The sequence below is a fragment of the Lithobates pipiens genome, unplaced genomic scaffold (assembly GCF_037356315.1).
Source record: "Lithobates pipiens isolate NorthernLeopardFrog02 unplaced genomic scaffold, aLitPip1_a1.2 Scaffold_19, whole genome shotgun sequence".
Taxonomy (NCBI): domain Eukaryota; kingdom Metazoa; phylum Chordata; class Amphibia; order Anura; family Ranidae; genus Lithobates; species Lithobates pipiens.
The window spans coordinates 520101349-520172184 of NW_027507764.1; the positions used below are offsets into that span (position 1 = coordinate 520101349).

General features: G+C 47.4%; 26 pseudogenes; all 26 read right to left on the reverse strand.

The window, feature by feature from the left end:
* Nucleotides 1–16351: 16351 nt before the first annotated feature.
* LOC143999317 (5S ribosomal RNA) lies at nt 16352–16470 on the reverse strand (annotated as a pseudogene).
* Nucleotides 16471–16570: 100 nt separating this feature from the next.
* Nucleotides 16571–16689, reverse strand: LOC143998967 (5S ribosomal RNA; annotated as a pseudogene).
* Nucleotides 16690–17010: 321 nt separating this feature from the next.
* Nucleotides 17011–17129, reverse strand: LOC143998839 (5S ribosomal RNA; annotated as a pseudogene).
* A 951-nt stretch (nt 17130–18080) lies between these two features.
* Nucleotides 18081–18199, reverse strand: LOC143999459 (5S ribosomal RNA; annotated as a pseudogene).
* A 99-nt stretch (nt 18200–18298) lies between these two features.
* On the reverse strand, nt 18299–18417 carry LOC144000005 (5S ribosomal RNA; annotated as a pseudogene).
* A 378-nt stretch (nt 18418–18795) lies between these two features.
* Nucleotides 18796–18914, reverse strand: LOC143999115 (5S ribosomal RNA; annotated as a pseudogene).
* A 103-nt stretch (nt 18915–19017) lies between these two features.
* Nucleotides 19018–19136, reverse strand: LOC143999272 (5S ribosomal RNA; annotated as a pseudogene).
* Nucleotides 19137–19932: 796 nt separating this feature from the next.
* Nucleotides 19933–20051, reverse strand: LOC143999954 (5S ribosomal RNA; annotated as a pseudogene).
* Nucleotides 20052–32902: 12851 nt separating this feature from the next.
* Nucleotides 32903–33021, reverse strand: LOC143999093 (5S ribosomal RNA; annotated as a pseudogene).
* A 14992-nt stretch (nt 33022–48013) lies between these two features.
* On the reverse strand, nt 48014–48132 carry LOC143999416 (5S ribosomal RNA; annotated as a pseudogene).
* Nucleotides 48133–48232: 100 nt separating this feature from the next.
* On the reverse strand, nt 48233–48351 carry LOC143999319 (5S ribosomal RNA; annotated as a pseudogene).
* A 100-nt stretch (nt 48352–48451) lies between these two features.
* Nucleotides 48452–48570, reverse strand: LOC143998968 (5S ribosomal RNA; annotated as a pseudogene).
* Nucleotides 48571–48890: 320 nt separating this feature from the next.
* On the reverse strand, nt 48891–49009 carry LOC143998840 (5S ribosomal RNA; annotated as a pseudogene).
* Nucleotides 49010–49108: 99 nt separating this feature from the next.
* LOC143999515 (5S ribosomal RNA) lies at nt 49109–49227 on the reverse strand (annotated as a pseudogene).
* Nucleotides 49228–50179: 952 nt separating this feature from the next.
* Nucleotides 50180–50298, reverse strand: LOC144000073 (5S ribosomal RNA; annotated as a pseudogene).
* A 160-nt stretch (nt 50299–50458) lies between these two features.
* On the reverse strand, nt 50459–50577 carry LOC143999540 (5S ribosomal RNA; annotated as a pseudogene).
* A 99-nt stretch (nt 50578–50676) lies between these two features.
* LOC143998824 (5S ribosomal RNA) lies at nt 50677–50795 on the reverse strand (annotated as a pseudogene).
* Nucleotides 50796–50898: 103 nt separating this feature from the next.
* Nucleotides 50899–51017, reverse strand: LOC143998696 (5S ribosomal RNA; annotated as a pseudogene).
* A 701-nt stretch (nt 51018–51718) lies between these two features.
* Nucleotides 51719–51837, reverse strand: LOC143999955 (5S ribosomal RNA; annotated as a pseudogene).
* A 5902-nt stretch (nt 51838–57739) lies between these two features.
* LOC143999399 (5S ribosomal RNA) lies at nt 57740–57858 on the reverse strand (annotated as a pseudogene).
* Nucleotides 57859–59027: 1169 nt separating this feature from the next.
* On the reverse strand, nt 59028–59146 carry LOC143998623 (5S ribosomal RNA; annotated as a pseudogene).
* Nucleotides 59147–59568: 422 nt separating this feature from the next.
* LOC143998774 (5S ribosomal RNA) lies at nt 59569–59687 on the reverse strand (annotated as a pseudogene).
* A 1192-nt stretch (nt 59688–60879) lies between these two features.
* LOC143999488 (5S ribosomal RNA) lies at nt 60880–60998 on the reverse strand (annotated as a pseudogene).
* A 372-nt stretch (nt 60999–61370) lies between these two features.
* On the reverse strand, nt 61371–61489 carry LOC143998724 (5S ribosomal RNA; annotated as a pseudogene).
* Nucleotides 61490–61729: 240 nt separating this feature from the next.
* Nucleotides 61730–61848, reverse strand: LOC143999165 (5S ribosomal RNA; annotated as a pseudogene).
* Nucleotides 61849–62541: 693 nt separating this feature from the next.
* LOC143999088 (5S ribosomal RNA) lies at nt 62542–62660 on the reverse strand (annotated as a pseudogene).
* Between the last annotated feature and the right edge of the window lie 8176 nt (nt 62661–70836).

Here is a 70836-nt window from a genome sequence, read left to right on the forward strand (position 1 = left end):
TGGTCGCCTTGAGAAACAAGCGAAAAAAAAAAGGTCAAAGCCAACAACATAAAAAATAGGATTTTTATATACAGCTTACCTGTAAAATTATTTTCTTGAGAGTACATCACGGGACACAGGAGCTTCATTACATAGTGGGTTATATAGGCACATCTGGTGATTGGACACTGGTTAACCCCCAATTAAGGAGAATTCCTCCCCTATATAACCCCTCCCATATGGGAGGCACCTCAGTTTTGTAGCAAAGCAATAGGAAACCACGTAAAACCCAAGAGGGGTGGGAGCTCTGTGTCCCGTGATGTACTCTCAAGAAAAGGATTTTACAGGTAAGCTGTATATAAAAATCCTATTTTCTTGATCATACATCAGGGGACACAGGAGCTTCATTACATAGTGGGATGACCCAAAGCAATGCTCAGATTGAGGGGAGGGAGACACAGATCATAATATATAGACCGCCAAGGACCGGAGGACCTAAACTGCAGCCTGCAGTACACTGCGCCCAAAGGCGATATCCTCTTGCCCTCTGACATCCACCTGATATAATCTGGTGAATGTGTGGACTGATGACCAAGTTGCAGCCTTACAGATCTGAGCCAGGGAGGCCTGGTGATGCACTTCCCAAGAAGCACTTACAGCCCTAGTTGAGTGCGCTTTCACTTGAAAAGGAGGGATCTTCCCTTTAACACTATAGGCCTGAGAAATAATCTGTCTAATCCACCTTGAGAGAGTGAATTTTGATGCCACCTGACCCTTCCTAGGGCCTTCCGGCAAAATAAATAAGCAATCAGTTTTCCTTATCTGAGCAGTTGCCTGAAGATAGATACCGATTGCCCTTACCACATCCAAAGTGTGCAAAGATTCTTCTTCTGCGGACTGTGGGTCCGGAAAAAAGGATGGTAGGCTTACATCTTGATTCAAATGGAATCCTGAAACCACCTTAGGCAGAAAGGAACTGTTGGGACGCATTACCACCAGGTCCTTATGAATAATTAGATACGGTTCTTTACTGGAGAGAGCTGCTAGTTCTGACACTCTTCTAGCCGTGGATATGGCTACCAAGAAAACCAATTTTTTAGTCAAAAGAACTAACGAAGCCTGATGCAAAGGTTCAAAAGGTTGCCCCTGCAAAGCTAAGAGAACCAAATTCAGATCCCATGGACATACCGGAGGTTTGACTGGCGGCCTTATCCGCATAGCCCCCTGGATGAAAGCCCGCACCAGGGAATGCGATGCAAGTGGTTTCTGAAAAAACACTGACAAGGCCGAAATATGCACCTTGATAGTGCTTACGGCCAAATTAATTTATAGGCCTGACTGGAGGAAGGCCAAGATCCTGCTAATGACATACTTTCTAGGATGACATTCCCTGAGTTCACAACAGGAAACATATGCCCTCCAGATTTTGTAGTAAATAAGCCTGGAGGCTGGCTTTCTGGCATTGACCAGAGTAGAAAGGACTGGCCCCGAAAGCCCACGGTCTCTCAGAATGTGGGTCTCAGCAGCCAAACCGTCAAATTCAGACTGTGTAAAGCAGGATGGTAAATTGGACCCTGTGAGAGCAGATCTGGCCGGAGAGGGAGGATCCACGGCCTGCCTACTGCCAACTTCATGATCTCTGCATACCACGGTCGCCTGGGCCAAGCCAGGGCTACCAAAAGAAGCGACTTTGTTTCCCTCTTGACTCTTCCCAGGAACCGCGACAGAAGCGGGCACGGGGGGAAGGCATGAATCAAATTGTACTGATCCCAGGGAACTGTCAGAGTATCCGACCCCTGAGCGAGTGTATCTCTTGTCCTTGACACAAATTTGTCCAGTTTTCTGTTGAACCTGGACGCAAACAGATCTACGTCTGGAGTACCCCACCTGCGACATATGTTCCAAAGCACGTCGGGGTGCAGAGCCCATTCTCCTGGGCACAACTGCTGGCAGCACAGAAAATCTGCTTGCCAATTTTACACTCCTGGAATGAAGACTGCAGAAAGGCATGAAACATGCCTTTCTGCCCAGACAAGTATGCGATTCACCTCTTTTTGCGCAACCAGACTCCTGGTACTGCCCTGGTGATTGATATTGGCCACTGCTGTGGCATTGTCGGACTGAACCCGAACAGGGAGACCCCGTAGTCTGAAAGACCAGTTTATGAGAGCCATATAAACTGCCCGGATCTCCAAGACATTTATGGGCAATAGCTTCTCGATCGCAGACCATTTCCACTGCGAGCATGTCTCCTCCAACACTGCTCCCCAGCCTGTCAGGCTGCCATTTGTCATAATAATCTTCCATGGAAGAGGAAGAAAAGTTTTGCCTTTCAGCAAATTCTCGGTTTGTAACCACCAGACGAGGCTCTTGCGTGTCCCTGGGGATAGACGCATAGGAAGATCCAAGGACTGGGGCTTCCTGTTCCAAGCGGCAAGGATGCATCTTTGCAGTTGGGCGAATGGAACGGTTTCGAAGGAGGCGACCATTTTCCCTAAAGCCGCGTACACACGACCAGACTTATGTCCGACAGACTTTCGAAGGAGTTCTGACGGAGTTCCGGCAGAGTTCTGACTGACTTTCCGAATGAGCGGACTTGGCCACACACAATCACACCAAACTCCGATGGATTCGAACGTGATGACGTACGACTCGACTCGAATAAGGAAGTTCATAGCCAGTAGCCAATAGCTGCACTAGCGTCGGTTTTAGTCCGTCGAAATAGCATACACACTAGCGAATTTCTCGGTAGGAACTGGGTCCGGCAGAGTTCTGTCGGAAGAATTTGAAGCATGTTCCATTTCTAAAGTCTGTCAGACTTTTGCGAATCAAAAGTCCGTTGCAGCCCACACACGATGGAATAGTCTGCCGGAATCATTCCGTCAGACTTTGGATGTTGAAAAGTCCGGTCGTGTGTACGGGGCATAACAGTCTCATGCACAACCGAATGGGGGAAGATCTTCTGCCCAGAATTAGGCGCACCAGATCCCCAATGGCCAAGGCTTTTGGCCTTGGTAGAAACACCTTGCCCTGAGCAGTGTCGATAACCATACCCAGGTATTCCAACCTGGTAGCAGGCTGTAGGGACGACTTTTCTAGGTTTATAATCCAACCTAGGCGTTCCAGGTGTTCTAGCGTTCTGGTAACACGGTGGTTCAGGAGCGCTACTGTTTTCTCTATGAGAAGCAAATAGTCTAGATAAGCCATGACGGATATACCCTGAGCTCTTAGGTTTGCCAAGAGAGGGTCCAGAATCTTTGTGAAGACTCGAGGGGCCGTAGCTAGCCCGAACGGCAAGGCCACAAATTGAAAATGGCGCCGCTCTACCGCGAACCTTAGATACTTTTGGTGTGCGGGAAAAATTGGCACATGGAGATATGCATCCTTGATGTCTATTGATGCCATAAACTCTCCCCCTTGCAGGGAGGAGACCACAGTGCAAATTGACTGTATTCGGAAGGACCGGATGCGTAAAAACTGGTTCAGATCCTTCAGATCCAGGATAGATCTGACACTTCCATTTGGCTTTGGAACGGTGAAGAGATTCGAGTAAAACCCTGAACCCTGTTCTTTTGGGTCCACTTCTACTATCACCCTCTGGGATAGTAGTGATCTAAGGCCAGAAATAGCGGTCTTTGCTTTACTGGGTCCCTGGGGATCCTTGACCTTAGAAAGCGAGAAGGTGGAATCTCCTGAAACTCCAGCTTGTAGCCCAGAGATACCGAAGAGACCACCCACTCGTCCCGGATCTCTTCCTGCCAGGCTTCTGCAAACTGCAGGAGCCTTCCCCCCACTTGGCCGAGCGGGGGCGTCCCTTCACAAGGAAGCTTTCGGGCTCTGCTTGGCAGGCTTTCGCCCCCAGGATTTCTTCTGCCCCTGGGCCCGGCCTTGAGCCTTTCTTGGAGAGGGGGGTTGAGAAGGCCGTCGCCACTGCTTAGAGCTTGATGCTCTGGGAGAAAGAGAACGCCTAAATGATGGACGTTTGCTCCTTTTGACTGGAAGGAGAGTAGATTTACCCCCTGAAATTTTTTGGACGAATTTGTCTAATTCTTCTCCAAACAAACATTCCCCTTTAAACGGGAACCCAATCAAATGCTTCTTGCATGATAGCTCAGCTGCCCAATTCTTTAGCCATAGGGCCCTTCGCATGTGTACCAACAGGAGAGACAAACGAGATGCTTGTTGGACAGAATCCAAAATCGCATCAATCATGAAACACAGAATTTGAGGTATTTCTGCATAATTCTCCACTTCCTCACTGGGAAGGAGGCCAAGCATCTGCTTAACCTGTTCGTTGAGGAACTGACACAACCCCACAGCTGCGACTGTAGGTTGCACTACAGCGCCAGTCATGGAAAAGGAGGCTTTTTTTTTTATTATTGAAAAACAAACTTTATTGAAAGGAGCAGAAAACAGGGTAAAAAGCAGACATAGCAAACATGCCATCGGTACAGAGGGTAACATAGGCCAACATGGCCAAGGCAGTATTGCCTATATGAGTACAGTAGATTATCTGTGCTGTAGAAAAATAAACACTCATCATTGGCAAAGTCATTATAGAGCCATTGTGTATCAGCCGGGGTAGGGGGAGCAAGCAGAGAAAAAAAAAAAGAGAAAATTAATACAAAAGTAACTGAAAAGGGGGGGGGGGAGGAGGAGGAGAGGAAAATAATAAGAGGAGGCCCAATGGGTGGAAGATACACAGAAAGGGAGAGGCAGAGGGGGGAGGGGGGTAAGGGAGCAATATAGCAGCAAATCAGGTACATGTCTCCCCATCTTCCAACCATCTACCCCAGATCTGCTCATATTTAAGTGGACATCCTCTATGTGCATAAATCAATTTCTTATATGGAAGGGTATCGTTTGTTAGGTTGCTCGTCTCCTGTAAGTAACCCCTGGTAGCCTAGGCTAGGATTGAAGAGCGGAGGTCCCTTTCACCGGTGGACAAAACATTACACATACTTGCTATTGTACGTGAATAATGAATGTGCCTATTGAAGCACACACAACAATTTTATTTAGTTTGAACAGAAGGACAGCCCTGTGGTTTAACCAATCAGGTAATTCATACATACATCGACATTTTTCTTAAACTCATGACATTATCTAAGTCAAAGGTGAAATACAGTCTTCTGATAGTTATTTCGTCATTTCAACATCTGCTGACTGACCATATTCTTGCGTAACCAGTCCTATCTTAGCTTTGTACCTCTTACCGCAGACAGATGCATCCTAATATGTCAACATCTTGCATCTTAATTCTGAACTTAGTGAAATGCACGCCTAAGCATATTATCTTAGACCTTTAACCTAGTACCGTATATCTTTTGGCAACCTTAATAAGTATTCCCTTATAATCCTTCCTTTGATCATTCTGTGATTTACATAATGATCATTCCTTTTCTAATTTAATAGCACAGGCTTCATACTCCGAACCCTTGTGCTCTTGGTTTCTATACCATACCGTTGGATCCTTAACAATGGAAGTGAGTTTCAGATCCTTCGGAGCGACCGTGTTTCCCTTTTTACATAAACATTTGATTATCTTATAACAGGCATATAAAAATAGAATGAAGAGAATCACAGTGACAATTGTCATGGCAGCATTTCGGAGCCAAGATATTAATCCCCCAAAACTAAAACTGCTCGAGAAGGGATCCCAGTTTTTTCCTATGTTCCTTGCCTCTTTCTGTAGTTTATTTACCTCTTCCCTGTGTTGGGCAATAACGTCATAGTAGTCTGGGACTTCGATGCTGGTATTATGAATCCAGGTACAGCACTCATAATCCTCAGTAGTCTCACAGAGGCCAGTAAGGGCTGCACTCATACTTTCTATAGCCAACTCATGTAGTTCTAGTTGCTTCCTAATTGCCCTAGTTTCTAGATTTAGTTTGGTTATGTCATCAGAATTTTCCTCCAGAATCTCATCAATTATGCCAGTGTAATTATTTAATCTTTTCATTAGGTCAATTCCCCACCCTGTCCAGGAAGGGAACCATGCCCAGGCCATATCTTTTCCTAAAAACAATTCTCGTTTATTACGGTGTCTAAGGGGATATCTAGGATGCATGCTGGCTTCAAGGAGGTGACTTCCCTTGTTATCCCCTAATACCCCCATAATAGGAACCAGGGCTGCAAGGTAACACCACCCCTGGGGTTTGGTTGGGATCCAGGGGTGACAGAGTTTGCCGCAGCATATATATATGGTATTTCCTAGAGCTAGGGGTCGTTTATGGAACACGTTCCTAAGAGTATCAGAAAGGCCAGAGAGCACCAGAATTGACATTAATTGGTGTATTGTAGTCTTGGTACTGGAGCTAAGAAAGTCTAAAAAGGTGGCATTTAGGGTGGGATCTGAAGTATGGAAGAAAGAAGGACTGTTAAATGATGTCATTGAAATGTTAAGTTTTGCTTGTTTGCAAACCTCGGCTCCATCTGTGGTGTTTCCCAGTCGGAAACACCAGTCTGGGAAGTGGCTTCTACCTATAATTTGGAAAGTGAGGGTTTTATTTGGACGGGTCCTAGTAACATTCGTTAGGACGATAGGGGGTGTTCCATTAAGGAGGGGGGTAAAATTCAAGGGGACTGCCATGAGAGGGATTCTAGCTGTACTGGGATGTAGCTTGCTGCAAATCCAGCATTTCTCAAAACCAGATTTTTGAGCATAGCTATATTTGAATTTTAGTAGTAACATCTTGTTAGTCAGTCCCTTAGGTGACTCATTAACGGGTACAATACTTCTACTATGTCTTTGGCCGGGGGTATTATTCATCTTAGGTGGTCCACATATCCCTTTTAATAGACCTAAATCTTCTGGATGATATATACAGTTGGCTATAAACCATGTGGGCAGGAATACAAATAGTACCAGACTACCCCAAAGGCATACAGCCTTCCCTGACACTGATGGAGAAAGCATCTTTGTTTTTTTTTAAAGTTCTGATTATTTGTTATCTAAGAGTTCTGTTCTTCTTCTTCGTTTCTCATCCCGGCAGTTGTTGGCTCTGTTTTGTCCTTTTGAGGGGGTGTGGGATCTTCCAGGGAAATTTGTTCTATGCCTCTCTGAACTTCTTGTAGATCTTGTTCTTGGGAGTTGCTGCTCTCTGTCACTGCCAGGGGCTCTGGAGTCGAGGGAAGCTGGGGACACTTTTTAAGACGGCTGGCGTGGATCCAGGTGTTTCCTAGGTCTGTTAACACTGCGGTCCTGGATACCTTTTCCACCTTCCATGGTCCTGAGAAAGCCGGTCCAATACTCTTTCTTTGTGCTAATTGTTTGATCAGCACTTTATCCCCAGGGATGAAGGGATGCGTTGGTTCTGTGGGAAGAGGGAAAAAAGGTGACAGAAACTTGTTCGTTTATTTCGTGGAGCATACTTACCAGATTTTTCACGTACATTTCCTGTTGGGAATAAATGTCAATATCAGTGTCTTGGTCTAATGGGGGTAATTCTATGTTTGCGGGGATTCCCATGAGGACCTCAAAGGGTGATAGTTTTGTTCTTGCATGTGGATCTTCCCCTCTTTTGACCAAAGACCTTCAGGGTCTTTGGTCAATCCTTCCTTTGTCCAAAAATGGACATCATCTTCTGTGGCCATTGATTGCATCTGTGCTATGACAGTTTTAAAGTTAGGTGCTGCGAAGTGTTCCTTGAAAAACATTGTTGTGGGGGCAGGTGGGTTAGGGGAAAAGGCAGCAGCTCTTTTAGCTTCTCTGTCAGCAAAAGCATTCCCTTTTGAAACACGACTGCTGTCAGAGGAGTGTGTCTTTACTTTAATTATGGCTACCTTTTTTGGAAAAAGAATGGCTTGGAGGAGAGCACTAATCTGTGTGGAGTTGCCAATTATTTTGTTGTCTGTTGTTTTAAAACCTCTATTGGCCCATATCACACCAAAATCATGCACCACTCCAAAAGCATATCTACTATCTGTGTAGACGTTCACCTCTTTACCGGTGAATAGAATGCAGGCCCTAGTGAGGGCTTCCAGTTCAGCCACCTGAGCCGAAGAGGGGGCAGTGGTTTGGCTTCTAATACCTTGTTTGGCAACTGGACTATTGCATATCCTGTTTGGAAGGTGGAATCAGAGGGACGGGAGCAACTACCGTCCACAAAAACATCCTCTGCACCTGAGATAGGGGTGTCAGTGAGATCCGGTCTGGGACTGGTAATAGCAGCAACCTTTTCCGAACAGTCATGTATAATGTCTGGGTCATGTGGTAAACGCAACATGGAATGCAAAAGGCGCACAGCGGGGTTGCTGGCAGGCACATATTTGAGTGTGAGGTTATCAGTGTTCATCAGTGTTATCTCATAACCACTAAGTCTTTGCGAGGTCATATGTTGGGTATTCATGTTCTGAATAAGATGCGTGACTGAATGAGTGGTATAGAGAGTCAATGGGTGACCTAGCACTAATTTGTTTGCATCTTGTACAGCCATTGCACAGGCAGCAAGATTTTGGAGACAGGATGGCATTCCCTGTACTTGGATGGGGAGTTTTTTTTAGATAGGTAGGAGACAGGGCGGTAGCCTGTTCCATGCTGTTGTGTCAAAACCGCGGCAAAAGAGGTCCCCGAGACTACACAGTATAGTTGAAAAGCTTTACCATAGTCTACCAACCCTAGGGCGGGAGCATTTGACAGACTGTTTAATAGAGCTTGAAAAGCTTGTAGTCTGTCTTCAGTCCAATCTATTAATTTAGGGGCTGTCGAGCCAGTAGCCTCTCTTAGGATACTATCATAATGAGAACAGTCAGGGATCCATTGGCGGCAATATACAATTGCACCCAAAAATGAGAGTAGGGCGGCCTTGTCTTTTGGGGGACTGAGAGCTCGAAGGGCTGCGGCACGTTTGGGGGACACTAGCCTTGTCCCTTCCTTTAGAATGCACCCTAGGTATTCTACCTGTGGCTGGCACCATTGTATTTTCTTCCTTGAGGCTAGATGCCCGGCGTGAGCTAGGTGTTGTAACAGTGATGTTGAATCGACCGCACATTCTTCAGCAGTTCGACTGCACAGGAGCAAGTCGTCCACATACTGTATCAGTACCGACCCACGCTCAGAAGTCCAAGACTTGACAGTCTCGTTGAGTACCATAGAGAAGGCGGCTGGACTGTCTACATACCCTTGCCAGGTTAGTTGGCCCCCGGCCCAGGAGAAAGCAAACATAGGTTGGGCTTCCTCTGCAATGGGAATGCTAAAGAAAGCATTCGCTAAATCAATTACTGTGTAGCATAGAGAGTCTGCCGGTATGCATGAGAAAATAAAAGTGATGTCTGAGACTAGGGGTGGGAGGGGAATCACTTGTTTGTTTACGGCTCTGAGGTCTTGGACGAGTCTCCACTCGCCACTGGCCTTCTTTACAGGGTAAATGGGTGTGTTCCAGGGACTGATGATTGGTCTCAGGATACCTTTTGATATGTAATCATTAATTTGAGGGGAGATGCCTTTGACTTTCTCTGGGGGTAGGGGATACTGTTTTTGATATTGTATCCCTGCATCTGACCGCATTTGGGGTGCATATGGTGTGCAATTAATAAAGCCCACACTACCTTTGTTTTCTGCCCAGATAGCATGTGTTTCGAGAGAGGCGGGGAGTAGCATAAAGAAGCCTCTGTGTGCATGTCGCTTAGGGCCATGTAAGTCACATAATGGTGAACTAGCGGTAAGGGAACCTTCTCTATTAAACTTAATGATAATACACAGTTGTGCCAAGAGGTCCCGTCCCATAAGGGGCACAGGGCATGAGGACAAGACGGCAAAAGTTTGGGTACATAATTTCTGTCCTTCTGGAGTGGCTACAGTCAGTGGTGGAGTGATGGGATGGGTGACAGGTGTCCCATTAATACCAACAGAGTTTCCCTCGGTGCATTATTTGTGGCTGTGTAGGATATTGGGGTAGTGGTTGACGAGGGTTCTGGTATGGCAGATAACGGGGATACTGTGGGCGGGTCTGGGGGTTAAATCCCCTGCCTCTGCCTCTTGCTCTAATCTGTCCAGTCCTATAAGAGCACTGGGATTTCCAATGTCCTTGCTGTCCACAATTGCCTATATTTTCCAAGGCATTTGTTCCATGCACAGAAACAATCCTTCATGTATTGTGGGTCAGCCCCTTTGCAGGGAGGATAAGAATGCTTATGTACCTGACAAATTTTACTGACTTCTTGCCAGTCTTCCTCAGTACAAGGACCATATGGCCCTGGGTCATGTATCCCCAATTGCTGACACCTTTCTCGGACTTGTGTCCAAAATGGTTCTACCTGGGGGCCAGGGATCATATTACTGACAAATTCATAGGGTGATGGGGTGGCCATAGCTTGGGTTGCTGCAGTATTCCCCATCTAGTAGTCTGGGCAGTGTGTGTCTAGTGGCAGGACACAGGTGATAACACCCGGTTTGTCCAACAATCCGGTCTCTGGTCTGGGAGTAGGATCCCTGATCTTTTTTGGGGCAGATGGACTTATATAAAACTATGAAGATTTACCCTTAATATACGATGAAGGGTAAATTTTTCCTGGTGGCGGTATTTACCCCTCTTACACCAAGTCTGCAAGAGAACCCCCCTGGTCTGGTGGTCAGTCAAATCCACTTGTCATCTATTCTTAGGAAGAGTAGACCTAACGTGCAATGGGGGCAGGCGGATGCTATGTCACTACAAGAGGGCTCCTCATATTCTGCACTCATTTAAACAACAACAATTATTTTCCTTATACTCTATATTAAAACTTATACTCTATATACTTACACGTGTACCTAGAGAGAAACAGACATATTCTTAATATACTTTAAGACATGAAATAACCGTATTGCAATACATTTATCAATTTATAGTGCACTTTTTTTTTTAAAAAAAAAAATTTTTCAAATGGGCGTCCACTCCACCAATCCCTTTGTCACGGGCGTAATCTACTACTTCCCGTGTTAAAAATACTATCACCAATAGTTTTAAGTCAGACCAACCTAGTCGGACTCCCCTAAACCTATAAATTCCTTGCGAGCCCTTTTCACCTCCCGAGTGACCAGCCTAGTCCATCGCGAAGGCACAGTTACTTCTTTTAATTTTAAACTAAGTTCGTAGCGGCCGCCCGGACAGAGTAAGTGTTTACACCATTCACCAATCAGGTAAAAAAGAGTAAAGTGACTTACCTGTCGCAAGACGAGACGAACCCCACTTTGCTGGTACCAAAACTGTTAGGTTGCTCGTCTCCTGTAAGTAACCCCTGGTAGCCTAGGCTAGGATTGAAGAGCGGAGGTCCCTTTCACCGGTGGACAAAACATTACACATACACGCTATTGTACGTGAATAATGAATGTGCCTATTGAAGCACACACAACAATTTTATTTAGTTTGAACAGAAGGACAGCCCTGTGGTTTAACCAATCAGGTAATTCATACATACATCGACATTTTTCTTAAACTCATGACATTATCTAAGTCAAAGGTGAAATACAGTCTTCTGATAGTTATTTCGTCATTTCAACATCTGCTGACTGACCATATTCTTGCGTAACCAGTCCTATCTTAGCTTTGTACCTCTTACCGCAGACAGATGCATCCTAATATGTCAACATCTTGCATCTTAATTCTGAACTTAGTGAAATGCACGCCTAAGCATATTATCTTAGACCTTTAACCTAGTACCGTATATCTTTTGGCAACCTTAATAAGTATTCCCTTATATCGTTGATCTCCTTCTTCCAGCACTGGACCGTGGGGGGGAGGGCCTGCATCCAGCCACGAGCAATCCCTTTTCTCGCCAGGAACAGCGTTTCATGTAAAAAGGTGCGAAGAGGTTTGTCAGCGTCTAACTCCGGCAACAGACCAAGCAGGCACATCTTCGGGTCAAGGCTAGCAGGAGAGCCCATCCGATCATGGAGAAAGCGAATCACCTGTATCCAGTATGTTTGGATAACCGGACAGGACCATATGAGGTGATAGAAGGCGCCTGGGGTGTGGTCGCATAAGCGGCATCCCGGATTATACATTGGTTTAAACCGTGCTATCCTCTGGGGAGTCAAGTATGTCCTATGAATGATGTACAACTGCGTAAGGCGGTCCGACAGCTTGGGGGAAACTCTCTTCACATCCCCCAAGACTTCATCCCACTCCTCATCCTCAATTATTCCAAAATCCACCTCCCATCGGGTCTTAGCAGCATATGCCAATGTCACGGTGCCTGGGAGACGGATGGTGGAGTAGAGGGCGGAAATCAACCTGGTTGGCTCATCACCTTTAATTATATCAACTATAGGAGGGACTGTCAGGGTTGGGTTGGAGCCGGCGAATTGAGTCTATAAAGCATGTCGGAGCTGTAAGTACCTGAAAAGGACATGGTTAGGGAGTGAGAATTCTTCCTTTAATGTTTGAAATGATTTGAGCCCAGCGTTAGTCATAGTTTGGTGCACGTATAGGATCCCATAACGTATCCAGACCGCGGGGTCTGGAACGGACAACAGTTCGGGCAAATGAGTGTTGAACCAGAGAGGTGTATAGGAATGGACCTGCGGGGTCCCGATTTTTTTCAGGGCCGTCCGCCAGATCCTCCAGTGATGTGTGAGCATGTCTACTTTGTGATGGGGGGAATGTCCTGACAATGGGGCCCGAAGGACCGACTGAAGTGGGGTATGGGCCGGGTCGCCCGGACGTTGGCAAAGTAGTGTCTGGTATCTTGGTAGCTCGCTCTTGTCAAAATGATAAAAGTGGGACAATTGGGAGGCAAGATAGTAATCCTGGAAATCTGGAAGAGCAGCCCCTCCCAATATCGTTGGATTCTTCAGAATTTTCCAAGACAATTTGTGTCTGCTGTGACCCCATACAAATGAATTAAGAATTCATTCGATTGTTTTGAAAAACTTTTGTGGTATGTATAGGGGTGCATGCCACACCAAATAAAGTATCTTAGGTAGAAGTATCATTTTGACCAGACTGATGTGTCCCATAACACCTAGAGGTAGTCTGGCCCAGGTTTGTGTCTTGTTCTTGATCAGGGTATACAGGGGTTCAATGTTTAGAGGCACGTAGTCTGACGTCTTCTCTGAAGGGTGCTTGGGGAGTAGGAGCCAAAAAGGTATAACACCATCATGGCTGAGCAGGGGGTAGCTCCGCCCGCCATAGGGATGATTGCTTAAAGTATAGTAGAAAAGGTGTGGACGTCGCGTAGCCTACGGTCTTCCCCAGGCGCTCTGCAGGTATAAAGGAGGCAGGGAGCGCATGCCGGCAAGGTCGCCCGGAGTCGATAAGCATGCTGTAAGAGCCGGAACTAGCGTTAAAGGAATTTCCGGGTTAGCCCCCAGGTTCCGCAAAGGGCCGTCAGTTGTAATGGGCCCATCAACGGCTTAATCAAAAAGTCATGGGCGCCCAGGTAGGGTAGCATGTTCAGTCTCGGTGTTCCCTCTGGTCAATCCAGGTGGACGCCAGTGCAGGATCTTCAAAAAAGAGGGTTCGGCCCTCGTGTTCCACGCGAAGCTTCGCAGGATACAACATTGCGTATTTGAGGTGTAGAACACGAAGGCGTAGTTTAACATCCTGAAACCTGGAGCGCTGCCGCTGTACCTCACTGGAGAAGTCTGGAAATACTGCCACATGCGTATTGGTATGAGGGATATTACCCCTTTCTCTGGTCAGGCGGAGGATTTTGTCGCGGTCCCGGAAATTAAGAAATTTCGCTATCAAGGTGCGCGGTGGGGCTCCCTGGGGAGGAGGACGAGCAGGAATGCGATGGGCCCTCTCCACCGCGAACATCACTGAAAATGCCTCTCTGCCGAAGGTGGAGGTCAGGAGATTTTCAAGGAAACCCGCCGGGTCGCTGCCCTCAGCCGACTCAGGGAGGCCAATAAAGCGGAGATTGCACCTCCGAAGGCGGTTCTCCATGTCGTCCTGTTTTGCGCTAAGCTGTTGCAACTGGCGGCGTACCTCGTCAGTGGTGTGTTGCAGGGGATGTATGATGTCCTCAGCTCTACTGATGCGGGTCTCTGTCTCCGCCACGCGGTCCTGGAGGGTGGAGAGGTCTTGCCGGATGAGGGACACATCAATTTTAACCTCCTCAATTTTGGAGGTGAGCGTGCTCTGGCACAGGGCGATGGCATCGAAGACTTGGTTAGTGGCTGACGCAGAGTGGTCTGCGTCAGAGGGAGCTCTGGCGCCATCCCTGGCCCGGTGCTCCTCCTCATGGCGGCGGTACCTGGCAAGCTTGTCAGCGGCCTCGGCTGACTTTTTAGGAGGGGACATGGTCCAGAAGTGGTCCGAGGTGTTCCAATATGGCCGCTGTGTATTAGGCCAACCTCTTAAATTCCCCGCTCACAACAGCTGTACAGTGCCGCAATTAAGGTTATGGACTGTGTTCAAAAGGATCAGCGGCTGCAGCGGGAATAAACCGGGGACAGGACGGTCAGGGGGTTACAGATCACTGGGCACAGTACCTCAGCGGGTATAGCAAGATGGCCACTGCTCCTAGGCCCAGGCCGGTCCCACAGGCTGTCCCACCAGTCGCAGGAAGATAAAGAGGCACTTCACAGGTGGTAGAAAGCAATCGGTGGCCACAGCAGAGAGATGCAAGTTTGCAGGCAGTCATAAATGTAGAGGCCGCCTCGGGTGTAGCAAGATGGCCACCGGCAGAGGGACCAGGCCGAAGCCGCGGACTGTCCCACCGGTCTCCGTCCGAAAAATAGGTCCCACACCCGCGGCCGAGGGCGATCCGGCAGCCGGGAGTGCTGCGGGGCAGCTCTGGAGTAGCCTAGGGGGCTGGGGAGGCCGGAGAGCCGCCGCCGGGTGTAGCAAGATGGCCGCCGCTCCGGCGCCTAGGTCGAAGCCACGGACCTTCCTACAGGCCGTCCCCGAACGGGGAAATCCTACCAGAACGGCTCCGCGCAGCGCCCGAATGGCGGATGGCTCCAGGAGTATTGCGGGGGAGAAGGCAGGGACGTCCAGGCACAGTACCAAGGCAGGATGTTGCAGGATGGAGGTTGCAGGAGTGTGGACGAGCGGAGCTCCTACTGCAGACGTCCAACTCCATTGCAGCTCAGGCCACGCCCCCCGGAAAGGAGGCTTTTAATAATGTTTCCAGCTTCTTATCAGTTGGATCTTTAAATACCTGAGCATTATCCAAAGGACAGGTCAGGTTTCTATTCACGCAAGAAACAGCCGCATCGACAGATGGGACCCCCCATATCTTTTTTTTTTTATCAGAAAAAGTTTTTATATGAAAACATAATGTCACAAGACATCCACAACAATGACCACACAGTGTACAAATTTTAAACTTCTCACCAGGTGGTATTTGACACCATCAAAGCTGCATAAATGTTTCCCCTCTTCCTCGAACATATGCTGGAGGTTTGGAGAAGAAGAGGGCACGTTGCTCCACATTTTTTGGTCCTGCCCCAGCTTGGTGGACTTCTGGACAGAGATCCGATGCATAACACAAAAATTCACAGACTTCTCCATCCCGGAAGAGGCTGCATTTTTTCTCTTGCACCATTGACAGATTCCCATTAAGAAGTACAAAAAAATAAATTTTACGGCATGTGATAAATGCAGCGAAATCCTGCATCCCTCTCTATTGGAAAAAATGTTCCCCCCCTTTCATTACTCACTGGCTTAGGAAAATAGAGGACATTAAAAAAAATGGAGGACTTGATCCTCACATCACAAGGTAAACAAGAATTTTTTAAACAAACCTGGGACATCTGGAATACCTTTATATTCTCGCTGGAAGGATGTCGCCTGCTATCACCTTAATGCTCTGAGCTTTCCTTGACTGGCCCCTTGGACAGTGGCTGCCATTGTGTCTCGTCCCCTCTTCTCCTTTCCTGATCTTTCACCCCTTCTCTTTTCTTCCTTCCTCCCCTATCTCTCACCCCCTCCACCCACTCTCTCTTTTGGAAAAAGTGGAAAATTGGGAATGACGGCCCCACCCCCCCCCCTCTGGATGGATTATGCCGGAGGGACCTGGGGTTTGTGTGACCCTGGATCTTGGTACAGTACTTTATCCGTGCCTTGAATCATTATGATTGATGGAAGGCAGACTCACAGTTGCGAATATACCTGTATCAAGTATTGTTCAGCTGCTTTTTGCTCTGTATTTCTCTGTTGCATTATGTACTCGGGGGACCGTCTTCCCCTGTTTGTAGAAAAAATTATATTTGAAAAAAAAAAAGAAGCCTACGACACCTGGTATTCCCAGGCGGTCTCCCATCCAGGCATTAACCAGGCCCGACCCTGCTTAGCCTCCAAGATCAGACAAGATGGAACAGATTCAGGGGGATGTGGCCGTAGCCAATAACTTCAGGCACTCTCAACTCTCTTGACAAACGCCAAGATGGTCACCTTGGGAAAGAAACAAAAAAAAACAAGTCAACGCCAACAACATAAAAAGAAGTCTACAGCACCTAGTATTCCCAGGTGGTCTCTCATCCAGGTATTAACAAGGCCCGACCCTGTTTAGTCTCTGAGATCAGACGAGATCTGGTGCTTTCAGGGTTATGTGGCCATAGGCAAGCTCTTCAGGCACTCTCAACCCTCTTGACAAACACCAAGATGGTCACCTTGGTAAACAAACAAAACAAAAACAAGTCAACGCCAACAACATAAAAAGAAGCCTACAGCACCTAGTATTCCCAGGTTGTCTCCAATCCAGGTACTAGCAAGGCCCAACCCTGTTTAGCCTCTGAGATCAGAGGAGATCGGGCGCTTTCAGGGTTATGTGCCCATATGCAATCTCTTTGGGCACTCTCAACCCTCTTGACAAATGCCAAGATAGTCACCTTGAGATACAAGCGAAAAAAGACAGGTCAATGTCAACAACATAAAAAGAAGAATACGGCACCTGGTATTCCAACGCCATCTCCCATACAGGTACTAACTAGGCCCAACCCTTCTTAGCCTCAGAGATAAGAAGAGCTAGGGCTTTTTCAGGGTGATGCTGCTGTAAGCGATCTCTTTGGGCACTCTCAACCCTCTTGACAAATGCCAAGATGGTCACCTTGGGAAACAAGCGGAAAAAAACAAACGAATCAACGCCAACAACATAAAAAGAAGCCTACAATAACTGGTATTCCCAGGTGGTCTCCCATCCAGGTACTAACCAGGCCTGACTATTCTTAGCCTCCAAGATCAGACAAGATTGGGTGCTTTCAGAGTGATGTGGCCATAGGCAATCTCTTCAGGCACTCTCAACCCTCTTGACAAACACCAAGATGGTGACCTTGGGAAACAAGCTAAAAAAAACAGGTCAACGCCAACAACATAAAAAGAAGCCTACGACACCTGGTATTCCCAGGCGGTCTCCCATCCACGTACTAACAAGGCCTGACTCTTCTTAGCCTCCAACATCAAGTGAGATCGGGTGCTTTCAGGGTGATGTGCCCGTAGGCAATCCCTTCAGGCACTTTCAACCCTCTTGACAAACGCCAAGATGGTCACCTTGGGAATCAAGCAACAACTTAAAAAAAAAGCCTATGGCATTGAGAAATCCCAGGCGGTCTCCCATCCAGGTACTAACCAGGTCCCAACCCTGCTTAGCCTCTGAGATCAAATGAGATTGGGCTCCTTCAGGGTGATGCAGCCATAGTAGATTTTTTTCAGGCACGCTCAACCCTCTTGACAAACGCCAAGATGGTCACCTTGGGAAGCAAACAAAAAATCAAGTCAACGGCAACAACATAAAAAGAAGCCTACAGCACCTAGTATTCCCAGGCGGTCTCCCATCCAGGTATTAACAAGGCACGGCCCTTTCTAGCCTCTGAGATCAGAGGAGATTGGGTGCTTTCAGGGTGATGTGCCCATAGGCAATCTCTTTGGGCACTCTCATCCCTCTTGAAAAATGCCAAGATAGTCACCCTGGGAAACAAGCGAAAAAAAACAGGTCAAAACCAACAACATGAAAAGAAGAATACGGCACCTGTTATTCCAAGGCCGTCTCCCATTCAAGTACTAACTAGGCCCAACCCTTCTTAGCCTCCGAGATCAGAAGAGATAGGGTGCTTTCAGGGTGATGCTGCTGTAAGCGATCTCTTTAAGCACTCTCTACCCTCTTGAAAAATGCCAAGATGATCACTTTGGGAAACAAGCGAAAAAAAACAGGTCAACACCAACAACATAAAAAGAAGCCTGCGGCATCTGGAAAACCCAGGCGGTCTCCCATCCAGGTACAAACCAGGCCCAACCCTGCTTAGCCTCTGAGACCAGATGAGATTGGGTGCTTTAAGGGTGTTGTGGCCGTAGGCAATTTCTTTGTGCACTCTCAACCCTCTTGACAAATGGCAAGATGGTCACCTTGGGAAAAAAGGGAAAAAACACAGGTCAACGCCGACAACATAATGAGAAGCCTACGGCACCTGGTATTCCCAGGCTGTCTCCCGTCCAGGTACTAACCAGGCCCATCGCTGCTTAGCCTCCAAGATCAGATGAGATTGGGCTCTCTCAGGGTGATTTGGCCGTAGGCACTCTCTTTGGGCACTCTGAAGCCTCTTGACAAAGGCCAAGATGCTCACCTTGGGAAAAAAGCTAAAAAAAACAGGTCAAAGCCAACAACATAAAAAGAAGTCTACGGCATCCGGTATTCCCAGGCGATCTCCCAATCAAGACACTAACCAGGCCAGATCCTTCTATGGCACCTGGTCTTCCCAGGCAGTCTCCCATCCAGGTACTAACCAGGCCTGACACTGCTTAGCCTCTGAAATCAGACGAGATTGGGTGCTTTCAGGGTGATGTGGCCGTAAGCATTCTCTTCAAGACACGCCCAACCCTCTTGACAAACGCCAAGATGGTCGCCTTCAGAAACAAGCGAAAAAAACAGGTCAAAGCCAACAACATAAAAAGAAGCCTATGGCACCTGGTATTCCCAGGCAGTCTCCCATCCAGGTACTAACCAGGCCTGACACTGTTTAGCCTCCGAGATCAGACGAGATTGGACGCTTTCAGGGTGATGGGGCCGTAGGTGATCTCTTCGGCCACTCTCAACCCTCTTGACAAATGCCAAGATGGTCACCTTGGGAAACAAGTGAAAAAAAAAAAACAGGTCAAGGTCAATAACATAAAAAGAAGCCTACGGCACCTGTTATTCCCAGACGTTCTCCTATCCTGGTATTAACCAGGCCCAACACGGCTTAGCCTCCGAGATCAGACAAGATCGGGTGTTTTCAGGGTGATGGGGCCGTAGGTGATCTCTTTAGGCACTCTCGACCCTCTTTTTAAAAGCCAAGATGGTCACCTTGGGAAACAAGCGAAAATAAACAGGTCAACACCAACAACATAAAAAGAAGCCTACGGCACCTGGTATTCACAGATGGTCTCCCATACGGGTATTAACCAGGCCGTACACTGCTAGGCCTCTGAGATCAGATGAGATTGTGCGCTTTCAGGGTGGCACCTGGTATTCCCAGGCAGTCTCCCATCCAGGTACTAACCAGGCCTGACACTGTTTAGCCTCCGAGATCAGACGAGATTGGACGCTTTCAGGGTGATGTGGCCATAGGTGTTCTATTCAGACACTCTCAACCCTCTTGACAAATGCCAAGATGGTCATCTTGGGAAAAAAGTGAAAAAAAAACAGGTCAACGCCAACAACATAGACCCTGGCGGTCTCCCATCTGACCCTGACCCTGACCCTGCTTAGCCTCTGAGATCGGGCGCTTTCAGGGTGATGTGGCCTTAGGCGAACGCTTCGGGACATACTCAAAACTCTTGACAGATGCTAAAATGGTCACCTTGGGAAACAAGCGAAAAAAAAACAGGTCAAAGCCAACAATATAAAAAGATTCCTACGGCACCTGTAATTAGGTACTATCCAGACCGGACCCTGCTTAGTCTCCGAGATCAGATGAGATCGGGCGCTTTCAGGGTGATGTGGCCGTAGGAGATTTCTTCGGGCTCTCTCAGCCCTCTTGACAAATGCCAAGATGGTCACCTTGGGAAACAAGCGGAAAAAAAAAATGTCAACGCCAACAGCATAAAAAGAAGCCTACGGCACCTGGTATTCCCAGTCGGTCTCCCATCCAGTTACTAATCAGGCCCGACAATGCTTAACCTCCGAGATCAGACAAGATCGGGCACTTTCAGGGTGATTTGGCCGTAGGCACTTTCTTTGGGCACTCTCACCCTCTTGACAAACGCCAAGATGGTCATCTTGGGAAACAAGTGAAAAAAAACAGGTCAACGCCAACAACATAAAAAATAGAATTTTTATATACAGCTTACCTGTAAAATCCTTTTCTTGAGAGTACATCACGGGACACAGGAGCTTCATTACATAGTGGGTTATATAGGCACCTCTGGTGATTGGACACTGGTTAACCCCCAATTAAGGAGAATTCCTCCCCTATATAACCCCTCCCATATGGGAGGCACCTCAGTTTTGTAGCAAAGCAATAGGAAACCACGTAAAACCCAAGAGGGGTGGGAGCCCTGTGTCCCGTGATGTACTTTCAAGAAAAGGATTTTACAGGTAAGCTGTGTATAAAAATCCTATTTTCTTGATCATACATCAGGGGACACAGGAGCTTCATTACATAGTGGGATGTCCCAAAGCAATGCTCAGATTGAGGGGAGGGAGACACAGATCATAATATATAGACCGCCAAGGACCGGAGGACCTAAACTGCAGCCTGCAGTACACTGCGCCCAAAGGCGATATCCTCTTGCCCTCTGACATCCACCTGATAGAATCTGGTGACTATGTGGACTGATGACCAAGTTGCAGCCTTACAGATCTGAGCCAGGGAGGCCTGGTGATGCACTGCCCAAGAAGCACTTACAGCCCTAGTTGAGTGCGCTTTCACTTGAAAAGGAGGGATCTTCCCTTTAACACTATAGGCCTGAGAAATAATCTGTCTAATCCACCATGAGAGAGTGGATTTTGATGCCACCTGACCCTTCCTAGGGCCTTCCGGCAAAATAAATAAGCAATCAGTTTTCCTTATCTGTGCAGTTGCCTGAAGATAGATACTGATTGCCCTTACCACATCCAAAGTGTGCAAAGATTCTTCTTCTGCAGACTGTGGGTCCAGAAAAAAGGATGGTAGGCTTACATCTTGATTCAAATGGAATCCTGAAACCACCTTAGGCAGAAAGGACCTGTTGGGACGCATTACCACCAGGTCCTTATGAATAATTAGATACGGTTCTTTACTGGAGAGAGCTGCTAGTTCTGACACTCTTCTAGCCGTGGATATGGCTACCAAGAAAACCAATTTTTTAGTCAAAAGAACTAACGAAGCCTGATGCAAAGGTTCAAAAGGTTGCCCCTGCAAAGCTGAGAGAACCAAATTCAGATCCCATGGGCATACCGGAGGTTTGACTGGCGGCCTTATCCGCATCGCCCCCTGGATGAAAGCCCGCACCAGGGAATGTGATGCAAGTGGTTTCTGAAAAAACACTGACAAGGCCGAAATATGCACCTTGATAGTGCTTATGGCCAAATTCATTTCTAGGCCTGACTGGAGGAAGGCCAAGATCCTGCTAATGACATACTTTCTAGGATGACATTCCCTGAGTTCACAACAGGAAACATATGCCCTCCAGATTTTGTAGCAAATAAGCCTGGAGGCCGGCTTTCTGGCATTGACCAGAGTAGAAAGGACTGGGCCCGAAAGCCCACGGTCTCTCAGAATGTGGGTCTCAGCAGCCAAACCGTCAAATTCAGACTGTGTAAAGCAGCATGGTAAATTGGACCCTGTGAGAGCAGATCTGGCCGGAGAGGGAGGATCCACGGCCTGCCTACTGCCAACTTCATGATCTCTGCGTACCACGGTCGCCTGGGCCAAGCCGGGGCTACCAAAAGAAGCGACTTTGTTTCCCTCTAGACTCTTCCCAGGAACCGCGACAGAAGCGGGCACGGGGGGAAGGCATAAATCAAATTGTACTGATCCCAGGGAACTGTCAGAGCATCCGACCCCTGAGCGAGTGTATCTCTTGTCCTTGACACGAATTTGTCCAGTTTTCTGTTGAACCTGGACGCAAACAGATCTACGTCTGGAGTACCCCACCTGCGACATATGTTCCAAAACACGTCGGGGTGCAAAGCCCATTCTCCTAGGCACAACTGCTGGCGGCGCAGAAAATCTGTCTGCCAATTTTCCACTCCTGGAATGAAGACTGCAGAAAGGCATGGAACATGCCTTTCTGCCCAGACAAGTATACGATTCACCTCTTTTTGCGCAACCAGACTTCTGGTACCGCCCTGGTGATTGATATAGGCCACTGCTGTGGCATTGTCGGACTGAACCCGAACAGGTCTGAAAGACCAGTTTATGAGAGCCATATAAACTGCCCGGATCTCCAAGACATTTATGGGCAATAGCTTCTCGATCGCAGACCATTTCCACTGCGAGCACGTCTCCTCCAACACTGCTCCCCAGCCTGTCAGGCTGCCATTTGTCATAATAATCTTCCATGGAAGAGGAAGAAAAGTTTTGCCTTTCAGCAAATTCTCGGTTTGTAACGAGACTCTTAGACTCGTTAGACGAGACTCTTGCGTGTCCCTGGGGATAGACGCATAGGAAGATCCAAGGACTGGGGCTTCCTGTTCCAAGCCGCAAGGATGAATCTTTGCAGAGGCCTTGAGTGGAACTGGGCGAATGGAACGGCCTCGAAGGAGGCGACCATTTCCCCTAACAGTCTCATGCACAACCGAATGGGGGAAGATCTTCTGCCCAGAATTAGACGCACCAGATCCCCAATGGCCAAGGCTTTTGGCCTTGGTAGAAACACCTTGCCCTGAGCAGTGTCGATAACCATACCCAGGTATTCCAACCTGGTAGCAGGCTGTAGGGACGACTTTTCTAGGTTTATAATCCAACCTAGGCGTTCCAGCTGTTCTAGCGTTCTGGTAACACTGTGGTTCAGGAGCGCTACTGTTTTCTCTATGAGAAGCAAATCGTCTAGATAAGCCATGACGGCTATACCCTGAGCTCTTAGGTTTGCCAAGAGAGGGTCCAGAATCTTTGTGAAGACTCGAGGGGCCGTAGCTAGCCCGAACGGCAAGGCCACAAATTGAAAATGGCGCCGCTCTACCGCAAACCTTAGATTCTTTTGGTGTGCGGGAAAAATTGGCACATGGAGATATGCATCCTTGATGTCTATTGATGCCATAAACTCTCCCCCTTGCAGGGAGGAGACCACAGTGTGAATTGACTGTATTCAGAAGGACCGGATGCGTAAAAAACGGTTCAAATTCTTCAGATCCAGGATAGGTCTGACACTTCCATTTGGCTTTGGAACGGTGAAGAGATTCGAGTAAAACCCTGAACCCTGTTCTTTTGGGTCCACTTCTACTATCACCCCCTGGGATAGTAAGTGATCTAAGGCCAGAAATAGCGGTCTTTGCTTTACTGGGTCCCTGGGGATCCTTGACCTTAGAAAGCGAGAAGGTGGAATCTCCTGAAACTCCAGCTTGTAGCCCAGAGATACCGAAGAGACCACCCACTCATCCCGGATCTCTTCCCGCCAGGCTTCTGCAAACTGCAAGAGCCTTCCCCCCACTTGGCCGAGCGGGGGCGCTCCTTCACAAGGAAGCTTTCGGGCTCTGCTTGGCAGGCTTTCGCCCTCAGGATTTCTTCTGCCCCTGGGCCCGGCCTTGAGCCTTTCCTGTAGAGGGGGGTTGAGAAGGCCGTCGCCACTGCTTAGAGCTTGATGCTCCGGGAGAGAGAGAACGCCTAAATGATGGACGTTTGCTCCTTTTGACTGGAAGGAGAGTAGATTTACCCCCTGAAATTTTTTGGACGAATTTGTCTAATTCTTCTACAAACAAACGTTCCCCTTTAAACGGGAACCCAATCAAGTGCTTCTTGCATGATAGCTCAGCTTGCCCAATTCTTTAGCCATAGGGCCCTTCGCATGTGTACCAACAGGAGAGACAAACGAGATGCTTGTTGGACAGAATCCGAAATCGCATCAATCAGGAAACACAGAATTTGAGGTATTTCTGCATAATTCTCCACTTCCTCACTGGGAAGGAGGCCAAGCATCTGCTTAACCTGTTCCTTGAGGAACTGACACAACCCCACAGCTGCGACTGTAAGTTGCACTACAGTGCCAGTCATGGAAAAGGAGGCTTTTTTTTTTTTTTGTAAAATCTTTATTTTGAGATATTTTGACATTGAAACACACTTAAGTATACATTAGACAGGTGTGTCAGGACCAAACAAAGAACAAATAAACTGTAGGAAACAATGACACCCATAAAAACTGACCCAGTGGCCAAGAGTTGGCGGCTCAAACCAGACACATGAATTAGGCAAACGGGTGGAGGTGAACGTCTGGAGTGTCTTCTAGCTCATACACATCAAGTCCGGCCTCCGTGGGCTAGGGCCCCGCTCCAAGGTGCCTCTGAGCGGAAAGGAGAGGACGGGCCGGAGCCCAGTCCCCCACCTCCCGTCATACAAAAGGCCGGGGAGGCATGGGACCACCCCCAGGGGCCGCCCAGGAGAGGGGGGCACAATCACCTCCAGCAACCTCTCCCGAGCGTCCCCCGGGGGTAGGACAGGCCCACAGCAACCCCCCCGCCCAGGAGGGACGTCCCAGCATGGACCCCTCCGGACAGAGGGATTCCCCCCGTCAGCCAAACAAAGTGGCCGCAGGGCCAGCCAGCCCACAGGAAGCCTAACGCACCACCACAGCTCAATACCACGTAGGTCAATAAAAGGCAACATCTTATAGTGTGGAATACAGAGAAAGAAGGTAAAAAAGAACAGTAGGAAGGGTGAGAGAGAGGCAAGAAGGGGTAGAGAGGGGATTGGGGGATAGGGTAAGGGAGGAGGGTGGAGCCTACTTGACATCCCTGCGAAGTGCAGCGGTCCAGCACCAGGCGAGTCTCAGCAGCAAAGTCGTCTCTCCGTCCATGGGGCAAGAAGGTGAAAAACAGCCACTAGGTGGGAACATCATTGTGTGTGTGGGATCTCAAAGAGGGTTCCGCTAGCTCCAGTAGAGCCAAGTCCAGACTGGAGGTAGCGTATATAGTTTCGGACATGTAGACTGTCCATGATTGCCATATGCTGTCACACTTAGCCCGTGTACCCCTACAGGTTGCCACCCAATATTCCGCTTCTCTGATGTCATTCACTTTTTTGACCCAGTCCTCCACTGTGGGAGTCCTAGTTTGTTTCCAGTAAATCGGTATAAGACGTCTGGCCGCGTTCAACAGATGCGGCAGAGGGCTTTTTTTGTATCTACCAATCGGGATCGGAGGAATGTGCAAAAGATAGTTGGCCGGAGACAGTGGCACATCAAGATGCAAAACTGCCTCTATGCGGGATCGGATGTCCTCCCAGAATGGCTTGATTCGTGGGCAATCCCACCAAATATGAAGGAGGGTGCCCAATTGGCCACATTCCCTCCAGCACCGGTCCGATACCGAAGGGTAGATACGTGCTAAGTCTGCCGGCACTCTGTACCAGCGAGACAGTACTTTAAAATTAGTTTCTTGGGTTTTGGACTCCATGGAGCTAGCGTAGGTGAGTTTGTAGAGGTGGGACAGTTGGGCCGCGGAAAAGTCAAGTTGTAGCTCCCTCTCCCAGACCCGTATGTATGTCGGTCTAGCGACCTCGGTAACACAGCCCAGCAAGTGATATAATTCGGAGATCAGGTGGGGAGTGGGTTCATCTGCTACAAAAAAACGCTCAAATGGTGTAAGGAGCGCTTCGTCCCTGATTAAGTGGCCATGGGCTTCAAAAAAGTGGTGCAATTGCCTGTATCGCCAAAAATTCATAGCTGTCTGCGCATGCCCGGTCTGCAGGGATTCATAGCTGACCATTTGGCCACCGCTGAGAAACTGTCCACAACTGGCATTCCCGTCAGCTGCCCAGGGGACAAAAAAGGCCCTCCGCTCCCCTGGCGGGAACCATAGGAACCCTCCCAGCAGGGCAAGCGGAGAAACAGGGGGGGATAGGCCCAGCGTCTTGTTCAGTTTGTCCCAAATCAAAAGAGACTGTACAGTGAGCGGGGAGACATCCACCGATAACCCCCTATATTCCGGGGACAACCAGGGCGCATAAGCCAAATCTCTCCCAGCTAGCCATTTTTACAGAGAGACCCACACTTTTGACTTAGTATGAAATTTCCAATTAAGTATCCTCTGTAGAACAATAGCCCTGTGGTACCTCTGGATATCCGGAACCCCCAGACCCCCCGTCAGCTTCGAGCGTTTCAGCAAGGCCATGGCTATTCGAGGTTTCTTTGTGTTCCACACAAATGTCGACAGAATGCTATTCAATTGGGTAAAAAACAGTTTAGGGAGGGAGATGGGTATCATTTGTAAAAAGAATAATACTCGGGGCAGGATATTCATTTTAATAATATTAATGCGGCCGAACCACGTAAAAGCGGTTTTGGTCCACTGCAACAAATCCGCCTTGATCGCATGTAATAAGGGGGGGAAATTAGCGGCATATAAGGCATCAAAGCAGTTGGTCAACTGGATGCCCAGGTATTTAATAGAAGACGTGGCCCAGGTAAAGGGGAATGCTAATTGCAGGTGGTCCGCTTGAGGCGGGGCGAGGTGAATAGGCAAAATCTCCGATTTGGAAAGGTTTATCTTGAAATTGGATAACTCACCAAAAGTCCTCAGCTCCTTCAACAGAACCGGCAACGAGATCAGGGGTTCAGAGAGATAAAGGAGCACATCGTCCGCATACGCCGACAGTTTGTGCTCCGTCATCCCAACCTTCAGGCCTCTAATGTCTGCGTTCGCCCTCACCCTGCAGAGCAGTGGTTCCAGTACCAAGGCAAAAAGGAGAGGAGACAGTGGACACCCCTGTCTCGTGCCGTTTCGAATCGGGAACCGGGAGGAAAGCACCCCATTCACCTTCACCTGTGCACACGGAGTGGAGTACAAGGCCATAATCGAGGACATCATACGCGTCCCCAACCCCTGAGCCTCCAGTACCGCCCATAAGTACCCCCAGTCGACGCGGTCAAACACCTTTTCGGCGTCCGTCGAAAGGACGATACAAGGTTTAGGATCAGGACTGTTACGTGCCCAATGAATGAGTTGGATTGCCCTGATGGAGTTATCTCTCGCCTCCCTGCCACGAATAAACCCTGCTTGGTCTGGGTGAATAATTTGGGGCATAAGACTCCAAAGTCTGTTTGCCAGGACTTTTGCTAGAATCTTAATATCGACGTTAAGAAGGGAAATCGGTCGATAGCTCTGGGGGACGGTAGGATCTTTGCCCTCTTTTGGCAGCACCGTAATGTGTGCCAACAGTGCTTCGGTTGGGATAGGCTTCCCCTCCGCGATGGAATTAAAGTAGGTGCACATATGTGGCGTTAAGAGGGGCAGGAAGATCTTATAGTAGGAACCTGAAAAACCATCCGATCCCGGGCTCTTGCCCTTGGGCAGGGATTTCACCGTTAGCGCAATTTCCTCCGGCGAAATCGGCCGCTCCAAGTTGACGCATTGTTCCGCCGTAAGTGTAGGGACTCTCGCCGACGCTAAAAATTCTTGAATGGCAGCAGACTTGGGAGGCTGAGCGTGTGCGGGCGAGGCCGGGGAAAGGTTATAAAGTTGGGCGTAAAATTCCTGGAACCCCGAGGCAATCTTGTTGGATTGGACCCAAACGGCACCCGAGGGGGAACGGAGCTTCTGTACATAAGCTTGAGCATGTTTCTTGCGAAGGGCCCTGGCCAGCATACGGCCGCATTTGTTTCCATGTTCATAGTACCTGTGTGAATGATGCCTGGCCTGCCTACATGTGTGGCGATCTAATAAACGTAAAAACAGGTCACGCAATTCAAAAAGCTTCTGCTTAGCCTCTGGGCTCCCCCCCTGCTTATGGGAGAGTTCTGCCGCCTGTAAGGCGGCCAGAACCCTGTTGAAATCCTCTTGACGTGCTTTCTTGATTTGGGAACCCAATGATATCAGTTCCCCTCTAATCACGGCTTTGTGCCCCTCCCAAAGCACACCCGCACTTATCTCATCCGAGGCGTTTTCCCTAAAATAGTGGGAGATGGTCTCCGACACCTTGGCAACCGCAGCAGAGTCATCCAAGAGATTTTCGTTCAGTCTCCACGTCCAGGCCCTGTGGGGACCAGATGGTAATTGAATGGTCACGCCAACCGGTGCATGGTCCGAAAGGGTGATGCTGCCAATGGATGCCGTCTACAGAAGCTCAAGCGTGGGACGGTCAACATAGACATGGTCTATGCGCGTGTATACGTCATGGACGGACGAGTAATAGCTAAAGTCTCGTCCCGAGGGATGCAAAATCCTCCAGATATCAAGTAAAAGGTGTGCCTGCAGTGATTTGCGAAAGTGTTTGAAAAAGGCATGGGAGTGTGAGGGTCGGGTGCTCGAAGTGTCGAGCAGATGGTCCGGGCAGACATTAAAGTCCCCGCCTAAAATTAAATACCCGGCTTTAAAGTATGTCAATAGGTCAAGGGTAGCGTCCAGGAAGGTAAGCTGATCAGAGTTGGGGGCGTATAAGGAGGCGAATGTGTACATGCACCCAGCTATGGTGCCCTTTAGGAAAACAAATCGGCCCTGAGGGTCAATTTTGCTATCCACTGGCTGAAAAGGGCACGTCTTATGGAATGCTATGGCAGTCCCTCTGGACTTGGCCTTAGGAGATGTACTGTGAAACCACTGATTAAACATATGGGTGGGCAACCTGGGTAGGGAATGGCTGGTGAAATGTGTTTCCTGCAGGAAGACCACTTGGGCCTTCAACTTTTTAAGTTCCCACCACAATTTGTTCCTCTTCCCCGGAGAGCAGAGACCCCGTAAATTGTAGGAAATTACCTGGAGTGTAGACATGGGAGAGTTGGAGGGTGGAGGACTGGGCAAGCGTCCCAACCCGCCTGGTGTAAGGACCGCAGCAACAGCAGGCTCCTAGGAAAAGGGGGGAGTGAAAAAAGAGGGAGAAGAAAAGGGGAGAGATAGGGAGATAAAAAACACAAAAAAATAGTACAAAAATACCAACAACATAAAAACAAAACAGCTACATCAAAATTAGACAATGCAGCAGTTTGGGGGGAGATGGGACCCACCCCACTATCCGGGGGGGCTCCTAGCCCCCTCCTAAAGTCCCAACAGGGAACTAAACCCATGGATGGATGGCCTATGTGGGGAACGTAAACCAAAACAAGGGGGAAAAGGAAGGTCCCCGCCCCGCCCACCACATCTGAGAGCAGAATAGCCTCAATTCGGGAGAAAAACCGATCCAAAAAAGCAACAAAAGTAAAAAATAAAAGAGGAGGAAAAAAGGGGTGAAGCCCAGTGTGGGCTGATTGCATTCGGGGACGTGGAGTCTGGCCGATCCCTGGCAGAGGCCCCCCCGCCACGGTAGCCGCACAGCAAACTGCAGACCGCGGAGGGGGGGGGGCACGGAGGTAGCTACGATGGCAAAAGAAAAGGGGGAAATAAAAACAGAAACCAAAACACATTAAAAACCCCCCCTCCCCTCACCCCTGGTGCCCCGCAAAGGGAAGAAAAAGGGGGCGCCGTGGCAGACCACCTTCCAACATTGGGAATGTAAACATTCTCCGCCCTGTAGGCCTAATCTGATAGTCAAACAGTAACAAGGGCTGGAGAGAAGTCACCAAAAATTCTTGCGGCCACGGCAGCCACAGTCTTCGGCCGCATAGGGCACATCCAGGTCCCTGGAACACCCGGGGGGGGGGGGTACAGGGTCAAAACATCCCATTTACAATTCCCGTGGGGGGAGGCCCAGACACCAGCAATCATAGTAGAAAAAGTCCGCAATCAGCCGTCTATCACACAGCCCAGGCTCGGTATCAGTCTCGGGTGGTAGAAGGAACCACTGAAGAGTTGCGGGTTGAACTATGTCTGTCCCTCCGTCGATGCTTGCGTGTGACTGTAGACCATCTGTGAGGAAGGGGGGGGACAAGCAAGTCGCTCGGGGGTCCTCTCCAATCCAGAAAGTCCACGGGATTCAGCCCCAGAGAGGATAGAAAATGTGGAAGATCGTCTTTTGTGCACAGGGTCACCTGCCTGCCATCCTTAAGCACATGCAGAGAGAAGGGGAAGCCCCAGCGGTAGGACAGTCCTGCAGCCTGGAGCACAGAAAGGAGCGGGCGAAGGGCTCTCCGCCGCATGAGGGTGCGCCGTGAGAGATCCTGATAGAAAGTCAGTCGAGCACCATCAAAATCATAAAAGGGCTTACCCCGCACTTTTTTCATAATCCGGTCCTTGATAGTATATTTGTGAAGTTTACAGATTATATCCCTGGGATTGTCAGCGTCTTGAGACGGGGGGCGCAGTGCTCTGTGGGCTCGGTCTATTTCAATAGGAGCAGTGGCTGGGAGTCCCAATATGTCCCTAAAGATATCAGTCAGAGTGGGGACAATATCCCTGGGTCCAGTAGCCTCCGGGAGCCCCCTGCTGCGGTTTTCAACATCATCCAATTGCCCCAGCAGTACCTCAAGCTGATGGTCTTGTGTTTGGCACCTAGATTGCAGCAGAGCAATAGCGGGGAGAGTCTCTTCTAGTTTTTCCTCCAGGGCCTCCACTCTGTGACCCAGATGTGTAGTATCAGCTTTAAGCTGGGCAATATCAGCGGTGAAAGCCTTCTCCACTCTGCTAGTGAACTTTTCTAGGTCCTCTCTGGTGGGGAGAGACATAATATGGCGGCGTATTGTGTCATCTCCCATGAGGTCTGAGACCTCTGAGCGGCCATCCAGGGACCCGGGGGATGCAGGGGGGGCCGAATCGCTTACCGATCTAGGGGAGGGCACCGGAGAAGCCAGGGGAGACGGTCCGGTCGACTGGGAAGGCGTCGCTGTAGCAGGCTGTGAGGATTTCCCAGCTTTCTGAAGTTTCCCGGTCGATATTGGGTCCATCGCGGCCCTGTCTGTGGGGGCCCGGGAAGAACTGATCCAGCTGTCCCTGCCGCTTCTTGTTACCCTGCGGCGGTCGGGAAGACTGTCGGGATCGTTGGGACATTGAGCCCGGTGATGTGGATCGGATTTCCCCGCTGAGGGCAGCTGATATGTGCGGCGATGGAGCGGAGCTGAGGTGAAGCACTTCCTCACTCCTCCATGGTCAGGACACGTCCCCCCAAAAGGAGGCTTTTAATAATGTTTCCAGCTTCTTATCAGTTGGATCTTTAAATACCTGAGCATTATCCAAAGGACAGGTCCGATTTCTATTCACGCAAGAAACAGCCGCATCGACAGATGGGACCCCCCATTTCTTGGTGAAACTTTCCTCCAGAGGATAAAGCATAGAAAACCTTTTAGGAGGAGCAAACAGTTTATCGGGATGTCCCCAATCCTCATACAACAATTTATCCATTAAGGGATTAATTGGAAAGGAAAAGGCAGGTTGTGGGATTTTCCTGACTCCCAGGGAAGAAACAGAGGACGTAGCGATCTCAGCAGCAGGCATTCTGAATGTGGTACGCACCAATTCAGTATAATACTGCACCTGTTTTCTGAGCGCCTGGGAGGAGGGGACTCTCTCCTCTTCCTCTGATTCATCCAACTGCTCAAGATACCTGTCCCAAGATAGGGATCTCTCCTCATTGTCAGAAGTGTCATCTGAAAGAGGAATCTCAGCAGAGGGAGGGGATCTACCCCTTTTCCTGCTTTCTTTCAGGGAAGCTGAAATAAAATTCATGATTCTCCCTTCAAAACCTTCCAATGTAGCCCTAAGGGAGTCCTCAGTGATGTATACCGGGGCTGAAATATCAGGAGAGGCTGCAAATCCTGACAGGGGCACTGACTCATCCTGTGAGGCTGACTCCAGTCTTGCAGGGGGGGATGGTAACCTACAGGCATTTTTAGAACCCCTAGACTTAGGCGGTAACTTGCCAGTGTCCTTGTTATCTCCCCCTGAGACCCTCTTACAAGGAGACATAGTCCTAAGCTACAAAGCAGAGGTACTAGTACAAAGTGCAATCACTGTTGTGCTTAAAGTCTCACAATAAATATATATGCTTAAACTGCACAACCTGATGCTGAGTAGGTGTCTTAGGTTTGCCTGGATCCAATCCCTTGGGATGCTTACTGCCCACAGCTCCTGTGTCTCCACTTACAGCCCCCTGACGCTCTGGGCTGTAAAACTGCGCAGTACAGCGCTGTGCACACCGAACGATGCGGCTCGCAAACACACTCCCGCCTCCTCCATTAGCACGGAAGCGTGCTTGGTGTGCGTGCACGAGGACTGCCGGTATCCAGGGGGGAAGGGAATTGCCATCGGAGCTGTCTGGGACCCCCAGACTACGTATTACCTTCATTGTGGCTGAGATTGCAGTGGAGACATGAGTCATCTGGGAGAACCAGGCTTCACTGAGCGTGTGTATCTGAAAGGCATTTAAGTATGCATCAGGCTGCTCTTACTCCCCCTAGTGGTGGAAACCAAGTAAGACATACAACTACTCAATGAAGAAATCCATAATATAATTTATACAGGATTAACTTCCCTTACCTGTCCTCGCCGCAGGAATTTCTGAAAACAGACAGATTCCCGCCTTCACCCATCACGGCGGGCAGAGTTGTGCCAACCTTCAGGTTTTTTTTGGGGTTCCTTCTCAGAAGAACCTCCTACCTGGACCTTGTAAAAGACTCTGCCAGAAACTTTCGTGCCACTATGTAAATAGTACAGTAAGTCTGGTTTTCCCAGAGCCCAGTCTTCCAATAGGAGAGGACTTACAGGCAAAACCTTGTTTCTTCAGATGACGAGGCCCGGGTACCATATCATCTTGGGAGTCAAAATATCGGCCCAAGATATGGATCCGGTTTGTTGTAGCCCTTAGGCCCCCGCAGGGACCTGCACAGAACTTTCTTCATAGCACATGTTTTACGTGACCAACCACCACTGGCAAAGGGAAAAATTAGGTGCCTCCCATATGGGAGGGGTTATATAGGGAAGGAATTCTCCTTAATTGGGGGTTAACCAGTGTCCCATCACCAGAGGTGCCTATATAACCCATTATGTAATGATCCTGTGTCCCGTGATGTATGATCAAGAAATAAGCATACGGCACCTGGTATTCCCAGTCGGTCTTCCATCCAGTTACTAATCAGGCCCGACAATGCTTAACCTCCGAGATCAGACAAGATCGGGCACTTTCACGGGGATGGGGCCATAGGCGATCTCTTTGGGCACTTTCAACCATTTTGACAAACGCCAACATGGTGATTTGGGGAAACAAGCTAAGAAAACCAAGTCAATGCCAACATTGGAGGCTAAGCAGGGTTGGGCAATCAGTTTACTTGCCTGAAATAGGCATCTCAGAACTGCCATCTGGCTGCTTCCCGGGTTTCCAACTCAATCAACTAATCCCAGGAGACAATACTTCGCCTCCATCCTGGTGGAGGTTCCAAACACCCGATCAATGGTTCCTGTCACCTCCGTCCAGTAGCAGATCAACTTCGGGCATCTCCAAAACATGTGCATCATGTCTCCCCCCATGTTCCCGCACCGGGGGCAACTTGCGTCCGGCAGTTCGGCCAAATTGAAAAAGTTTACGAGGAGCATAATAAGTTCTATATAATAAGAACAGATGTGACATCCTCTGAGAGGAGAGCCACAATTGACCACAGGCAGTATTCCTGTGGCCAATTATAGCTCAAGGGGGTTTAGTACACACCCCACACTATATAAGGCAGCCAGCGCGGCGGCCTTGTATAGTGTGTTGCGGCGGTCAGGGAAAGAGGACGATAGGCAGGGACAGTGTCTTTACTGCTTGGGAACCTAGCACTGTTACAGTGGGTGTTATGTGCCTCCTGCACAGTACACACCTGAAGCTACCCTTTATTACTGGTGTTCAATTTTTGCAATACAGGCATCGGCAGTGCAGAAGTTAGAGTGGGTGTTGTGTGCCTCCTGCACAGTATACACCTGAAGATACCCCTTATTGCTGGTGTTCTGTTTCTGTAATGCAGGAACCTAGCACTGTTACAGTGGGTGTTGTGTGCCTCCCACGCTTGTCCTTATTTTCGGCAGCTGGACGTGTTGAGCCACATCATGGCTTGGTCGGATGTGAAAGACCAAGCCCTCCTAATGCTCCTCATCCTCTCTCACCCAGGCTCAGGGTACTAGCCTGTGTTCTGTATACACTAGGCTTTCTTCTGTATACCCTATCCTCTCTTTATACTCTAGCCTGTCGTTTATGTACACTAGACTCTTTGTTTACCTCATAAATGGCAGTGTATATAGAAGGAAGGCTAGTTTATACAGAGAGGCTAAGGTATACAGAAGGTAGGCTAGAGAATAAAGAAGACAGGCTAGTGTATACAGGACACATGCTAATGTATAGAGAAAACAGGCTTGGTTATAGAGAGAGACTGAGACTATTATATTCAGAAGAAAAGCTAGTGTATAGAGAGAGGCAGGCTGGGGTATACAGAGAGGCTAGTGAATACAGATAGGGTGATGTGTACAGAAATGCTAGTGTATACTGAGAGGCTAGAGTATACAGTTATTCTGGGGTATACAGAGAGGCTAGTTTAAAGAGAGGCTAGTGTATACAGAATACAGACTCGTGTATGCAGATAGGCTTGAGTATACAGAGATGCTAGAGTAAACAGTGAGGCTGGGGTACACAGAAAGGCTAGTTTAAAGAGAGGCTAGTATATACAAAGATGTTAGTGTATAGAGAGAGTCGAGTGTATACAGATAGGACAGTGAATATAGAGAGACTAGTGTATACAGAAGACAGGCTTGGGTATACATCCAAGCTGACAGTGTATACAGAAGCCTGGGTAGTGTATACAGAGACTCTAGTGGATACAGAAGACAGGCTGGTGTATTCTAGCTAGTTTTTAAAGTCTAGTGTATACAGAAGACAGGCTGTGGTATACAGAGGGTTTAGTGTATTCAGAGAGTCTGGTGTATAGAGATGCAAGGGTGTACAGAGAAGCTAGTATATATAGAAGACTACAGCATACAGAAGAAAGGCTAGTGAATACAGAATAAAGGCTGGCTTCTACGGAGAGGCTAGTGTATGCAGAACACTATCTAGGGTATAAAGAGAGGCTAGATTATACAGAGAGGCTAGTGCATACAGTGAAGCTATTTTATATAGAAGCCTGGTTAGTGTATACAGAGAAGCTAGTGTGTACAGAAGAAAGGCTAAACAGGCTATAAAGAGAGACAAGTGTTTACAGAGGACAGTTTGGGGTATAGAAAGATGCTAGTTTATACAGAGAGGGCATACAGAAGACAGAAGACGGGCTAGTGTATTCAGAACATAGGCTAGGTATTCAGAGAGTCTAGTGTATACAGTCGGCGAGTGTATAAATAAGACTGGCTAGTTTACACAGTGTTTACAGAGATGCAAGGGTGTACAGAGAAGCTGGTATATAAAGAAGACTACAGCATACAGAAGAAAGGCTAGTGAATACAGAATACAGACTCGTGCATGCAGATAGGCTTGAGTATACAGAGATGCTAGAGTAAACAGTGAGGCTGGGGTACACAGAGAGGCTAGTTTAAAGAGAGGCTAGTATATACAAAGATGTTAGTGTATATAGAGAGATTAGTGTATAGAGAGAGTCGAGTGTATACAGAAAGGACAGTGCATATACAGAAGACAGGCTTGGGTATACATCAAAGCTGACAGTGTATACAGAAGACTGGGTAGTGTATACAGAGTGTCTAGTGGGTACAGAAGACAGGCTGGTGTATTCTAGCTATTTTTTACAGTCTAGTGTATACAGAAGACAGGATGTGGTATACAGAGGGTTTAGTGTATTCAGAGAGTCTGGTGTATACAGTCGGCGAGTGTATACATAAGACTGGCTAGTTTACACAGTGTTTATAGAGATGCAAGGGTGTACAGAGAAGCTAGTATATATAGAAGACTACAGCATACAGAAGAAAGGCTAGTGAATACAGAATAAAGGCTAGATTATACAGAGAGGCTAGTGCATACAGTGAAGCTATTTTATATAGAAGGCTGTTTAGTGTATACAGAGAAGATAGTGTGTACAGAAGAAAGGCTAGACAGGCTATAAAGAGAGACAGGTGTTTACAGAGGACAGTTTGGGGTATAGAGAGATGCTAGTTTATACAGAGAGACTAATGTATACAGAAGACAGGCTAGGGCATACAGAAGACGGGCTAGTGTATTCAGAAAATAGGCTAGTGTATACCGAAGACAGGCTTTTGTATGCAGAAGACCGGCTAGTGTATACAGAGAAACTAGTGTATAACAGAGTGTATATAGAAGACAGGCCAGGGTGTAAAGAAGACAGAGTAATGTATACAGAAACAGAAAACATGCTCGTGTATATAGAGAGGCTAGTGAATTTAGAGGGTAGGCTAACAATAGACAATCTTGGATATACAGACACATTTCATCATTTCATCTAGTTCGCATCTCTAATGGAGTTTGTCTCATTGCCATGTTATGCCTTTTCATTCTTATGCTAAATATAGACTACACGATTTTAATCACCCACATCAAGCATGCAATAAAACTATCATACATCAAAATAAACCATGTACTGCCAAAACAATAACGGCCAATAACTTAAAAAATTACTTATCAGTCAATGACTTAACAAAATAAACTTTGCACTCTTTTGCTCTATTTTGCATATTTGTAATTCTCCACATCAACTGTAACTTTGATATCACCACTGACGACACACCATCCTGACTTATTTTGCTTTATTTATTATTAGAAATAGAGAGTACTATCTCAAAACCAGTTAAATCTATTCACTTCGATGAGGTCTACCGCTAATTGTACGGTAATGCAAAATGTTCACAAAACCATCCATTTGCTACCAGACATGCTGCACATATTATGAGTAATGTAACTATCGCTCGCTAACGATGTAAAAAGTTTTATTGCTTTTCTGACATTAACCGAGTATCTCTGACATTAACTGAGTATCTCTCTGCACTAGGATCATTGCACAGTTAAAACACAGTGACAAAACATTTCTTTTTACCGCAGCAAAATGTGAGAAAAGCAGTGTAAGCCGTCTTTCTGCCATATGCTTCAGAAAATTAATGTACCGCTTTTAAATCCATATCAATTCCACATCCTAATGTAAACTGTCTAAAATTTTAACATTTACTGATAGCAATTACTGATATTACATTATGATTATACCAGTGGAAATGGACCGCGTAATGGAATTGTCAAATTAATCATAATCTCAGAGTTAACTTAGCTGATAAATTTACGATTTACTCAACGATTTACTCAACGATTTAAACTTAGATTTTTTCAGGCTAAGTCAATTTAATCTTAAATAATTTATACTATATTCTACTGTACTCCTAAATAATGTACTGTTTTTCTGTATTTTAGCCGTGCTCATATTTCGTGTTATGTTGCTATTCCAACAATCGGCCTTAATGAGGATATTACTTTGCAACAATCTCTTGATCCCTTTTGTGTATTCACTTTATCTGTATTTATATTTACTGCCTCAATATACTTATTATTATTATATTATAGAGATTACTATCTCTAAATCATTGTAAACGTAACCATAGTTATAATGTCTACAGCTAATTTTACGTTAAAGCAAAATTCACACAAAACCATCTTTTTAAAACCTTTTAAAGCCGGCACATTAAGAATAATGCAACCATCTCTCTACCTCTATGCAATAGGATTCTCTTTCTGACTCTATTTTGTATATTACTTCAACTGTCACACTTTGTAACACATAACACTGGCAACACATTTTTTAAAAGCAGCAAAATGCGAGCAAGTGGTTGCAAGTGGTTGCAGTAGCAAAGGATAGCAATAAAGTTTGATTACATTAATAACACATAATGCAACTATTTTACATTCACATCAAGCATACATCCTATTGTAAACTGTCTATCACTATTAATTTTCAGGGTTACTGATACATTATGCGGATAACCAGTGGAAACGGAGAAAAGTCAGTGTAAGCCGTCTTCGTGCGTAACAAAATTAATGGAACGATTTACACGTTGGAATTTACAAGCTACGTTAATTTACTCTTAAATAATGTATACCCTTTAGCTGCTTAGCTCACACTTTGCTGTATGTAGCCGCGTTAACTGTATTAATGGTTTCATGTAAGTAACCAATGGGGATTGACATTTCATGTCTATCTCACATCTCTAATGCAATTTGTCTCTTTAAAATTTCATACTTTTCCGGTTATTATACTTTCTCATCCTTAAAGACAAGTTGCTGATATTTTATGATTACAGCAATCATCTCATCTAATTGCTAGTCCGATATTCTAACTTGGTATTACGTTGCAAGGCTCTATTGAACAATGTAAAGGTAAGCTAGATATTTTGTGTATTTCCACTTAAACTCGACCTGTTTATACTGTCTCAATATTATCCTTTCTAATTTTGCTAAATTAGATTATAGGGTTTGCTATGTCTAAATCCACCTTTATTACGTATACTGCTACTTTTAGGATAATACAAAACCATCTTTTGCTTCTTTACACGCTTCACATATTAAGAGTAATGCAATGCTACCGATGTGAACAGTTCAATTGCTCTTCTTACATTTAGCTGGTATCTCTCTGCTATAGGAAACTGAATTTGTACTACAACGATAACTCATCTAATATCAGTCCACTCAGTGCTACCGGGATAACTTTTTCATTTAGAGTAATGAAATGATTTCTCAGTCATTTTGAAGCTACTGCAAAAAACGCTTCCGATCTCTTTTCAACTGCAATACTTAAGCTCTGCAATATAAAGGAATATTTAGCTGCTTAGCTCAAACTTTGCTGTACGTAGCCGTGTTAACTTTATTAATGGTTACCAATGGGGATTGACATTTCATCTCTAATTCACATTCACATTTCTAATGCAGTTTGTCTTTTTGCCATGTCATCCTCTGCCAGTTATTTTCCTTTCTTATCCTTATGCTATATTTGGGGTATATTTACTACATTATTAAAGACACGTAATGAACCCGATTGATAAAAACCTACACACGTCGTTGCTGTCATCTCGTGTATTTCCACTTAAACTCGACTTGTATATACTGTCTCAATATTAATCTGTGTTATTTTGCTATATTTATTATTAGAATAACCAGATTACGATCTCTATATCCTGGTAAACCAACTCACACAAAACCATCTTATTTCTACCTTACACGCAGCAATAAATATTAAGATATTAACATTTAACCGGTATCTCTCTGCAATAGTAAACGGAATGGGTAGATCACTCATCTAATATCAGTCTTCTCAGTGCTACCGGAACAACTTTTACATTTAGAGTAATGCAACGATTTCTCAGTTTTATGAAGCTACTGCAACTAACGCTTTGGATTTCTTTCCTGTTAAATTACGCTCTGCAATATTAAGCCATGTAAATTGTCCTATTGGTCTACTAACAATGCTATGTATAATAATACAAATCTTTCAAAAGCAATATCAACTCACTACAATACTTACACTCTGCATAATAAATATGATTAATGCGACTAATGCTAATAATAAAGTCGTCTAAAACTCGGCTATAGGTAGAGAATAAAACTATCTTACATCAAGATAAACCATGTACTGCCAAACCAATAACGGCCAATTACTTAACGTCTATCAGTCAATGACTTAACAAAATAAACTTAGCACTCTTTTGCTCTATTTTTTATATATGTAGTTCTCTACATTAACTGTCACATTGATATCACCACTGACAACACACCACTGACCTTTTAACAGCACCAAATATGAAAAAAGCACTGTAACTCTTTACATGATTTAGATGTAGTTGCATTAGCAAAAAATAAAGTCCTGTCTTCTGTACACGCTAGCCTTTCTGTATACATTAATCTTTCTGAGTACACCAGTCCCTCTATATAGACTAGCCTCTCTGTCTTCTGTATACACGTGCCCGTAACCTATATACACTAGCCTGCCTTCTTTTTACAATAGTCTCGGTGTCCCAGCCTCTCTGCATACACTAGCCTCACTGAATTCCCCAGACTCTCTTCTGTATACACAAGCCTATCTGTAAACAATAGCTTGTCATCTGTACACACTAGCCTCTCTGTATACACTAGCCATTCTTCTGTATACACCAGGCTCAGGGGAATAACATTAGCCTATCTGTATTACCTTGTTTGACTTTTCTGATTTCTGTTTCTTTTCTAGGGTCTACCTCGCCGTATACCCAAGCCAATCTTATTACCCCAGCCTCATTCCAATTATAATAGCCTCACTGTATACCCCAGGCAGTCTTGTGTTGGGTTTTTTCAGTCTGCTCAGCCATCTTCTTGTAGGGTTCTTCGGGTCAGCCCTTGCTCCCTTTTCCCCACGTATCCTCTCATTCACAAGAAGTTCATTCTCATGTCTGGGTTACCTTGGGCATCAGGCTCATCCTATCCTTCACGGGACATTCATTTGGGTTTGCGTAGCTTGCAGGCTCTTAGGGGGTTCCTTCTCATCTTCAGGTCAAGAGTCGGTGGGTTCTACTCTCACAGCGGTAACTTACAGTTGGCGTTTGGGCATATGTCATTTTATGGATGGGATCTTTACCTTTCCTTTTCCACCTATACTTGTGTCTTTTTGCCCTCTTTTCAAGCATACTGACCATCCAGGCCATGGCACACCTCAGGCCTTGGTTCTTAACCACTACAATACAGGGCACTTTCGCCCCCTTCCTTCCCAGCCCAATTTTCAGCTTTCATCGCTCTAGCGCTTTCAGTGACAATTGCGCGGTCATGCTACACTGTACCCAAATGAAATTTTTATCATTTTGTTCGCACAAATAGAGATTTATTTTGGTGGTATTTATTCACGACTCCGTTTTTTATTTTTTGCGATATAAGCGCAAAAAAACGGAAATTTGGAAAAAAAACAATATTTTCTTTTTTCTATTTTAAAAGAAATCCAATAAAATCAAATTTTGTCATAAATTTAAGCCAAAATGTATTCTGCTACATGTTTTTGGTAAAAAAAAATCCGTTAAGTGTATAATAATTGGTTTGTGTGATCACGGACATATGTACGCAAATGATCATGTACATATGTGTGCAGGTGATCACGTACATATGTGTGCACATAATCATTGGGACAAGTGATTTTAGTGGGACATATGTGGGGGACATGTTTTTATTATTAGGGACATGTGTTTTTATTTTTTGGGGACATGTATGTTTTGGGGACATGTGTGTTATGGGGACATATGTGGGGACTGTGTTTACACTGTGTGGTGTGTTGTGTGTTTACACTAGACTGAAGATCAGTGAGTAAAAAGCTGTAAAAAACAGCTCATACTCACTGATCATCAGCCGGCTGCAGCAATCTACTCTCCTCTCCTCAGCGATGACTTCTGTGTGAGGAGAGGAGGAGCCGATTGCCTAGCAACCGGCTGTTTGTTTACATCACATGATGGCCGTGATTGGACACGGCCGTCATGTGATCAGGAGGGCCAATCACAGAGCCCTGATTGACATTCCTGAACATCCTATCAGAAGTAGACGGCTCCCACCCGGCCGTATATGTGCATTGGCCGGGTGGGAAGTGGTTAAGTAATATCGCATTTCCCACTTGAAGACTCCGATTACAAGTGGGAAGGCTGGCCGCAGGCCAACCCGTATTTGTGGGAGGTGTCTGAGGGACTATTAAACCCTCCTCCTCTGTCAGGGCCAGGGTTGGTGTTTTCTAGGGAGAGAGAGACCGGGTTACACAGACTTGCTAGTGTATACAGACGGAATAGTGTATACAGAAGACCAGCTAGTTTATACAGAGAGGCTAATGTGTACAAAAGACAGGCTAGATTATACAGAAGAACGTACTGGATATGCAGAGATGGAGGCGAGGTTATACAGAGGGAGAGGCTGTTTTACACAAAGAGGCTAGTGTGTGCAGACTTGCTAAAGTATACGGACAGACTAGTGTATACAGAGAGGCTATTTTAAACAGAGAGACTAGGGAAAACAGAGAGGCTAGTGTACAGAGACAAGCTGACAGTGAGGCCGGGGTATAATGAGAAGCTAAGTTATACAGTAGACAGGCTAGTTTATATAAAAGACAAAATTGGGTAAACAGAATACAGGCTGGGGTATAATGAGAGGCAAGATTATACATAGAGGCTAGGGTATAAAGATGTATACAGAAAGGCGGGGTATACCGAGAGACTATGTGTATAAAAGACAAGCTAGGGACGGACTAGTGTATACAGAAGACCGGCTAGTTGATACAGAGAGGCTAGATTATACAGAAGAACATCCTGGGTATGCAGAGAGCTCAGCTTCAAGGGATGGCCAACGTGAGTAATATGAGTGAGACTCCTCACCCCCCCCCCCACCTACCAGATCTGACTTTCATCCCCTTGCCCTCTCTGCCCCGGTCATCTGGTGGCAGTTTTATGCACTCCCTGGCCCCCACCCATTCATAATCCTTACCGACCTTTCCTTCCGCTGCTCACAGGAACACACTGGAATACTTGTCTAATTAACCAACTTGTACAAGACACCGCTATCCTCCTGTCTGACACCGGTCCCCATTGGAGGCGTTACCCCTCACTGTTTGGGTGGTCCCTGCCTCCCCCTGGATGCTCCACATATACCCCAAAGACATTGTCGGAGGGGCACCACTTGACAGGTGGCATCTCCCATTGGAGGAAGGGATGATGGCCCCAACCCCTTGGCAGCAGGTTCTTTCATGTACAGACCAGGGCGGCTCATCTTCCCTTCTGGAGTCTTGACCTTAGAGGGGGGAGTTGCACTTTGGGGGGTCTGAGTGATACCTAGTGCGCTGTACTGGAAGGGCTTGACATTCCCGCATATGTGTCCCCTCTCCCTGGTTGCGCCCCTCGTCCCCCCCTCTGGCCCCCACCTACTCTTTGCCGACATTGCCTTCTGCAGCTTTCGGGGACACCCTGGATGACTTATTTATTGAGCCTATTGGTGCGAGACACTGCTTCCCTCCAGTTTGACTCTGGACCCCCCTGGAGGATTTACCCCTTACTGTTTTGGCGGTCCCAGCCTCCCTCTGGATGCTCTACACAGCCCCCGATGGTGATGCAGGAGAGACACTAATTGGCGGGCCCCAGAACTGCTGCTCGGGTGAAGTCTCCTGTTGGATGGAGGGATGGTGGCCTCAGCCCCTTGCCTGCCAGATTCTCCATGCACTGACCAGGGCTGCTCCTCTTTGATCTTCATGTGGTGACCATGGAGGGGAGGAGTTGAAACTTATGGGGTTTTGTGGTTGCTGGTGTGAGCACGCTAAAGGACTTGACCTTTCCGCATGTTTGTCCCCTCTCCTTTGCTGCCCCTCCTTCCCTCCCCCTTCCCTCCCTTACCTCCTTCCCTTCCCTCCCCCCTTCCCTCCCCCCTTTCACTCCCCCTTTCCCCCCTTACCCCCCTCTTTCCCCCCCTTCCCTCCCCCTTTTCCCCCGGGGCGTGGATGGAGGAGAGGGGGTAAGGAGAGGACAATCTGCCAAATAGAGAAATACATTTGTTCGGGGGCTGCATGTACTTTTGGGGTATGGGACGGGGGGTGGTGGATCCCATTCTGTGATGCCTTTTCTGTTGTGACGGGCTCCCTCGTGCATGCCTACATTTAGGGCGAGCTGAGGAGACCCCTCAGTGCTGACAGTTCTATGCTCTACCTCTGTTTTAATTATACTATTGTTTTTTGGTTCTATGATGTTACTGATTGTCTTTTATTTGCATACCGGTATCAGACATGACATTTACCACTGCCGGGACTGGGGGGACTGGGATCCGGGGGCTCCCTCTCCGACCTGTCTACCCACCAACCCAAGTAGGACGGCGCTTTAAACCCAGTGTACATCTGGTAAACGCTATAGCATAATTGTGCTGTTTTAGTATACAATTCCTGTACTGTTGAGTGCGGACAACCCTTAATTTCCCTCTCCCCTGGGGTTGAGGTGCCCGGCCTCTTTTTCCCCTTACCTTTCCTTCCATTTGCCCTTCCTTTTTCCCCCTTAGTTCCCGCCATCCATTACCTACCCAATACCTACCTTGGTTCAACTTTCTTTGCTTTTCTCGGACGTCCCCCTTCCCCTCCCCGAGGAGCGATGGCAGACTCAGTCAAGGTCACCTCTCTAAACGTTAAGGGACTGAACTCCTCTGAAAAACGGTGGATCCTCCTGTGAGAACTGAAGACTTCCTGTACTGATGTGGCCTTTATACAAGAAACACATTTTAAAAATACTAGCCTCCCCTTTCTACGGTCAAGATCCTTCGCTAAGGTCTACCACTCTACTAACCCCTCCTCTAAGACCAAGGGAATCTCCATTCTGATCTCTAGCAGGCTCCCCTCGGTTCTCCAGGATTCTCTGGTGGACCCTGGGGGCCGATATCTTTTTCTTAGGGGCCACATTGGAGAGCTCCTTTTTACATTTACCACTGTGTACGCTCCCAATGATCACCAAGACACATTCCTCAGAACTACCCTGCACAGATGATGTGACTTTCGGGAGGGCCAGTTGATATTAGGTGGGGACTTTAATGTCCCCTTTCGCCATCGGTTGACACTTCTGCCTCTTGCTCCTCGCTCCTCATTTACTCTAGAAAGCGGATTACTAAGTGCTTACTGAATGACCAATTAGTTGATATCTGGTGTCTGCAACACTCCGGGGAAAGGGACTACTCTTTTTGCTCTTCCCCTCACAAATCATACTTGAGGATAGACTTCTTCTTGATTCCACATGACCAACTGCACTTGGTGAGCTCTTCCTCCATCGGCCATATTACTTGGTCTGACCACGCTCCTGTAGCCCTTACCTACACCCTCTCTAGGAACCCCTCACCTAGGACTCTATTCTGGCACCTTAATGAGAGCCTCCTCCAGATACCGGAAGTTTTAGCAGATGTGACCAGGGAATTGGACCTTTATTTCCAAGAAAACTAAACGCAGGACTGCGACCCGGGGATAATTTGGGAGGCTCACAAGTCAGTACTCCGCAGGGTACTTATCAGGCACGGGGCACGCATCAAACGAACACGGAAGGAACAAATTGCTAATCTGTTTTGTGAACTTGCCTCTGTGGAAGCGAAACATAAACATGCCCCCTCACGGACCTTAGAGATTGAATTGGGGACACTCCGTACCCAGATTACTGACCTACTCCATTATAAAGCGAAAGCAGTACTCCAGTTTTGTCGTAAACTGATGTAGGAATCAGGGGACAAATGCGGAAAAATCTTTGCCAGGTCAGTAAAGGAGTTGAAATCTGCCTCTTACATACAACAGTTGATAGATGAGAATGGCCAGAGGGGCTCTACCCCAACCCAAATAGCCAAAGTCTTTGAAAAATGCTACTCTGATCTCTACAACCTGCCCGATTCAGGGTCCGGACAGGACAATATAGACAGATATGTAACCGGTTCTGGTCTACCAACCCGATCACACTGGAAGAAGTCCAGATGGCCGTGGGACTTCCGAAGGTGGGTAAGGCTCCGGGCCCTGACGGATATACCGCACAATACTATAAGACCTTCCTCCCTATTCTCGGCCCGCGCTTGGTGAATTTATTGAATACTCTGAGCTTGAATGGGGATTTTCCTGAGCATACCCTTAGAGCCCACATCTCGTTGATACCTAAGGAGGGCAAAGACCCGGGCCTATGTGGGAGCTACAGACCAATTTCCCTCCTAAATTCGGTCCTAAAACGATTCTCTAAAATCCTCGCCACGTGATTGGCACAGCACTTGCAGTCCCTTATACATATTGACCAGTTAGGTTTTATTCCCACCAGGGAAGATAGGGACAACACCATTAAGGTGCTTACCCTGGTCCATAAAGCAAAGTCATCTGGGACCCCTTGTCTTTTCGTGAGTACTGATGCCGAGAAAGCTTTTGATGGGGTCAAATGGACATTCATGTTCTCGGTCCTTCGCCATATAGGTCTGAGTGAACGGATGTTGGCATGGATAAGTAAGATATACTCACGCCCTTCAGCTCAACTCAAAGCGAATGGGGTGCTCTCATCTCCCCTTGACATCGGGAATGGGACCAGACCGGGTTGCCCCCTGTCGCCCCAGTTATTCGCACTGTCATTGGAACCCTTTCTCTCCACAATTCGACAAAACTCAGACATAACGCGACTCCAAATCGGTACTATTGACATCTGCCTACGTAGATGACATGCTGTTCTCGTTGACGAATCCCAGAGTTTCCTTGCCAAATCTCCTTCGGGAATTCCAGATATACGGGATACTTCTTGAAATCAGAGGCCATGGGGGTCGAAGTCCGCCTGCAAACGTTACTAGACTTGTAGTCCAATTTTCGATTTAAATAGACCCATACAGCCCTTAAGTACTTAGGTACTTACATTCCACAGGACAACGCGCGTACGTTTATGTTGAACTTCCCCCCACCCCTTGTCACTAAGATCCACAGTTTGCTTCACGGGTGGCATTCTGGCCTCCATTCCTGGTTCAGGAGATGCAATCTCATTAAAATGAACATACTCCCTAAATTTACCTATCTTTTCCAAGCTCTCCCGATCCAGATTCCAGTCCCGTTTTTTAAGCAAGCTCAATCCCTGCTCACTCAATTTAACTGGGCCCACAAAAATCCCAGACTTAAGTGGTCACAGCTGACATTGTCTAAACAACAGGGAGGGTTGGTTCTCCCTGACTTGCGATGCTACTACCTGGCCTCCCATCTGGGGCGTGTATTGGACTGGAATGGAAACAAACTTTCTAAGCTCTGGGTGCTACTAGGACAATCTCACTCCCAAATTCCGCTAAGAAGCACCATGTGGTGCTATAAGGATTTACCCACAGAATTGACGTCACATCCCACTATAGGGGCTTCATTGAAAGTCAGTCACCTGATCGCTACCCAAAACACACTCACGTCTTTGACTTCCCCCCTATTCCCTATACGTGGCCATCCGAACTTGGAACCGGGGACCCACTTAGAAATTCCAACCTAGACCATGCGTCTAAATTCGTCATTGATGGAAAATGACCTTCTTTCTCAACCCTAACAGATCCGACAGGGCTTTTCCAAATGCCTTTTTGGAGAGCGGCGCAACAACATCATTTTTTACATTCCATCCCCAATACTCAAACTTTCGCACGCCCTCAGACGGAGTTTGAGACTCTATGCAGGAGCGAAGGCCCTTTGGTCCACATTCTCTCTCAAACAGATCACCCACACTTAACCTGTCTGTCCAACTGGGAAAAGGACCTTAATTGCTCGTTTTCCCCAGCACAGAGACAACGCATTATCACTTTGGCTCTCAAAACCTCGCTGTGCACGAAGATACAGGAGACAAATTTTAAACTTCTCACCAGGTGGTATTTGACACCATCAAAGCTGCATAAATAATTCCCCTCTTCCTCGAACATATGCTGGAGGTGTGGAGAAGAAGAGGGCACGTTGATCCACATTTTTTGGTCCTGCCCCAGCTTGGTGGACTTCTGGACAGAGATCCGATGCATAACACAAAAATTCACAGACTTCTCCATCCCGGAAGAGGCTGCATTCTTTCTCTTGCACCATTCACAGATTCCCATTAAGAAGTACAAAAAAATAAATTTTACGGCATGTGATAAATGCGGCGAAATCCTGCATCCCTCTCTATTGGAAAAAATGTTCCCCCCCTTTCATTACTCACTGGCTTAGGAAAATAGAGGACATTAAAAAAAATGGAGGACTTGATCCTCACATCACAAGGTAAACAAGAATTTTTTAAACAAACCTGGGACATCTGGAATACCTTTATATTCTCGCTGGAAGGATGTCGCCTGCTATCACCTTAATGCTCTGAGCTTTCCTTGACTGGCCCCTTGGACAGTGGCTGCCATTGTGTCTCGTCCCCTCTTCTCCTTTCCTGATCTTTCACCCCTTCTCTTTTCTGCCTTCCTCCCCTATCTCTCACCCCCTCCACCCACTCTCTCTTTTGGAAAAAGTGGAAAATTGGGAATGACGGCCCCACCCCCCCCCCTCTGGATGGATTATGCCGGAGGGACCTGGGGTTTGTGTGACCCTGGATCTTGGTACAGTACTTTATCCGTGCCTTGAATCATTATGATTGATGGAAGGCAGACTCACAGTTGCGAATATACCTGTATCAAGTATTGTTCAGCTGCTTTTTGCTCTGTATTTCTCTGTTGCATTATGTACTCGGGGGACCGTCTTCCCCTGTTTGGAGAAAAAATTATATTTGAAAAAAAAAAAGAAGCCTACGACACCTGGTATTCCCAGGCGGTCTCCCATCCAGGCATTAACCAGGCCCGACCCTGCTTAGCCTCCAAGATCAGACGAGATGGAACAGATTCAGGGGGATGTGGCCGTAGCCAATAACTTCAGGCACTCTCAACTCTCTTGACAAATGCCAAGATGGTCACCTTGGGAAAGAAACAAAAAAAAAACAAGTCAACACCAACAACATAAAAAGAAGTCTACAGCACCTAGTATTCCCAGGTGGTCTCTCATCCAGGTATTAACAAGGCCCGACCCTGTTTAGTCTCTGAGATCAGACGAGATCTGGTGCTTTCAGGGTTATGTGGCCATAGGCAAGCTCTTCAGGCACTCTCAACCCTCTTGACAAACACCAAGATGGTCACCTTGGTAAACAAACAAAACAAAAACAAGTCAACGCCAACAACATAAAAAGAAGCCTACAGCACCTAGTATTCCCAGGTTGTCTCCAATCCAGGTACTAGCAAGGCCCAACCCTGTTTAGCCTCTGAGATCAGAGGAGATCGGGCGCTTTCAGGGTTATGTGCCCATATGCAATCTCTTTGGGCACTCTCAACCCTCTTGACAAATGCCAAGATAGTCACCTTGAGATACAAGCGAAAAAAGACAGGTCAATGTCAACAACATAAAAAGAAGAATACGGCACCTGGTATTCCAACGCCATCTCCCATCCAGGTACTAACTAGGCCCAACCCTTCTTAGCCTCAGAGATAAGAAGAGCTAGGGCTTTTTCAGGGTGATGCTGCTGTAAGCGATCTCTTTGGGCACTCTCAACCCTCTTGACAAATGCCAAGATGGTCACCTTGGGAAACAAGCGGAAAAAAACAAACGAATCAACGCAACAACATAAAAAGAAGCCTACAATAACTGGTATTCCCAGGTGGTCTCCCATCCAGGTACTAACCAGGCCTGACTATTCTTAGCCTCCAAGATCAGACAAGATTGGGTGCTTTCAGAGTGATGTGGCCATAGGCAATCTCTTCAGGCACTCTCAACCCTCTTGACAAACACCAAGATGGTGACCTTGGGAAACAAGCTAAAAAAAACAGGTCAACTCCAACAACATAAAAAGAAGCCTACGACACCTGGTATTCCCAGGCGGTCTCCCATCCGCGTACTAACAAGGCCTGACTCTTCTTAGCCTCCAACATCAAATGAGATCGGGTGCTTTCAGGGTGATGTGCCCGTAGGCAATCCCTTCAGGCACTTTCAACCCTCTTGACAAACGCCAAGATGGTCACCTTGGGAATCAAGCAACAACTTAAAAAAAAAGCCTATGGCATTGAGAAATCCCAGGCGGTCTCCCATCCAGGTACTAACCAGGTCCCAACCCTGCTTAGCCTCTGAGATCAAATGAGATTGGGCTCTTTCAGGGTGATGCAGCAATAGTAGATTTTTTTTCAGGCACGCTCAACCCTCTTGACAAACGCCAAGATGGTCACCTTGGGAAGCAAACAAAAAATCAAGTCAACGCCAACAACATAAAAAGAAGCCTACAGCACCTAGTATTCCCAGGCGGTCTCCCATCCAGGTATTAACAAGGCACGACCCTTTCTAGCCTCTGAGATCAGAGGAGATTGGGTGCTTTCAGGGTGATGTGCCCATAGGCAATCTCTTTGGGCACTCTCATCCCTCTTGAAAAATGCCAAGATAGTCACCCTGGGAAACAAGCGAAAAAAAACAGGTCAACGCCAACAACATGAAAAGAAGAATACGGCACCTGGTATTCCAAGGCCGTCTCCCATTCAAGTACTAACTAGGCCCAACCCTTCTTAGCCTCCGAGATCAGAAGAGATAGGGTGCTTTCAGGGTGATGCTGCTGTAAGCGATCTCTTTAAGCACTCTCTACCCTCTTGACAAATGCCAAGATGATCACTTTGGGAAACAAGCGAAAAAAAACAGGTCAACACCAACAACATAAAAAGAAGCCTGCGGCTTCTGGAAAACCCAGGCGGTCTCCCATCCAGGTACAAACCAGGCCCAACCCTGCTTAGCCTCTGAGACCAGACGAGATTGGGTGCTTTAAGGGTGTTGTGGCCGTAGGCAATTTCTTTGTGCACTCTCAACCCTCTTGACAAATGGCAAGATGGTCACCTTGGGAAAAAAGGGAAAAAACACAGGTCAACGCCGACAACATAATGAGAAGCCTACGGCACCTGGTATTCCCAGGCTGTCTCCCGTCCAGGTACTAACCAGGCCCATCGCTGCTTAGCCTCCAAGATCAGATGAGATTGGGCTCTCTCAGGGTGATTTGGCCGTAGACACTCTCTTTGGGCACTATGAAGCCTCTTGACAAAGGCCAAGATGCTCACCTTGGGAAAAAAGCTAAAAAAAACAGGTCAAAGCCAACAACATAAAAAGAAGTCTACGGCATCCCGTATTCCCAGGCGATCTCCCAATCAAGACACTAACCAGGCCAGATCCTTCTATGGCACCTGGTCTTCCCAGGCAGTCTCCCATCCAGGTACTAACCAGGCCTGACACTGCTTAGCCTCTGAAATCAGATGAGATTGGGTGCTTTCAGGGTGATGTGGCCGTAAGCATTCTCTTCAAGACACGCCCAACCCTCTTGACAAACGCCAAGATGGTCGCCTTCAGAAACAAGCGAAAAAAACAGGTCAAAGCCAACAACATAAAAAGAAGCCTATGGCACCTGGTATTCCCAGGCGGTCTCCCATCCAGGTACTAACCAGGCCTGACACTGTTTAGCCTCCGAGATCAGACGAGATTGGACGCTTTCAGGGTGATGGGGCCTTAGGTGATCTCTTCGGGCACTCTCAACCCTCTTGACAAATGCCAAGATGGTCACCTTTGGAAACAAGTGAAAAAAAAAAAACAGGTCAAGGCCAATAACATAAAAAGAAGCCTACGGCACCTGTTATTCCCAGACGTTCTCCTATCCTGGTATTAACCAGGCCCAACACTGCTTAGCCTCCGAGATCAGACAAGATCGGGTGTTTTCAGGGTGATGGGGCCGTAGGTGATCTCTTTAGGCACTCAAGACCCTCTTTTTAAAAGCCAAGATGGTCACCTTGGGAAACAAGCGAAAATAAACAGGTCAACACCAACAACATAAAAAGAAGCCTACGGCACCTGGTATTCACAGATGGTCTCCCATACAGGTATTAACCAGGCCGTACACTGCTAGGCCTCTGAGATCAGATGAGATTGTGCGCTTTCAGGGTGATGTGGCCATAGGTGTTCTATTCAGACACTCTCAACCCTCTTGACAAATGCCAAGATGGTCATCTTGGGAAAAAAGTGAAAAAAAAACAGGTCAAAGCCAACAACATAGACCCTGGCGGTCTCCCATCTGACCCTGACCCTGACCCTGCTTAGCCTCTGAGATCGGGCGCTTTCAGGGTGATGTGGCCTTAGGCGAACGCTTCGGGACATACTCAAAACTCTTGACAGATGCTAAAATGGTCACCTTGGGAAACAAGCGAAAAAAAAACAGGTCAAAGCCAACAATATAAAAAGATTCCTACGGCACCTGTAATTAGGTATTATCCAGACCGGACCCTGCTTAGCCTCCGAGATCAGATGAGATCGGGCGCTTTCAGGGTGATGTGGCCAGAGGAGATTTCTTCTGGCTCTTTCAGCCCTCTTGACAAATGCCAAGATGGTCACCTTGGGAAACAAGCGGAAAAAAAAAACATGTCAACGCCAACAGCATAAAAAGAAGCCTACGGCACCTGGTATTCCCAGTCGGTCTCCCATCCAGTTACTAATCAGGCCCGACAATGCTTAACCTCCGAGATCAGACAAGATCGGGCACTTTCAGGGTGATTTGGCCGTAGGCACTTTCTTTGGGCACTCTCACCCTCTTGACAAACGCCAAGATGGTCATCTTGGGAAACAAGTGAAAAAAAACAGGTCAACGCCAACAACATAAAAAATAGAATTTTTATATACAGCTTACCTGTAAAATCCTTTTCTTGAGAGTACATCACGGGACACAGGAGCTTCATTACATAGTGGGTTATATAGGCACCTCTGGTGATTGGACACTGGTTAACCCCCAATTAAGGAGAATTCCTCCCCTATATAACCCCTCCCATATGGGAGGCACCTCAGTTTTGTAGCAAAGCAATAGGAAACCACGTAAAACCCAAGAGGGGTGGGAGCCCTGTGTCCCGTGATGTACTCTCAAGAAAAGGATTTTACAGGTAAGCTGTGTATAAAAATCCTATTTTCTTGATCATACATCAGGGGACACAGGAGCTTCATTACATAGTGGGATGTCCCAAAGCAATGCTCAGATTGAGGGGAGGGAGACACAGATCATAATATATAGACCGCCAAGGACCGGAGGACCTAAACTGCAGCCTGCAGTACACTGCGCCCAAAGGCGATATCCTCTTGCCCTCTGACATCCACCTGATAGAATCTGGTGAATATGTGGACTGATGACCAAGTTGCAGCCTTACAGATCTGAGCCAGGGAGGCCTGGTGATGCACTGCCCAAGAAGCACTTCCAGCCCTAGTTGAGTGCACTTTCACTTGAAAAGGAGGGATCTTCCCTTTAACACTATAGGCCTGAGAAATAATCTGTCTAATCCACCATGAGAGAGTGGATTTTGATGCCACCTGACCCTTCCTAGGGCCTTCCGGCAAAATAAATAAGCAATCAGTTTTCCTTATCTGTGCAGTTGCCTGAAGATAGATACTGATTGCCCTTACCACATCCAAAGTGTGCAAAGATTTTTCTTCTGCAGACTGTGGGTCCAGAAAAAAGGATGGTAGGCTTACATCTTGATTCAAATGGAATCCTGAAACCACCTTAGGCAGAAAGGACCTGTTGGGACGCATTACCACCAGGTCCTTATGAATAATTAGATACGGTTCTTTACTGGAGAGAGCTGCTAGTTCTGACACTCTTCTAGCCGTGGATATGGCTACCAAGAAAACCAATTTTTTAGTCAAAAGAACTAACGAAGCCTGATGCAAAGGTTCAAAAGGTTGCCCCTGCAAAGCTGAGAGAACCAAATTCAGATCCCATGGGCATACCGGAGGTTTGACTGGCGGCCTTATCCGCATAGCCCCCTGGATGAAAGCCCGCACCAGGGAATGTGATGCAAGTGGTTTCTGAAAAAACACTGACAAGGCCGAAATATGCACCTTGATAGTGCTTACGGCCAAATTCATTTCTAGGCCTGACTTGAGGAAGGCCAAGATCCTGCTAATGACATACTTTCTAGGATGACATTCCCTGAGTTCACAACAGGAAACATATGCCCTCCAGATTTTGTAGTAAATAAGCCTGGAGGCCGGCTTTCTGGCATTGACCAGAGTAGAAAGGACTGGCCCCGAAAGCCCACGGTCTCTCAGAATGTGGGTCTCAGCAGCCAAACCGTCAAATTCAGACTGTGTAAAGCAGCATGGTAAATTGGACCCTGTGAGAGCAGATCTGGCCGGAGAGGGAGGATCCACGGCCTGCCTACTGCCAACTTCATGATCTCTGCGTACCACGGTCGCCTGGGCCAAGGCGGGGCTACCAAAAGAACCCACTTTGTTTCCCTCTTGACTCTTCCCAGGAACTGCGACAGAAGCAGGCACGGGGGGAAGGCAAAAATCAAATTGTACTGGTCCCAGGGAACTGTCAGAGCATCCGACCCCTGAGCGAGTGTATCTCTTGTCTTTGACACAAATTTGTCCAGTTTTCTGTTGAACCTGGACGCAAACAGATCTACGTCTGGAGTACCCCACCTGCGACATATGTTCCAAAACACGTCGGGGTGCAGAGCCCATTCTCCTGGGCACAACTGCTGGTGGCGCAGAAAATCTGCCTGCCAATTTTCCACTCCTGGAATGAACACTGCAGAAAGGCATGGAACATGCCTTTCTGCCCAGACAAGTATGCGATTCACCTCTTTTTGCGCAACCAGACTCCTGGTACCGCTCTGGTGATTGATATATGCCACTGCTGTGGCATTGTCGGACTGAACCCAAACAGGGAGACCCTGTAGTCTGAAAGACCAGTTTATGAGATCCATATAAACTGCCCGGATCTCCAAGACATTTATGGGCAATAGCTTCTCGATCGCAGACCATTTCCCCTGTGAGCACGTCTCCTCCAACACTGCTCCCCAGCCTGTCAGGCTGGCATCTGTCATAATAATCTTCCATGGAAGAGGAAGAAAAGTTTTGCCTTTCAGCAAATTCTCGGTTTGTAACCACCAGACGAGGCTCTTGCGTGTCCCTGGGGATAGACGCATAGGAAGATCCAAGGATTGGGGATTCCTGTTCCAAGCCGCAAGGATGCATCTTTGCAGAGGCCTTGAGTGGAACTGGGCGAATGGAACGGCCTCGAAGGAGGCGACCATTTCCCCTAACAGTCTCATGCACAACCGAATGGGGCAAGATCTTCTGCCCAGAATTAGGCGCACCAGATCCCCAATGGCCAAGGCTTTTGGCCTTGGTAGAAACACCTTGCACTGAGCAGTGTCGATAACCATACCCAGGTATTCCAACCTGGTAGCAGGCTGTAGGGACGACTTTTCTAGGTTTATAATCCAACCTAGGCGTTCCAGGTATTCTAGCGTTCTGGTAACACTGTGGTTCAGGAGCGCTACTGTTTTCTCTATGAGAAGCAAATCGTCTAGATAAGCCATGATGGCTATACCCTGAGCTCTTAGGTTTGCCAAGAGAGGGTCCAGAATATTTGTGAAGACTCGAGGGGCCGTAGCTAGCCCAAACGGCAAAGCCACAAATTGAAAATGGTGCTGCTCTACCTTCGAACCTTAGATACTTTTGGTGTGCGGGAAAAATTGGCACATGGAGATATGCATCCTTGATGTCTATTGATGCCATAAACTCTCCCCCTTGCAGGGAGGAGACCACAGTGCGAATTGACTGTATTCGGAAGGACCGGATGCGTAAAAATCGGTTCAGATCCTTCAGATCCAGGATAGGTCTGACACTTTTATTTGGCTTTGGAACGGTAAAGAGATTCGAGTAAAACCCTGAAACCTGTTCTTTTGGGTCCACTTCTACTATCACTCCCTGGGATAGTAAGTGATCTAAGGCCAGAAATAGCGGTCTTTGCTTTACTGGGTCCCTGGGGATCCTTGACCTTAGAAAGCGAGAAGGTGGAATCTCCTGAAACTCCAGCTTGTAGCCCAGAGATACCGAAGAGACCACCCACTCGCCCCGGATCTCTTATTGCCAGGCTTCTGCAAACTGCAGGAGCCTTCCCCCCACTTGGCCGAGCGGGGGTGCTCCTTCACAAGGAAGCTTTCGGGCTCTGCTTGGCAGGCTTTCGCCCCCAGGATTTCTTCTGCCCCTGGGCCCGGCCTTGAGCCTTTCTTGGAGAGGGGGGTTGAGAAGGCCGTCGCCACTGCTTAGAGCTTGATGCTCTGGGAGAAAGAGAACGCCTAAATGATGGACGTTTGCTCCTTTTGACTGGAAGGAGAGTAGACTTACTCCCTGAAATTTTTTGGACGAATTTGTCTAATTCTTCTCCAAACAAACGTTCCCCTTTAAACGGGAACCCAATCAAATGCTTCTTGCATGATAGCTCAGCTGCCCAATTCTTTAGCCATAGGGCCCTTCGCATGTGTACCAACAGGAGAGACAAACGAGATGCTTGTTGGACAGAAGCCAAAATCGCATCAATCATGAAACACAGAATTTGAGGTATTTCTGCATAATTCTCCACTTCCTCACTGGGAAGAAGGCCAAGCATCTGCTTAACCTGTTCATTGAGGAACTGACACAACCCCACAGCTGCGACTGTAGGTTGCACTACAGCGCCAGTCATGGAAAAGGAGGCTTTTAATAATGTTTCCAGCTTCTAATCAGTTGGATCTTAAAATATCTGAGCATTATCCAAAGGACAGGTCAAGTTTCTATTCACGCAAGAAACAGCCACATCGACAGATGGGACCCCCCATTTCTTGGTGGAACTTTCCTCCAGAGGATAAAGCATAGAAAACCTTTTAGGAGGAGCAAACAGTTTATCGGGATGTCCCCAATACTCATACAACAATTTATCCATTAAGGGATGAATTGGAAAGGAAAAGGCAGGTTGTGGGATTTTCCTGACTCCCAGGGAAGAAACAGAGGATGTAGCGATCTCAGCAGCAGGCATTCTGAATGAGGTACGCACCAATTCAGTATAATACTGCACCTGTTTTCTGAGCACCTGGGAGGAGGGGACTCTCTCCTCTTCCTCTGATTCATCCGACTGCTCAAGATCCCTGTCCCAAGATAGGGATCTCTCCTCATTGTCAGAAGTGTCATCTGAAAGAGGAATCTCAGCAGAGGGAGGGGATCTACCCCTTTTCCTGCTATCTTTCAGGGAAGCTGAAATAAAATTCATGATTCTCCCTTCAAAACCCTCCAATGTAGCCCTAAGGGAGTCCTCAGTGATGTATACCGGGGCTGAAATTTTAGGAGAGGCTGCAAATCCTGACAGGGGCACTGACTCATCCTGTGAGGCTGACTCCAGTCTTGCAGGGGGGGATGGTAACCTACAGGCATTTTTAGAACCCCTAGACCTAGGCGGTGACTTACCAGTGTCCTTGTTATCTCCCCCTGAGACCCTCTTACGAGGAGACATAGTCCTAAGCTACAAAGCAGAGGTACTAGTACAAAGTGCAATCACTGTTGTGCTTAAAGTCTCACAATAAATATATATGCTTAAACTGCACAACCTGATGCTGAGTAGGTGTCTTAGGTTTGCCTGGATCCAATCCCTTGGGATGCTTACTGCTCACAGCTCCTGTGTCTCCACTTACAGCCCCCGACGCTCTGGGCTGTAAAACTGCCGTCTGGCGCCTGCGCAGTACAGCGCCGTGCACACCGAACGACGCGGCTCGCAAACACACTCCCGCCTCCTCCATTAGCACGGGAGCGTGCTTGGCGCGCATGCACGAGGACTGCCGGTATCCAGGGGGGAAGGGAATTGCCATCGGAGCTGTCTGGGACCCCCAGACTACGTGGGACCCCTGTATTACCTTCATTGTGGCAGAGATTGCAGTGGAGACGTGAGTCATCTGGGAGAACCAGGCTTCACTGAGCGTGTGTATCTGAAAGGCATGTAAGTATGCATCAGGCTGCTCTTACTCCCCCTAGTTGTGGAAACCAGGTAAGACATACAACTACTCAATGAAGAAATCCATAATATAATTTATACAGGATTAACTTCCCTTACCTGTCCTCGCCGCAGGAATTGCTGAAAACAGACAGATTCCAGCCTTCACCCATCACGGCGGGCAGAGTTGTGCCAACCTTCAGGTTTTTTTTGGGGTTCCTTCTCAGAAGAACCTCCTACCTGGACCTTGTAAAAGACTCTGCCAGAAACTTTCATGCCACTATGTAAATAGTACAGTAAGTCTGGTTTTCCCAGAGCCCAGTCTTCCAATAGGAGAGGACTTACAGGCAAAACCTCGTTTCTTCAGATGACGAGGCCCGGGTACCACATCATCTTGGGAGTCAAAATATCGGCCCGAGATATGGATCTGGTTTGTTGTAGCCCTTAGGCCCCTGCAAGGACCTACACAGAACTTTCTTCATAGCACATGTTTTACGTGACCAACCACCACTGGCGAAGGAAAAAATTAGGTGCCTCCCATATGGGAGGGGTTATATAGGGAAGGAATTCTCCTTAATGGGGGGTTAACCAGTGTCCAATGACCAGAGGTGCCTATATAACCCATTATGTAATGATCCTGTGTCCCGTGATGTATGATCAAGAAATAAGCATACGGCACCTAGTATTCCCAGTCGGTCTTCCATCCAGTTACTAATCAGGCCCGACAATGCTTAACCTCCGAGATCAGACAAGATCGGGCACTTTCAAGGTGATGGGGCCATAGGCGATCTCTTTGGGCACTTTCAACCATCTTGACAAACGCCAACATGGTCATCTTGGGAAACAAGCTAAAAAAAACAAGTCATTGCCAACATTGGAGGCTAAGCAGGGTTGGGCAGTTTCCTTGCCTGAAATAGGCATCTCAGAACTGCCATCTGGCTGCTTCCCGGGTTTCCAACTCCTTCAACTAATCCCAGGAGACAATCCTTCGCCTCCATCCTGGTGGAGGTTCCAAACACCCGATCAATGGTTCCTGTCACCTCCGTCCAGTAGCAGATCAACTTCGGGCATCTCCAAAACATGTGCATCATGTCTCCCCCCATGTTCCCGCGCCGGGGGAAACTTGCGTCCGGCCGTTCGGCCAAATTGAAAAAGTTTACGAAGATACAGGAGACAAATTTTAAACTTCTCACCAGGTGGTATTTGACACCATCAAAGCTGCATAAATGTTTCCCCTCTTCCTCGAACATATGCTGGAGGTGTGGAGAAGAAGAGGGCACGTTGCTCCACATTTTTTGGTCCTGCCCCAGCTTGGTGGACTTCTGGACAGAGATCCGATGCATAACACAAAAATTCTTGTACTTTATCCGTGCCTTGAATCATTATGATTGATGGAAGGCAGACTCACATTTGCGAATATACCTGTATCAAGTATTGTTCAACTGCTTTTTGCTCTGTATTTCTCTGTTGCATTATGTACTCGGGGGAGCGTCTTCCCCTGTTTGGAGAAAAAAAAAGAAGCCTACGACACCTGGTATTCCCAGGTGGTCTCCTATCCAGGCATTAACCAGGCCCGACCCTGCTTAGCCTCCAAGATCAGATGAGATGGAACAGATTCAGGGTGATGTGGCCATAGCCAATATCTTCAGGCACTCTCAACTCTCTTGACAAATGCCAAGATGGTCACCTTGGGAACAAGTGGAAAAAAATAGGTCAACGGCAACAACATAACAAGAAGCCTACAGCATCTGGAAATCCCAGGCGGTCTCCCATCCAGGGATTAAACTGGTCCCAACCCTGCTTAGCCTCTGAGATCAGATGAGATTGGGCTCTTTCAGGGTGATGTGACCGTAGGAGATTTCTTCAGCCACTCTCAACCCTCTTGACTAACGCCAAGATGGTCACTTTGGGAAACAAACAAAAAAAAACAAGTTAACGCCAACAACATAAGAAGAAGTCTACAGCACCTAGTATTCCCAGGTGGTCTCCCATCCAGGTATTAACAAGGCCCGACCCTGTTTAGTCTCTGAGATCAGACGAGATCTGGTGCTTTCAGGGTTATGTGGCCATAGGCAAGCTCTTCAGGCACTCTCAACCCTCTTGACAAACACCAAGATGGTCACCTTGGTAAACAAACAAAACAAAAACAAGTCAACGCCAACAACATAAAAAGAAGCCTACAGCACCTAGTATTCCCAGGTGGTCTCCAATCCAGGTACTAGCAAGGCCCAACCTTGCGAAAAAAGACAGTTCAATGTCAACAACATAAAAAGAAGAATACGGCACCTGGTATTCCAACGCCATCTCCCATACAGGTTCTAACTAGGCCCAACCCTTCTTAGCCTCAGAGATGAGAAGAGATAGGGCTCTTTCAGGGTGATGCTGCTGTAAGCGATCTCTTTGTGCACTCTCAACCCTCTTGACAAATGCCAAGATGGTCACCTTGAGAGACAAGCGGAAAAAAAAAAACGAATCAACGCCAACAACATAAAAAGAAGCTTACAATAACTGGTATTCCCAGGTGGTCTCCCATCCAGGTACTAACCAGGCCTGACTCTTCTTAGCCTCCAAGATCAGACAAGATTGGGTGCTTTCAGAGTGATGTGGCCATAGGCAATCTCTTCAGGCACTCTCAACCCTCTTGACAAACACCAAGATGGTGACCTTGGGAAACAAGCTAAAAAAAAACAGGTCAACGCCAACAACATAAAAAGAAGCCTACGACACCTGGTATTCCCAGGCAGTCTCCCATCCACGTACTAACAAGGCCAGACTCTTCTTAGCCTCCAACATCAAACGAGATCAGGTGCTTTGAGGGTGATGTGCCCGTAGGCAATCCCTTCAGGCACTTTCAACCCTCTTGACAAACGCCAAGATGGTCACCTTGGGAAACAAGCAAAAAAAAACGAAGTCAATGCCAACAACTTAAAAAAAAAGCCTATGGCATTGAGAAATCCCAGGCGGTCTCCCATCCAGGTACTAACCAGGTCCCAACCCTGCTTAGCCTCTGAGATCAAATGAGATTGGGCTCTTTCAGGGTGATGCAGTCATAGTAGATTTTTTTCAGGCACGTTCAACCCTCTTGACAAACGCCAAGATGGTCACCTTGGGAAGCAAACAAAAAATCAAGTCAACGCCAACAACATAAAAAGAAGCCTACAGCACCTAGTATTCCCAGGTGGTCTCCCATCCAGGTATTACCAAGCGTGACCCTTTCTAGCCTCTGAGATCAGAGGAGATTGGGTGCTTTCAGGGTGATGTGCCCATAGGCAATCTCTTTGGGCCCTATCATCCCTCTTGAAAAATGCCAAGATAGTCACCCTGGGAAACAAGCGGAAAAAAACAGGTTAACGCCACTAACATGAAAAGAAGAATACGGCACCTGGTATTCCAAGGCCGTCTCCCATTCAAGTACTAACTAGGCCCAACCCTTCTTAGCCTCCGAGATCAGAAGAGATAGGGTGCTTTCAGGGTGATGCTGCTGTAAGCGATCTATTTAGGCACTCTCAACCCTCTTGACAAATGCCAAGGTGATCACTTTGGGAAACAAGCGAAAAAAAAACAGGTCAACACCAACAACATAAAAAGAAGCCTGCGGCATGTGGAAAACCCAGGTGGTCTCCCATCCAGGTACAAATCAGGCCCAACCCTGCATAGCCTCTGAGACCAGACGAGATTGGGCGCTTTCAGGGTGTTGTGCCCGTAGGCAATTTCTTTGTGCACTCTCAACCCTCTTGACAAATGCCAAGATGGTCACCTTGGGAAAAAAGGGAAAAAAAACAGGTCAACGCCGACAACATAATGAGAAGCCTACAGCACCTGGTATTCCCAGGCTGTCTCCCACCCAGGTACTAACCAGGCCCATCGCTGCTTAGCCCACGAGATCAGATGAGATTGGGCTCTCTCAGGGTGATTTGGTCGTAGGCACTCTCTTTGGGCACTCTGAAGCCTCTTGACAAAGGCCAAGATGCTCACCTTGGGAAACAAGCTAAAAAAACCAGGTCAAAGCCAACAACATAAAAAGAAGCCTACGGTATCCGGTATTCCCAGGTGATCTCCCAATCAAGACACTAACCAGGCCAGATCCTTCTATGGTCTTTCCAGGCAGTCTCCCATCCAAGTACTAACCAGGCCTGACACTGCTTAGCCTCTGAAATCAGATGAGATCGGGTGCTTTCAGGGTGATGTGGCCGTAAGCGTTCTCTTCAAGACACGCCCAACCCTCTTGACAAACGCCAAGATGGTCGCCTTCAGAAACAAGCGAAAAAAAACAGGTCAAAGCCAACAACATAAAAAGAAGCCTTTGGCACCTGGTATTCCCAGGCGGTCTCCCATCCAGGTACTAACCAGGCCCGACACTGTTTAGCCTCCGAGATCAGACAAGATTGGGCGCTTTCAGGGTGATGGGGCCGTAGGTGATCTCTTCGGGCACTCTCGACCCTCTTGTTAAACGCCAAGATGGTCACCTTGGGAAACAAGCAAAAATAAACAGGTCAACACCAACAACATAAAAAGAAGCCTACAGCACCTAGTATTCCCAGGTGGTCTCCAATCCAGGTACTAGCAAGGCCCAACCTTGCGAAAAAAGACAGTTCAATGTCAACAACATAAAAAGAAGAATACGGCACCTGGTATTCCAACGCCATCTCCGCCATCTCCCCTACGGCACCTGTTATTCCCAGACGTTCTCCCATCCTGGTATTAACCAGGCCTGACACTGCTTAGCCTCCGAGATCAGACAAGATCGGGTGCTTTCAGGGTGATGGGGCCGTAGGTGATCTCTTTGGGCACTCTCGACCCTCTTGTTAAACGCCAAGATGGTCACCTTGGGAAACAAGCAAAAATAAACAGGTCAACACCAACAACATAAAAAGAAGCCTACGGCACCTGGTATTCACAGATGGCCTCCCATACAGGTATTAACCAGGCCGTACACTGCTAGGCCTCTGAGATCAGATGAGATTGTGCGCTTTCAGGGTGATGTGGCCATAGGTGTTCTATTCAGACACTCTCAACCCTCTTAACAAATGCCAAGATGGTCATCTTGGGAAAAAAGTGAAAAAAAACAGGTCAACGCCAACAACATAGACCCTGGCGGTCTCCCATCTGACCCTGACCCTTCTCAGCCTCTGAGATCGGGCTCTTTCAGGGTGATGGGGCCTTAGGCGAACGCTTCGGGACATACTCAAAACTCTTGACAGATGCTAAAATAGTCACCTTGGGAAACAAGTGAAAAAAAAACAGGTCAAAGCCAACAATATAAAAAGATTCCTACGGCACCTGTAATTAGGTACTATCCAGGACGGACCCTGCTTAGCCTCTGAGATCAGATAAGATCGGGCACTTTCAGGGTGATGTGGCCATAGGAGATTTCTTTGGGCTCTCTCAGCCCTCTTGACAAATGCCAAGATGGTCACCTTGGGAAACAAGCGGAAAAAAAAACATGTCAACGCCAACAACATAAAAAGAAGCCTACGGCACCTGGTATTCCCAGTCAGTCTCCCTTCCAGTTACTAATCAGGCCCGACAATGCTTAGCCCCCGAGATCAGACAAGATCGGGCACTTTCAGGGTGATTTGGCCGTAGGCACTTTCTTTGGGCACTCTCACCCTCTTGACAAACGCCAAGATGGTCATCTTGGGAAACAAGCGAAAGAAAACAGGTCAACGCCAACAACATAAAAAATAGGATTTTTATATACAGCTTACCTGTAAAATCCTTTTCTTGAGAGTACATCATGGGACACAGGAGCTTCATTACATAGTGGGTTATATAGGCACCTCTGGTGATTGGACACTGGTTAACCCCAAATTAAGGACAATTCCTCCCCTATATAACCCCTCCCATATGGGGGGCACCTCAGTTTTGTAGCAAAGCAATAGGAAACCATGTAAAACCCAAGAGGGGTGGGAGCCCTGTGTCCCGTGATGTACTCTCAAGAAAAGATGCTCAGATTGAGGGGAGGGAGACACAGATCATAATATATAGACCGCCAAGGACCGGAGGACCTAAACTGCAGCCTGCAGTACACTGCGCCCAAAGGCGATATCCTCTTGCCCTCTGACATCCACCTGATAGAATCTGGTGAATGTGTGGACTGATGACCAAGTTGCAGCCTTACAGATCTGAGCCAGGGAGGCCTGGTGATGCACTGCCCAAGAAGCACTTACAGCCCTAGTTGATTGCGCTCTCACTTGAAAAGGAGGGATCTTCCCTTTAACACTATAGGCCTGAGAAATAATCTGTCTAATCCACCTTGAGAGAGTGGATTTTTTTTTTTGTTTTCAAAAGTATTTATTAGGAAATAATAAACAGAATCAGAAATACACAGTGGTAGAGCATGTCTAAACATACAGAACAAAAGACGCAGATAACATAGTGAGCATAACATATGATCAAAATTGAGTGAATATGGCAATACAAACAAAAAAGGAACTGTGAAATCCGCATGGATAACATGAGTATTAACATATGAGATAAAAGATACCACATGGTTCAAAAAGAACAGAATATTTCTGAAGAACTGAAAGAGACAAAAGGAGGAAAAAAAGAAAAAAGAGGGGGGGAGCACCCAAAGATAAAGAAAAGAAGAGGAAATAACAGGATAGCAAAGTAAAGAGAGAGGAGAGACCAGCACAGTTAATGTAGGAGTCTAAAGATAGACCACGGTTTCCATTTTGCATCGTACAATGGGATTTGAGAGAGTGGATTTTGATGCCGCCTGGCCCTTCCTAGGGCCTTTCGGCAAAATAAATAAGCAACCAGTTTTCCTTATCTGAGCAGTTGCCTGAAGATAGATACTGATTGCCCTTACCACATCCAAAGTGTGCAAAGATTCTTCTTCTGCGGACTGTGGGTCCGGAAAAAAGGATGGTAGGCTTACATCTTGATTCAAATGGAATCCTGAAACCACCTTAGGCAGAAAGGACCTGTTGGGACGCATTACCACCAGGTCCTTATGAATAATTAGATACGGTTCTTTACTGGAGAGAGCTGCTATTTCTGACACTCTTCTAGCCATGGATATGGCTACCAAGAAAACCAATTTTTTAGTCAAAAGAACTAACAAAGCCTGATGCAAAGGTTCAAAAGGTTGCCCCTGCAAAGCTGAGAGAACCAAATTCAGATCCCATGGGCATACCGGAGGTTTGACTGGCGGCCTTATCCGCATAGCCCCCTGGATGAAAGCCCGCACCAGGGAATGTGATGCAAGTGGTTTCTGAAAAAACACTGACAAGGCCGAAATATGCACCTTGATAGTGCTTACGGCCAAATTCATTTCTAGGCCTGACTGGAGGAAGGCCAAGATCCTGCTAATGACATACTTTCTAGGATGACATTCCCTGAGTTCACAACAGGAAACATATGCCCTCCAGATTTTGTAGTAAATAAGCCTGGAGGCCGGCTTTCTGGCATTGACCAGAGTAGAAAGGAATGGCCCCGAAAGCCCACGGTCTCTCAGAATGTGGGTCTCTGCAGCCAAACCGTCAAATTCAGACTGTGTAAAGCAGGATGGTAAATTGGACCCTGTGAGAGCAGATCTGGCCGGAGAGGGAGGATCCACGGCCTGCCTACTGCCAACTTCATGATCTCTGCGTACCACGGTCGCCTGGGCCAAGCCGGGGCTACCAAAAGAAGTGACTTTGTTTCCCTCTAGACTCTTCCCAGGAACCGCGACAGAAGCGGGCACGGGGGGAAGGCATAAATCAAATTGTACTGATCCCAGGGAACTGTCAGAGCATCCGACCCCTGAGCGAGTGTATCTCTTGTCCTTGACACGAATTTGTCCAGTTTTCTGTTGAACCTGGACGCAAACAGATCTACGTCTGGAGTACCCCACCTGCGACATATGTTCCAAAACACGTCAGGGTGCAGAGCCCATTCTCCTAGGCACAACTGCTGGCGGCGCAGAAAATCTGCCTGCCAATTTTCCACTCCTGGAATGAAGACTGCAAAAAGGCATGTTCCATGCCTTTCTGCCGAGACAAGTATGCGATTCACCTCTTTTTGCGCAACCAGACTCCTGGTACCACCCTGGTGATTGATATAGGCCACTGCTGTGGCATTGTCGGACTGAACCCGAACAGGGAGACCCCGTAGTCTGAAAGACCAGTTTATGAGAGCCATATAAACTGCCCGGATCTCCAAGACATTTATGGGCAATAGCTTCTCGATCACAGACCATTTCCACTGCGAGCACATCTCTTCCAACACTGCTCCCCAGCCTGTCAGGCTGCCATTTGTCATAATAATCTTCCATGGAAGAGGAAGAAAAGTTTTGCCTTTCAGCAAATTCTCGGTTTGTAACGAGACTCTTAGACTCATTACACGAGACTCTTGCGTTTCCCTGGGGATAGAGGCATAGGAAGATCCAAGGACTGGGGCTTCCTGTTCCAAGCCGCAAGGATGAATTTTGCAGAGGCCTTGAGTGGAACTGGGCGAATGGAGCGGCCTCGAAGGAGGCGACCATTTTCCCTAAGGCCGCGTACACACGCGCGGACTGTTCGCCCAACTTTGTCCGTCCAACAGTTTCGGCAAACAGTCCGCTCAAACTTAGCATGGACGGACATGGCCACACACGACGTACGAACAGTTTGCTGAAACCGTGCGCGATGACGTGAACGGCACGTACGACGGGACGAAAAATACGACGTCCTATACACTGCATTATAGCTTTCGGCGTGAAAATCCTTTCTGAGCATGCGCGCAACTTTGTTTGACGAACAAGCCTACACACGAGCGGACTGTTCGCTGAAACAAGGTTTCAGCGGACAGTTTTACGGAATTTCCGAAAAACCTTGTCCGTCAAACTGTCCGCTGAAACTGTCCGCTGAAAGCCCACACACGAGCGGACTGTCCGCCCAAACACTGTTCAGCGGACAAAGTTGGGCGAACAGTCCGCCCGTGTGTACGCGGCCTAAGAGTCTCATGCACAACCGAATGGGGGAAGATCTTCTGCCCAGAATTAGGCACACCAGATCCCCAATGGCCAAGGCTTTTGGCCTTGGTAGAAACACCTTGCCCTGAGCAGTGTCGATAACCATATCCAGGTATTCCAACCTGGTAGCAGGCTGTAGGGACGACTTTTCTAGGTTTATAATCCAACCTAGGCGTTCCAGCTGTTCTAGCGTTCTGGTAACACTGTGGTCCAGGAGCGCTACTGTTTTCTCTATGAGAAGCAAATCGTCTAGATAAGCCATGATGGCTATACCCTGAGCTCTTAGGTTTGCCAAGAGAGGGTCCAGAATATTTGTGAAGACTCGAGGGGCCGTAGCTAGCCTGAACGGCAAGGCCACAAATTGAAAATGGCGCCGCTCTACCGCAAACCTTAGATTCTTTTGGTGTGCGGGAAAAATTGGCAGATGGAGATATGCATCCTTGATGTCTATTGATGCCATAAACTCTCCCCCTTGCAGGGAGGAGACCACAGTGCGAATTGACTGTATTCAGATGGACCGGATGCGTAAAAAACGGTTCAGATCCTTCAGATCCAGGATAGGTCTGACACTACCATTTGGCTTTGGAACGGTGAAGAGATTCGAGTAAAACCCTGAACCCTGTTCTTTTGGGTCCACTTCTACTATCACCCCCTGGGATAGTAAGTGATCTAAGGCCAGAAATAGCGGTCTTTGCTTTACTGGGTCCCTGGGGATCCTTGACCTTAGAAAGCAAGAAGGTGGAATCTCCTGAAACTCCAGCTTGTAGCCCAGAGATACCGAAGAGACCACCCACTCATCCCGGATCTCTTCCTGCCAGGCTTCTGCAAACTGCAAGAGCCTTCCCCCCACTTGGCCGAGCGGGGGCACCCCTTCACAAGGAAGCTTTCAGGCTCTGCTTGGCAGGCTTTTGCCCCCAGGATTTCTTCTGCCCCTGGGCCCGACCTTGAGCCTTTCCTGTAGAGGGGGGTTGAGAAGGCCGTCGCCACTGCTTAGAGCTTGATGCTCCGGGAGAGAGAGCACGCCTAAATGATGGACGTTTGCTCCTTTTGACTGGAAGGAGAGTAGATTTACCCCCTGAAATTTTTTGGACGAATTTTTCTAATTCTTCTCCAAATAAACGTTCCCCTTTAAACGGGAACCCAATCAAATGCTTCTTGCATGATAGCTCAGCTGCCCAATTCTTTAGCCATAGGGCCCTTCGCATGTGTACCAACAGGAGAGACAAACGAGATGCTTGTTGGACAGAATCCAAAATCGCATCAATCATGAAACACAGAATTTGAGGTATTTCTGCATAATTCTCCACTTCCTCATTGGGAAGGAGGCCAAGCATCTGCTTAACCTGTTCCTTGAGGAACTGACACAACCCCACAGCTGCGACTGTAAGTTTCACTACAGTGCCAGTCATGGAAAAGGAGGCTTTTAATAATGTTTCCAGCTTCTTATCAGTTGGATCTTTAAATACCTGAGCATTATCCAAAGGACAGGTCAGGTTTCTATTCATGCAAGAAACAGCCGCATCAACAGATGGGACCCCCCATTTCTTGGTGAAACTTTCCTCCAAAGGCTAAAGCATAGAAAACCTTTTAGGAGGAGCAAACAGTTTATCAGGATGTCCCCAATCCTCATACAACAATTTATCCATTAAGGGATTAATTGGAAAGGAAAAGGCAGGTTGTGGGATTTTCCTGACTCCCAGGGAAGAAACAGAGGACGTAGCGATCTCAGCAGCAGGCATTCTGAATGTGGTATGCACCAATTCAGTATAATACTGCACCTGTTTTCTGAGTGCCAGGGAGGAGGGGACTCTCTCCTCTTCCTCTGATTCATCCGACTGCTCAAGATCCCTGTCCCAAGATAGGGATCTCTCCTCATTGTCAGAAGTGTCATCTGAAAGAGGAATCTCAGCAGAGGGAGGGGATCTACCCCTTTTCCTGCTATCTTTCAGGGAAGCTGAAATAAAATTCATGATTCTCCCTTCAAAACCCTCCAATGTAGCCCTAAGGGAGTCCTCAGTGATGTATACCGGGGCTGAAATATTAGGAGAGGCTGCAAATCCTGACAGGGGCACTGACTCATCCTGTGAGGCTGACTTCAGTCTTGCAGGGGGGGGGTGGTAACCTACAGGCATTTTAAAACCCCTAGACGTAGGCGGTGACTTACCAGTGTCCTTGTTATCTCCCCCTAAGACCCTCTTACGAGGAGACATAGTCCTAAGCTACAAAGCAGAGGTACTAGTACAAAGTGCAATCACTGTTGTGCTTAAAGTCTCACAATAAATATATATGCTTAAACTGCACAACCTGATGCTGAGTAGGTGTCTTAGGTTTGCCTGGATCCAATCCCATGGGATGCTTACTGCCCACAGCTCCCGTGTCTCCACTTACAGCCCCCTGACGCTCTGGGCTGTAAAACTGCCGCCTGGCGCCTGCGCAGTACAGCGCCGTGCACACCGAACGACGCGGCTTGCAAACACACTCCCGCCTCCTCCATTAGCATGGGAGCGTGCTTGGCGCGCATGCACGAGGACTGCCGGTATCCAGGGGGGAAGGGAATTGCCATCGGAGCTGTCTGGGACCCCCAGACTACGTGGGACCCCTGTATTACCTTCATTGTGGCAGAGATTGCAGTGGAGACATGAGTCATCTGGGAGAACCAGGCTTCACTGAGCGTGTGTATCTGAAAGGCATGTAAGTATGCATCAGGCTGCTCTTACTCCCCCTAGTTGTGAAAACCAGGTAAGACATACAACTACTCAATGAAGAAATCCATAATATAATTTATACAGGATTAACTTCCCTTACCTGTCCTTGCCGCAGGAATTGCTGAAAACAGACAGATTCCAGCCTTCACCCATCACGGCGGGCAGAGTTGTGCCAACCTTCAGGTTTTTTTTGGGTTCCTTCTCAGAAGAACCTCCTACCTGGACCTTGTAAAAGACTCTGCCAGAAACTTTCGTGCCACTATGTAAATAGTACAGTAAGTCTGTTTTTCCCAGAGCCCAGTCTTCCAATAGGAGAGGACTTACAGGCAAAACCTCGTTTCTTCAGATGACGAGTCCCGGGTACCATATCATCTTGGGAGTCAAAATATCGGCCTGAGATATGGATCCTGTTTGTTGTAGCCCTTAGGCCCCCGCAGGGACCTGCACAGAACTTTCTTCATAGCACATGTTTTACGTGACCAACCACCACTGGCGAAGGAAAAAATGAGGTGCCTCCCATATGGGAGGGGTTATATAGGGAAGGAATTCTCCTTAATTGGGGGTTAACCAGTGTCCAATCACCAGAGGTGCCTATATAACCCATTATGTACTGATCCTGTGTCCCGTGATGTATGATCAAGAAATAAGCATACGGCACCTGGTATTCCCAGTCGGTCTTCCATCCAGTTACTAATCAGGGCCGACAATGCTTAACCTCCGAGATCAGACAAGATCGGGCACTTTCAAGGTGATGGGGCCATAGGCGATCTCTTTGGGCACTCTCAACCATCTTGACAAACGCCAACATGGTCATCTTGGGAAACAAGCTAAAAAAAACAAGTCATTGCCAACATTGGAGGCTAAGCAGGGTTGGGCAATCAGTTTCCTTGCCTGAAATAGGCATCTCAGAACTGCCATCTGGCTGCTTCCCGGGTTTCCAACTCAATCAACTAATCCCAGGAGACAATACTTCGCCTCCATCCTTGTGGAGGTTCCAAACACCCGATCAATGGTTCCTGTCACCTCCGTCCAGTAGCAGATCAACTTCGGGCATCTCCAAAACATGTGCATCATGTCTCCCACCATGTTCCCGCACCGGGGGGCAACTTGCGTGCGGCCGTTCGGCCAAATTGAAAAAGTTTACGAGGAGCATAATAAGTTCTATATAATGAGAACAGATGTGACATCCTCTGAGAGGAGAGCCACAATTGACCACAGGCAGTATTCCTGTGGCCAATTATATCTCAAGGGGGGTTTAGTACACACCCCACACTATATAAGGCCGCCAGCGCGGCCGCCTTGTATAGTGTGTTGCGGCGGTCAGGGATAGAGGACGATAGGCAGGGACAGTGTCTTTACTGCTTGGGAACCTAGCACTGTTACAGTGGGTGTTATGTGCCTCCTGCACAGTACACACCTGAAGCTACCCTTTATTACTGGTGTTCAATTTTTGCAATACAGGCATCTGCAGTGCAGAAGTTAGAGTGGGTGTTGTGTGCCTCCTGCACAGTATACACCTGAAGATACCCCTTATTGCTGGTGTTCTGTTTCTGTAATGCAGGAACCTAGCACTGTTACAGTGGGTGTTGTGTGCCTCCCACGCTTGTCTTTATTTTCGGCAGCTGGACGTGTTGAGCCACATCATGCCGAACACTTTGTCGGATGTGAAAGACCAAGCCCTCCTAATGCTCCTCATCCTCTCTCACCCAGGCTCAGGGTACTAGCCTGTGTTCTGTATACACTAGGCTTTCTTCTGTATACCCTATCCTCTCTTTATACTCTAGCCTGTCGTTTATGTACACTAGAATCTTTGTTTACCTCATAAATGGCAGTGTATATAGAAGGTAGGCTAGAGAATAAAGAAGACAGGCTAGTGTATACAGGACACATGCTAATGTATACAGAAAACAGGCTTGGTTATAGAGAGAGACTGAGACTATTATATTCAGAAGAAAGCTAGTGTATATAGAGAGGCAGGCTGGGGTATACAGAGAGGCTAGTGAATACAGATAGGGTGATGTATACAGAAATGCTAGTGTATACAGAGAGGCTAGAGTATACAGTTATTCTGGGGTATACAGAGAGGCTAGTTTAAAGAGAGGCTAGTGTATACAGAATACA